This window comes from Physella acuta, unplaced genomic scaffold (assembly GCF_028476545.2).
Source record: "Physella acuta isolate Inbredline_101_S28 unplaced genomic scaffold, ASM2847654v3 ptg000294l, whole genome shotgun sequence".
Taxonomy (NCBI): Eukaryota; Metazoa; Mollusca; class Gastropoda; family Physidae; genus Physella; species Physella acuta.
Window position 1 is genome coordinate 97,911 of NW_026731813.1, and position 72,089 is coordinate 169,999.

General features: G+C 36.9%; 3 protein-coding genes and 1 long non-coding RNA gene across 12 annotated transcripts in view; 3 read left to right on the forward strand and 1 right to left on the reverse strand.

Moving 5' to 3' along the window:
* Window positions 1–657: 657 nt before the first annotated feature.
* On the forward strand, window positions 658–2,131 carry LOC131939798 (uncharacterized). The gene is made up of 3 exons (XR_009386479.1): window positions 658–925; window positions 1,669–1,783; window positions 1,923–2,131. It is a non-coding gene; the product is annotated as an uncharacterized LOC131939798 (long non-coding RNA).
* Window positions 2,132–6,249: 4,118 nt separating this feature from the next.
* LOC131939793 (uncharacterized) lies at window positions 6,250–22,347 on the forward strand. 4 transcript variants are annotated; one of them, XM_059298294.1, is made up of 10 exons: window positions 6,250–6,493; window positions 11,599–11,691; window positions 12,602–12,822; window positions 12,946–13,051; window positions 13,158–13,282; window positions 13,494–13,557; window positions 13,728–13,847; window positions 16,645–16,759; window positions 16,890–17,041; window positions 19,416–22,346. In XM_059298294.1, the coding sequence occupies exons 2-10, from the start codon at window positions 11,625–11,627 to the stop codon at window positions 19,685–19,687; spliced, it is 1,242 nt and encodes a 413-aa protein (XP_059154277.1). In that variant the 5' UTR covers window positions 6,250–6,493; window positions 11,599–11,624; the 3' UTR covers window positions 19,688–22,346. The 4 variants fall into 4 exon arrangements, with proteins under 4 accessions (XP_059154277.1, XP_059154276.1, XP_059154275.1 ...); XM_059298293.1 differs by having other exon boundaries at window positions 6,250–6,488; XM_059298292.1 differs by lacking the exon at window positions 6,250–6,493 and adding an exon at window positions 6,520–6,575 and having other exon boundaries at window positions 19,416–22,347.
* A 1,221-nt stretch (window positions 22,348–23,568) lies between these two features.
* On the reverse strand, window positions 23,569–28,226 carry LOC131939801 (uncharacterized). Of its 6 annotated transcripts, XR_009386480.1 has the most exons (6): window positions 27,880–27,898; window positions 27,380–27,544; window positions 26,258–26,284; window positions 25,002–25,099; window positions 24,079–24,655; window positions 23,569–24,028 (listed from the first exon to the last, which is right to left on the reverse strand). XR_009386480.1 is itself a non-coding variant. In XM_059298311.1 (5 exons), the coding sequence occupies exons 2-5, from the start codon at window positions 27,411–27,413 to the stop codon at window positions 24,479–24,481; spliced, it is 336 nt and encodes a 111-aa protein (XP_059154294.1). In that variant the 5' UTR covers window positions 27,414–27,544; window positions 28,194–28,226; the 3' UTR covers window positions 23,569–24,478. The 6 variants fall into 6 exon arrangements, 5 of the variants coding, with proteins under 5 accessions (XP_059154294.1, XP_059154292.1, XP_059154291.1 ...); XM_059298311.1 differs by lacking the exon at window positions 27,880–27,898 and adding an exon at window positions 28,194–28,226 and having other exon boundaries at window positions 23,569–24,655; XM_059298309.1 differs by lacking the exon at window positions 27,880–27,898 and adding an exon at window positions 28,167–28,224 and having other exon boundaries at window positions 23,569–24,655.
* Window positions 28,227–53,011: 24,785 nt separating this feature from the next.
* The window catches only part of LOC131939794 (23 kDa integral membrane protein-like), a 54,952-nt gene continuing 35,874 nt past the window's right edge, over window positions 53,012–72,089 (forward strand). Inside the window, exon 1 of the mRNA XM_059298297.1 lies at window positions 53,012–53,117. The gene's annotated coding sequence lies outside the window, so the exon portion shown is untranslated. The remainder of the gene's footprint in view (window positions 53,118–72,089) is intronic.

Below are 72,089 nucleotides of genomic sequence, written 5' to 3' on the forward strand. Positions count from 1 at the left end.
ATCAGTGGTTTCTAATTGCGTATGTATTATGGGGTCGGACCGCCGCGCGATGCCGCAACGCGACCAAAAATTTTTAAAACCGGCTTAAATTTTTCGGCTCATTTAGAATACCTAATGTAATTTTTAAAATCTTGACAGGGCCTTGGCAAAATTAGAGTATTATTTATTTTTTATAATACAATTTACAAAATTTAGCTTCTACATGTAATTGTACCGGCACCCTTTCTGAACCCTACCTCTTGTCACTAAATTTCCTCTGCCCCCCACCCCCTAGGAGTGTGACATCAACAGACTGGTCTTTTGTTTCTCTGTCGAAGTAAATTATAAGCCACAGGCAATTTCTTGAATCTTATGTCTGTCCTGTTCATAACATATTTTCCAGTTTTCTTCTGTACCATTGTCTCGTTGAGTTAAATTGAGTAGGCCTGTTTACTTTAAATAGGTATTCTAAATGAGCCGAAAAATTTAAGCCGGTTTTAAAATTTTTTGGTCGCGTTGCGGCATCGCGCGGCGGTCCGACCCCATAACACATACGCAATTAGAAACCACTGATTTAGAAAGAAGAATGGTAGCTCTGTAAGATGGTATAACTTTACCAGCTGTATAATATAACTAAATGCTAAAAATGATCAATTTAAAATTTTAAAATGTTTTTTTTCCATGAAAAAATAATTTTACAGCCGCCAAAGTTGTATATTCCGAAAGGGCATCCAATTTGCCATAAAACTGTTACGATTTAATGAACACTCCATGTATGGGGTCGGACCGCAGTAAATGAAACCAATGTATACAAATCGCGACGACCCGCATCTAAATTTCGCCGGCTTGAGTCAAGATTTTGTTGAATTCCGGAACACCCGACCTCGGTTCGGAACCAGATTTTGTGTTTATTCGTTGATTACAGTGGATTTAAAAGCACGTGCAGGTAAGTTGAATGCACATTATATTACTAGCTATATTCTATTTTTTTTATAATTAACTGCTGCTTTAATACATTTGAATATTAGTGTCCGCTTATCGGTAATTGCTCCACGATTAAAAAATTTTTTTCCAAAAAATTATCTAGCCTTTTTTAAAAGTCCGTTGTATTTAATTTATGGTCACTGAAATAAAAAAGGAATGCACAATTAAATCAAAAAGATGTTTAAAAGGATGATACAATTTAATTTGGTTTAGTAAATTATGTTAGTTAATAACATCGGCCGATTAAACTATCCATATTTTGTCGATATTTCAAGCCGACTGTCCGCCATGTTTTTTTTTACTTTCTGGTAGTGTTGGGTTCAACTATTATATTACCGCAGCGGTTAACAGCATACTTTCAATTTATTGTAGCATTGCTTTTTTTTTGTTTTTCCTAGTTTATTAGTTAACTATTCTATATATGTGCAGTAGTTACATTAAATTTTAGAATATTACGATCTTTTACATTTTTAATCTCTAGATTTATTGTACAGACGACTTAAAATAGAATGTAGCCCCCCTTCCATAATAGTTTAGTCCAAAGTTGTTTCTAGATTTAGTCTAGATTCTAGATCTACTTAGATTAGTTAGATTCACCATTGCTTTCATGTTAATATTTAGTTGTAGAACTATCTATAGTGCTTACATTTAATATCTAAAAAGCATTGAGCAGCCTTACTTTTATTATTATTATTCTATTTACAGAGCAAGATATTAGCATAAAAGAAAGTGGAAACTGAAAGGCCTGCCAAAAAATATGTATTGTTTGTGTAAGCACCAACAGGACTCCTGAATACTTTTGAAGGAAACCATGTCAAATGTTAGTATTGTATGCACTTTGCTTATTATTTATAATGATGTAATGTTACATGATTGATATCTAAGTTGGTATAAAGATATACAGGCCAGCTATATAAGTCAGTATATTTGAAATGCTAATTAATTGTTTTTATTCACAGACATTTTCTCTACTCTGGACCAATGGAAGGATCCCTTACTAGATTCCATAACTTGATGTGTGCTGCCAGTTCACAATCATTTATTACAATGCTACTTCAAACCTTGAAGAAGACAAACTCAACCAGGATATTGACTATTAATTACAATGCTACCCAACCTCATAGAGAACTTTCCCAATCAGGATATTGACCTGTCTTTTTTAACCTGCTCTAAGATATTGATAATTGTATAAGTTAAGACCTAGACATTTCCAGAAGTTGACTTTGATCAATAACTAACTAGAAGAAATAAATATACTAGTAACAAGTAAATTTATGCTAAACAAGTCATGATTAAGAACCAGAGTAACAAAACTAGATGAACATCACAACTCTATTAATCTTACTTCATCAGTTTTTAAAATGCATGGAATTTCTTATTATTATAGTATATAAGTAAAGTAATAGTATAGTTATTTAGTTTTTTTTATAACAAATTAATGCTAACATGTATCCTACACAATTTATATTACTTTCTTAAAAGTAAGAACACTTTTTGCAAGATGTTAGGTTACAAGGTAATGAAAATTCTTGATTTTGGGCGTTAAGGAAGGATGCCTTGTATTGTTTTGCAGAATGATTATTTTATGTTTCTGTGTTTATTATATATTAAGAACATCATATGCTTTAAGTTGGTGTAAAATTTATTAAGATACCTTACCTAAATATTTTTAAATCATTTTTTGAAAAAGGATGAAATTTCAAATTTTTATAAACTGACCTTGCTGAATCTGCTCTCGCTAATTACTTTCTTTACTAATTCTTTACCTGCTTGTTTCATATTAACATGCTTTGAAATTCCTTTCTTAGAACATTTATATTATTAATGTGGCTTAATTAGTTGATTTTCTATGATTTTTTTAAAAATGACTGTAAATTAGCTTTTTGTCTCCCTTTTCGTACTTCGGTAAAATTGTGCTTTGGCTCATTTTTATGTGAATAAATTTTCTATTTATATCGGTCTGACTACCTTGAAAAAAATTGGGTTTGCTATTTGTATTACTGGCTGTGTGTGCAAGAAATTTGAGAGTTCTAACTTAGTTATTGTAGAAGTTAGTAGGGGTCTCAAATAGACCCTTTACTGCTCAAAAAGTGAACGCATTTTTTGAGTTTTAAAAAATTCGTAACTTTTTTAAAAATGGACATACACCAATAAATTTGGTGTTTCTGTTCTGATGAAAACAGTCTCTATCAGCTGGAAGTGTTAAATTTTATTTAATTTCATTATAAAAATTTCATTTTGAATACCTACTTTAAAATTTTTAATAATACTCGATCAGTAGCTTGAGATCTCTTAAAGAGAATTGCAGTAATCTGCCCCTTTCTTCTAAGTTCGGGGAGATGCCTGGAAGAAAGTACCGGCCCCCCTCCGAACGATATGAAATTTATGTAGAAAATGTATACTTTCAGTTTTAACAGTGTCTCTTTCCTCCTTTCTGGAAGTGGAAGAAACCAGTGTTTCTTCCAGACTTTTTTCTCCGGGGGGGCACTTGAAATCTTCGGGGGGGCGGTAAACTTTCTTCGGGGGGGCGGACACTGTTAAAAGTATATATTTTCTATATAAATTATATAAATTTCATTTCGTTCGGGGGGGCGGTAAAAATTTTTCGGGGGGGCGAAGCCCCCCCGAAAAGATGCCTGGAAGAAACTCTGGAAGAAACACTGATAGTGATCAGTAGTATTAGTATTTAATAGTTATAGTATTCTTATCGCTCCTTGTATGATTGAGTTCGTGTGATTGAAATTTTTATATGATCATGATTTTGATGTCTAAGAGAAGACGAATGAATCTGGAAAGCTGCATTAGATGTGGGTTAAAAGTGAGTTAAGCATAAACAAACATGAACAAAATAAAACTTTTATAAAAGTGGGAAATAAAACAAGCAGAACACTCATGTTAAAATAACCTTTTTAATTATGAAAGTAGATACTCATTTGCTCTCTTTAAAAACTAGGTAGATCTAGACTATAATAAATCATAAATATTTACTGGTGCACTAAATGAACCGTGCATCAACAAAACTACGTTCAGAGAACAAAACAAAATATGTTCACACAAAAACAAAATAATGAATTTTTATTATATTGCAAACCAGCGTGTTGTGGACAAAAGTTATGGAAGCAAATCTGGAAGTAAAAAGTGAAAAGGAGAATAGTTAATAGTGCTTCCCCCCAGGACAAAATAGGAGGAAAAAATACTTATAGAAAATACATACTTAAAGTTTAACCAGCTGCCTCCCCATGAAAATTTAAGTGCTTCCCCGGAAGTTTTAAGTTCGTCTCCGGAGAATGAAACCCTGGATTAAAACCGGCTGCAGTGTTTCTTCCAGGCATCTGTCGCCCTCCCCGAACGAAGTTTATATAGAAAAAAAATATTTTTAACAGTGTCCACCAGCCCCCGAAAATTTTAGCCCCCCCCCCCCGAAGATTTCAAGTGCCCACTGACCGGCTGGCACTCTCATGGACTCCTTCAGTAATCTATCTATCTATCTATCTATATCTATATATATAATTCTCTTCTTCGAGCCGTTAGAAAACAAGCTGCAAACGCTCTCCCTACCTCCCTACCCCTACATGGTTTTAGTGAGCTGTGTTCACTCTAAATGTTTACAAGCAGAGCCAACGATTTTAAACGTAGGGGGGGGGGGGGGGAAGGAAGGGGGGGGGGGGGGGGTTATGGTCCTTAACGAGCTACTTATAGTGTTTTAAAGAAATATTTTCAGTGTCAGCGTTGGTACTGTCGAATTCACAAATTATGAATTATTGAAAATTAGAAACAACTAAATAGCGGCGTATGTTATGCCGCGGGCCGGCTCGTATATATATAATTCTCTTCTGGGAGCCGTTAGAAAACAAGCTGCAAACGCGCCTTACAGTCCCCTCTCTTCCTCTCTATCGCTACCACCACCACCCCCCCCCCCCTCACATGGTCTGGTGAGCTGTGGTTCACGCTGTTTACATTTTACAATCATAGAGACGGGTTTGGTGACGGCTATTAGGGGCAGATAATTTAGTTTGAAACGATTTTAAACTTAGAGGAGGTAACTAAGAGGAGGCTGCTTTCACGTGGGGGGGGGGGGGGTTTAGTGTTTTTAAGCAAATATTTTCAGTGGCAGCATTGGTACTGTCGAATTCACAAATTATAAATTACTGAAAAGTAGAAAAAAAAACAACTAAATAGCGGCGTATGATACGCAGCGGGTCGGCTTGTAATAATTAATACACAAAAAAAATGTCATGTTTGACCCACACCTAAGGCATATAACTGTATAAATTTAGTATAAAATTATGTTTTCATAGACCGCCACGCCAACCCTCGTATGGAAAAAATTATGAGTCATTTGTGTCAACACACTCTATTTCCTTTTTATATTATAAACTAATGATTAGGAATGTTTCATCCTATTGTGTAGCAATCTATCAAGAAAGTGAAGTCAACTGAGGCAGTCACACAGCTGGGGCAAATTTTTGGCTCAAGCTCATAGGAAGCTAAAAATTATAATCATATTGCCTATTTATAGATAGGACATTTTTAAAAAATCCAACTTGCCCACATTTAGACATGTGCACCAGTGTTTCTTTCTGACATTTTTCTCTGTTGGAGAGGGAGGGACTTGAAACTTTCGGTGGTGGGGGCGCAATCAAATTTCCGGGGGCAGTAGACTTTTTTCGAAAGTGATGCTTGAAAAAAAATTAGACAAAGTAATTTCTTTAATGCGACCCCCTGCTGTCCTCAATTTTATTAGAAGTTGTAAGTTCAGTCAACATCTCTACGGGCCGAAAATCGAAAAGAACGACTTGGACCAAAAGGGCCGCAATCATTGATATAAGGACATGTGTAAATATGGCTCATTTCTGCATATAAAGCCCCTTCTATACCAACCAGGTGAGACAACTATAAAAAGCATCTGCTTATGTCAAACTGCATGTCATATCGGTATTGTGTGTTGCATTATCATCGGTTCTAAAACAACGACTATGAGTTTAGTTAAAATCAAATCCGTTAGCTGGGGATTGGGTACACGTTGTCAAGTCTCAACAAATGACAAACGAGGCGTCATGTACGAGGAATCAATAAAATAAAACATTAAAAAATTGTAAAAGAGCAGTAGTTCTTATCTAGGGCTACATAATATTATTTCCAATATTTATTATTTGTTGGGTAATGGTTTCTCTTCTAATGCACAATAATAGCCTTTGTAATTTAGATATAGATTCTAGAATCTATATTCTAAATATTTTTTTGAATGATTTCGTATTATAGCAAAAAATCTGGCAAAATAAAAAAAATTGTGTTACGATGATCTCATTCGGAAAAAACCACTATGCCCATGGTCTAAATTTAAACGAAAGAGGGCAGTGAATCTTGATGATTAATAAGTAGCTTTCGTTTTGAAATCATAATGGCCTAAAAAACTTAAGTAGTTGAGGCATGGGTTACTGCTATTTCATTTAATTCTGTAACTTTGTGGCGAGGCCTATGCAGTATGCAGTAGAAAAAAAAAGCGGAATAAATTCTTCAAATAGGTGAAGTATGTTGTAGTACAGTCTATGGGTTGTTTTGAGTCTACTAGATTTCTAGGATGATGTTTGAATTTCCGGGTGCTGAATGTTGTCAGTGTTGTGTTTACTATTAATAATATTTTAATTATACTGATACGAACTAGACCTAGACAATAGGAGACTATAGGACTATATACTATATGCCATATTATGCCTAATAGTGTGAGTATAAGATTAAGAACAACAATAAAACTTTATTTTAAAACGGTGACAAGAAATGAATGAAACTAAATCTAGAATTTACCCAAATTTCAAATTAAACATGACTACTGAATAGTTTTTCTCACTAAATCTAGAATTTACGCAATTATCAATTTAAACATGACCACTGAATAATAGACATCCATATTTAATCCATTAGGCACTAACTTTGGAGTTTTTAGTTCTTTTGAAACTAAATTACTTAATTTAATATTTATTGTCAATCACTGCCATGTCCAACACATCTCTCCATGACAACTCTTCTAACCCTTGAAGGTAAAGAAAACCACAAATCAGGTTAGACTTTTTAAGTGGCCATGCACAAGAGTTCCTCGCTAGTGATCTCCAAATAGTGGTCACGTGGTTTATTTTTCAAAAAAAATTTGGTTGTCATTTTTGGAGCTGGTGTTATAAAAAAAGTGTTGACGATATTTGATTTATTTTTTCATAGACTGATAAAAGTAATAATGCTTTACTATGGAAATCAATTTTGTAATATGGAAATCGATATTTAAAAAGTTCTAGTATTTTTGATGAAACCAACTTTTAAATTTAGCCTTCATTCTCCAACGCAAATTTTAAAATGCTTTTCTGGCATATATAGCCCTGCCACCTATAGCTTGTTGTTATAACGTGAAAGTCCCGCCATTTTGCGCGTGGTAAACATTTTAAAAACTAATTAGTAGAAGGTCTCTGGAATTTGGCCGAAAAATCGTCGGAAGTCAAGCGTCCGGTCCGGGCGCCATATTGTTGTTAGCAACCGGCCACGCCTCCGGGTTAGCGAGAAATACTACTACTGAATGATAGACATCCATATTTAATCCATTAGAGACTAATTTTGAAGTTTTTAGTTCGTTTTAAACTAAATTACTTAATTTAATATTTATTGACACTCACTGCCATGGACAACACATCTCTCCATGACAACTCTTCTTACCCCTGAAGGCACTTGAAGCTAAAGAGAACCACAAATGCGGTTAGACTTTTTAAGTGGCCATGTACCCAGAGTTCCCCACTAGTGATCATCAAATAGCAATCACGTGGTCAAAAAAATTAAAAAAATTTGGTTGTCATTTTTTGGCCACTCTTATAAAAAAAAGGGTTGACTATATTTGATTTATTTTTTCATAGACTGATAAAACTAATAATGCTTTAGTAGGGAAATCAATTTTGTAATAGGGAAATCTATATTTAAAAAGTTCTAGTATTTTTGATGAAACCAACTTTTAAATTTAGCCTTCATTCTCCAACGCAAATTTTAAAATGCTTTTCTGGCATATATAGCCCTGCCACCTATAGCTTGTTGTTATAACCTGAAAGTCCCGCCATTTTGCGCGTGGTAAACATTTTAAAAACTAATTAGTAGAAGGTCTCTTGAATTTGGCCGAAAAATCGTCGGAAGTCAAGCGTCCGGTCCGGGCGCCATATTGTTGTTAGCAACCGGCCACGCCTCCGGGTTAGCGAGAAATACTATCATTTATCATTTAACATTATCAATATCATACTCTCATAAGTTATGACATAACTCTGGGATAAATTAAAATTATGGTAATCTATCGTTTTGGGTACGTAAAATCGCCATCGACTAGTAATGTGAATAACAGGTGACACCTTAAATTTTAATAATTATTTCACATTTTGAGGAGGATTTATACTTAGAAAAATACAAAAATGTTTCCTTGTTTCATTTATGCACCTGTTTTTAAACGATTGAATTAAAATTTTTCAGTAATAAATGAAGACTAGCGATGTTTCCAACAGATGCAACCATGCTCATGTACTATAGCAGCCATCATGTCTAAGTTTTTTTCTAAACTTATAGCGCGAGAATCAGGGGGAAGCCACTCAATATTACAAATGGCTGCTGTTTATATAGCAAATCTTACTCCCAAACACAGCTGTTTAAAGTCAATTTCTGACCCATATTGATATTTAACCATTGATTTAGGTTTATTATTCATTTATCTACAATATTTGACACAAATATATCACAATATACTTCTATTAAAGGTAACTTTTTCGTACATTACATTATGAAATATGAATGAATACTGAATAGAAAATAGATAGGCCTATTTAGATTATTTTAGTTTACATAGATGATTCAATTTTTTTATTTTAATTTAGAAGAAGATCTAGATTCTAGATGTAGATCTAGATTCTAGCTGATGACTGATGCTAATCTCTAGTCTAGACTCTAGACTATTATTACTATTATAGATCTAGAATCTAGATCAAGAAAATAAATTAAAAATCTAGTTCTAGACTAGATCTAGAATCTAGATCTAGCTACTCACTAACTACTAGTAGCCTAACTAGATCTAGAATCTGCTTAGTACTTACTACTCAACTTAGCTACTTGCTAGATTGGCTTGACTGCTAGACTCACCATATTGCTGTATTCTATTAGATCTAGATCTAGCTAGATTTTAAGGTAAAACTGGTAATCTATCATTTTAGCGTAATCAGTTCAGCAGCAGTAGTAATGTGCGGGAGAGGTAACTCAGAATATATTTGTTTAAATAAGTATATTTAAGTCAAATTTTACACAATATAACAGCTAATTGATTTAAAATAACAAGCAATGACCAACACAATTTTAAATATCATGAAACTAACTTTAAACAAGGTGTTTGAGATAAATATTAGTAAATAAAAGCAGCGAACATCTTTCCAAAACAAATTTAGAGTAGTTTCCCTTGATAAAAATATCTATTCGTATGTATATTGTGTTGACTTTGTTGTTTAATATACATAGCTATCTTTTTTAATATATATTCTTGTCTTTAATTTCAATTGAAATGAAGGCTATGTATGTATGTACATCCAAGATTTCAAAAACTTTTGAGAGGTCCAACATTTAAACTCTTTTGAAGGCCTACTGATTAACTTGTCAATTATTAGGTCGTCCATATTCCTCATAAATGACGTTATACTCAAAATATGAGATGGGGTCAGGGTAAAAATAAAAAAAATTAATTTTTATAGAACAAAACTATGAACATTAGTTTTAGTTAGAAATTGTGATTACGGGTTAAGATATAGTAGAACTGCGATATGATATTAAATCATCATCTTGCTTTTAGTAATGATTGGGGGAGAGAGAAATCGTCGGGACAAGTATGACGTCATTTATGGGCGATCAATTTAAGCCTTGTTGTTTATTTTGTCTGTAGACATTAGTTTTAGGCCTAGACTTTTTCTGAATTAAGATTATTGTATTTATGAAAATAGGTTTAATTAGTTATTTGAATACTACATGGTTTTTTTTTAAATTTTTTTTTGCTTTGTTTGCTTTCTGCTTTCATCAGTTTCCGATTTGTTCAGTGGTAGATGTTTACCCCTCCCCACCATCCATTATTACAACAACAAAAAACATACACTATATAATGAGATCTCCCTCTAAAAATATCTAGATCTACCTATAATTCTTAGGAGAATTAGAATCTATCTCTAATTCGTCTGTTAAAAAAAGAAATGCATCATTTTTCTCAACCCGGCCGTTTCATCCCCCACTAAGCACAACATCACCAAGTTCGCGACGTGCGTGACATCATCAAGTTCGCGATGTGCGTGACATCATTTGTCAATAGGCTAATGTTAAAGAAAGAGGTAGTTTAAAATTTCAAAGCACTAGACCCATTGGCCTCCACGTTGTATGTTAGTTGTTAAGATCTGTCATTCTTTCTGCTTCACTGGTAATTATATTTAGAAAAGATCTAGTGATGAAGTAGATTTCATATGTGACTTCCTGATATAATATTGTGTACTTAGGTTTATTTTCTCTTTTTTATCCTGAAATTGACTCATCTTCTGTTTTATCTCTTCCTTAGCTTCTATTTCCATGTTTCTGGTGTAATTCATTCGTTTTGTTCTCTTTGTATTTCCCAACGTGTTTGTACATGTCTTCCAAAGTTCTTGGCCATTTATGTTCTACAGTTTCTTCTACCAAAATGGAGAATGTCTTATTATCTATTCTTTACCAAACAATTGGAGTTCTTTTTTATTGGTGGACTATTTAGATATGCATTGATTTAATGTTACAAAAAAAACATATTTAATTATGATCATTGTAGCGTGATTATATAAATATTTTCTTAGTAAAAAGGAAGGTGGAGGGAGGGAAACAAAGATTATTAAACCTGTCACATATGGCAAAAGAAAGGAGAAAGATCTAAAAGGGCTATTTAAAGATTGTAAATTAATGATGAGATATTTTTCCCATTTAATTATTAATTAGAGTTGTGTTAACCTAATATGGTCTCTTGGTTGGAGCTTAAGTTTGTCAAAAAAATAATTAGTTCATCTTGTGTTGTTCTTAATTATAATTAAGCCTAATAAAAAGAAAAGCTTTCCTAATCTAACTTTTGAAATAAAACTTCAAGTAAATTAGGAACAAATTTCATCCAATCAAGAAACTTGTTCTTAATTTACTTGAGTTCAACTGCCAAATTTTTTCTAGTTGAACTCCCATTTGTTTTTAGTGTTTTTCAAACATTTTTTTTTTTTCAAAATAAAGATTTAATATCTTAATTAATTACAAACTTTTTTTATAAGCTCTATTATAGTTTTTATAATTTATTTTATAAATTACTAATCTTTTGAGCATTGTAAAACAATACTGCTAAGCCAAGATGACAGCTAGTGGTAAATGAGTGATTTTCATATGATAAAACATAACAGGATAGTGGCCTAAAATATATTTGCCCAAGAGTGCATAAATGGCAAAATACATATAGCTTTACATTTAAAATTTTTAGCCAAAATCTACATCATACTAATTGAAATAATAGTCTCAACTAATACATATTGGATTACTGTTCCTACTATATTAGTCTATGTATTTATAAGTGTTTATCTATTGAAATTTTAGGCATTGGTAAAAAGCTAAGCATCAACATGTTGAGGTGTATTTTAAAAACAATCGCAGTAACATTGCTTCACTGTCTATTGTGCAGCTTTAGTGGTAAGTACTTACAACCTCATCTTTTATTTTAAAGTTTGCAATAAAAATACATTTTTATTCTCAATTTTTATTGCAATACATTTTTTCAACTCAAATCTTGCTTTCTTTTTAACAATTTTGTTTTTCCAAAACAATGTCAGCTCTCTTCACTAGTTCCATTTTATCTCTTGACACATGAGTCTTCACTGATATTCATTCATTTATTTACATCTTCATACCTATCTCTGCCTAGTTTGCCTAGGTTGTTTAGTTTTCTTTAGTAAAACCATAAAACCAAGTTTGACTAGGTGCCTTTGACCATGTTATTGTTGAAACAGGAACAAAACGTTTTTGTAAATTTTGCATTAATTGTGGCCACTAAAAAACAAAACAAAAACAACCCCAATATTTTCTAAGTATCAGCATTATAAAAATTGTAGAAGGAGAGAACCTAAACATTTTTTTCATTTATTTACTTTAACCTAGAATTTAACCACCAGAAAAGTTTTGGTTTGCTGTATTACAGGCCATGCATTTAGGGCCATTTTTACTCAAACTTTTCCTGTAAATATTTTTTAATAAACTTGTACTTTCAAAAACATGACTCTAGCTAAGCTAGGTTTGTTTACATTTTCAATAAAAATAAAACAAAAAAAAAACCTTCACAAATTTCATTTTGTTAAAAAAAAAATTATATTTATTTCCATAAATACTTAAACATAAAATGTGTAATCTTTAGTAAGGTCTTAAAAAAACCATACAATCTAGTTTTTACAACCCTATTGATTTTAAACCTAGTTAAAGGAATTTCGAGACTATTCCTGTTGGTGGCATTGCTGATTGATACAAATATAACCAATCTTTTTACTTGTTTAATTTATTTTTGTTGTCTTGGATGTAACTAAACTTATCTTTACTCTTTTACTACCAGTACCTGGAGCAACTGCTATGTCCAACAAAACTCATTGTTTGTCATTTGGTGGGACCCTTGTCATAGAAAACCCTTATTCAGAATATATTAGGAGTCCTGACTTAGTCATCATAAGCTTGTACAGCAACAAAAGTCAAACTTCATTATTTGATATAACAGAGGGATCAAATACAACCTCAATGCCATCAAAATATGCTCTCACAAGTTCAGGCCATTTTCTGGTGAGTTTACATTTTCTGTTTAAATAAGTTTGTTGACATTTTTTATTGTCCAATCCAAATAAAAACTGCCAACACTTTGTAAATGATTATTTATGTTTAATAAATGCTTTAAATGCTTTTTAGATAAAAAATGTGGATTTGACAGATAGTGCAATATATGAGACCAGACTGTTTGCAACAAGTTTACCTGAAAACACACGAAAGACACCTTTCAATGTTGTTGTTGCTAGTAAGTACCCTGTTTGTTATTGTTTAAGCCTGTAGAAGTAAATAACAAATTATTCATAGGGAATAGGGATTAATGGATGCTTATTTCACTCACTCTTTTATTTCAGAAGCGCCAACATTAAAGTCTGAGAAACTGTCTGTAACTACCCAGAAAAATGACATAGATTCTGTAACTTTTTCTTGTGGTGAGTTCAGTGACTTGGGTTCTCCTGCAGTCAGTGTTAACTGGAAGGTATGAACTGTTTCATTTTATCATGTCAAACTGACATTTTTGTTTACTGCATGTAAAAAACACAGCTGATCTGGAACTTGACATATTTTAGCTTAAGATTTTACAGATTAAAATGAAATAATCAAGCACCCCAAGCCGACATAATGTATGAACTGGACATGACATTTTTTGACATGGCTTCAGTGTATTAAAAAAGTATTATTTACCTTAGATTTCAGACGGCAGTAAGCCCACCTCTGTATATACAAATGGATTTTTCAAGTTTCAATCAAAAGGTATCCTGTTAAAAAACACCATTTTTTTTCTTTTGTCTCAGAATGTTTTCAATAATTATCGCCCTTGTTAAAATGTGTGATACACATGCATTGAAATAACTTGTTAAAAACACCAATATAGGAATAAAGATGTTGAAGCTATATTAACCTGGCTATTGTTGTAAATATAGAAGAAATACAAGCAACATGTTCCCTAAACATGGAGTCTCTTGCTGCTCAATGTATTGCCTCAGCTGATCTGCCAAAGTGGCAAGGAACTGCTACAGGGAAAGCTGTTGAAGCTTCAATAGGTAAACTTTAGCTTTAGAAAATCTCTGCTATTTTATATTTTCAGTTTAAAGACACTATTTGGTTCTTGCCCATTCCTCGTTTTTTTCACCATTTGCTTACAGAATAGAAGCACTAAACTTACAAAAATAGCTACTGTAATGTAATTTACCAGTTGAGTTGTTTTTTAACCCACACTACAGTAAATGTATACATTTTGTAGACATTGAAAATTAAGTATGTTTTTAAAACCTGTATGAAGTTTAAATTAAAAGTATAAATGTTCAAACCTGTCAAATGCTTTCACAAAGGTTGACTTTTAATTAAAATTATCTGTCTGTATACACCCCACTTCTTGATCTAAGTGGATACCTTTCAAGAGTGATCCCTTACCTGAAAATGTTTAAACTATGAAAAGATTATAGCTATGTGTATTTATGACATTTAGTGAGCTTCCAGTGTCACATATTGTTAGGAGTTTAAGGGGACAGCATGGTCAGGCTGGAGAGCTCACGTTAACTCCAAAAGTAGAGCTTTGACACCAGCAGGGTTCCCACGCAGCCGAGAAACCGGGAAAAACCCGGGAATTTCAAAATTTATTTTCCCGGTCGTGAAAACCGGGAATTATGATGAAAAACCGGGAAAAATTAAAAAAAAAACCGGGAAAATCTTGCATCCCGGTTTAAAAAAAAAAAGACATTCCGGGTATCGCGAGATTTCGACCGGGCATGGGCATATCCAAGCGCTAGTCTCGCCACGTCTCGTGATCAAGGCAAGCCTAGGCCTAGGGCCTAGTTTTGGCGCACAAAACTTGATCTCGCCGGTTCTCGTTGTGCGATACGGCATATTGACTATAAAAAGGCCCATCAACGGATATTCTCATAGATCTATTTTTGGCGATGCTCGATCGATCATAGATAGATTCTACGGCTTCAGATTTTTTGGACTTTAAATTTTTTTTACTTGTTTCAAGCTTGTGTTCAGAGAATTGACTAGGTAAGTTTTTTAAAATACATCAATTAAAGCTGTTTAATTTTGATTCTAAATTAAATTCTTATTCTAGGCTTTTATAAATCCATATCTAATATGATCTAGCTAAGATCTAGAGAGTCTAGTAAGATCTAACTCACTAGATCTGTATCTAAGGATTGTTATACATACAGTTGTAGACTGGATCTAGATCTAGATCTAGATTTCTAGATCTAGAAACTAAAAATTCTAATTCTAGGATGGAATAGATCTAGACTCTAGATAATGCCTAATAAATAGTAATTAAATCTAGATCTAGATATAATCTAGACCCTGGGCCGTTTTAGTTTGGTTTGAAGGACGTAGATCTAGATCTAGATCTAATGATCTGAGTTTAGACTTTTGTTTTTTTGAAGATTAAATTACTACTGAAGTAATTATTAATTTATGATATTAGAAATTAATTTCTGAATTGTTTTAGAATATTTAATGTAAGAAAGTGCTAGAGTTTTGATCTAGGTAGATTTATTTTATAATAATAGTGTTAGTCCTGTATGGTATTCTAGTCTTGCTTGTAAATTGTTAAAAAGTGCATTATTGTACATTGAGTCTTGATTCTAGATCTTTTCACTTTTCATTTAATTCTTTTTAGAACCATGGGTTATTCCTCATTCCAAAGTTGCTGGTTGGACAATCCAGAGTTCAAATTGTGGATAGCCCGTGACAAGACAGTTTATTCAGCATTTTGCAGGTTGTGCAGCAAATCAGTTAACATCAAATCAATGGGAAGGCAAGCTCTCACCTCACACATGAAGAGCAAAAAGCACTTGGAGAAGGTAAACCTTCACCGGTCAATACCTACATTGCCTTTTTTAATTCAAACAAACCCACCATTCAGGCTACATCTGTAGCACCTTCCACTTCATCATTGGCACCTTCCACTTCGTCATTGGCACCTTCCACTTCGTCATTGGCACCTTCCACTTCGTCATCTTCAATGCGGTCCTTTGTCTCAGGTAATGAGGCTCTAAATGCTGAGATCATATGGGCCTTAAAATGTGTGGATTCACATTACTCGTTTTCCACTCAAGCAGATGTTGTGGCCACATTTCAAAGAATGTTTCCCTCATGTGATATTGCAAAGCATATGAGCCTTGGAGAGACCAAAGCCATGTACCTAACATGCTTTGGGATTGCTCCATATTTTGCCTCGCTTTTGGAGAAAAAACCCATGACCAGCCATTTGTTTTGCTGTTCGATGAGTCGTTAAACAAAGAAATTCAAAGGAAACAGCTCGACATTCATATTAGATTGTGGGATTTAAACAAGGTTACTACTAGATATTTTTACTTCGTGTTTAGGAATGTAATGTCCGGTATTAGTATTTCAGGGAATAAAAGCTGTACATGGTATGTTATTTTTCATTTTCACATTTCAAGTTTTTTGTCTGAGTGGTTTTGCGCGTGAAAAATGTATGAAAAGTGGCAGGGAATTTTGTCAAAAATAGCAGGGAATTTTGTAAAATAGCAGGGAATTTTTTGGTCAAAAAAATGTGGGAACCCTGCCCCAGGAAAATGATGCTCATTAGCTGGGGACAGTAATCCATCTAGGAAAGAAAACTCTAAATATTAAATGACTGCTGCCTTGCTGAATGTTCTAGGGTGACAAAGCCTATGGAAGAAAATAAAAAAAAAAATAAGCTGACAAAGTATGAGTCAAGAGGTTATATGGTGCATAACATAATTGTGTTGGAGAAAATCCCCTCCATATTATTTACATAGTAAATAAATGTGAGTTTAAAAACTATTTTCTTGAGTAAAATATTTTTCCTGTATTTATTAATCTCCCTAGATTTGACTATTGTGGTGGCAGCAGCAGTAGCTGGTGCTGTTGTCATTGCCATCATCATCCTGGTAGTCACATGCATTTGTATGAAGAGAAAAAAGAAAGGGGAGAGTTACAATGCGTAAGTTACTTACTAATCCCATTTGTTTATTGTAGAAATCTTTTTTCCTTCAGGATACTAATGATTAACACAATAAAATAACCTCTGCAAACATGCAGTAATGCAAGTTTACTTGTTGTACTCCCCTCAGAAAAAAAGAAGCTGCCAAACTTAATCCAGCAGATGAAGCAGATTCATCAATGGTGGAAGACAATGACTATGAAGTCCCTATCCAGAAGGCAAAAAGTCCTATATACAAAGGTCCAGAAAACAATTCACTGTACATGGTTTCTCAGATCACAGGTAACTCACTCGTGACTGGTAGATCATACATTTATAGTTTCAGAACATTTTTTTTTTGGTTCTAGCTCTTGAGAGTACATTTTTATCATACACAGATTAGTCTTTTTACCTAGTTTATACAGGGTTTGTGCAGCTTCCTAGAATTAAAAAAATTGTAAAAACCACCTGGCATTCTCAGGAAATTTAAGATATTGTAGGGTCATTGTGAGTTCATATTAGTTTATATATCAGCAGCCCTATAGCATATGCTATTGCATGAACAATTGCCATTTTAGATGTCCCTTTATTCCCCCCCCCCCCCCCCCCCCCCCCCCTGGTAATTTGAAAAACGTATTTAGGGTCTTGGTGAGTGTGCATGTTTATATGCCTAGTACCACACATTTTTCAGGGATGTGATTTTCAGTTCATATTTTCTGCTGATCTTTTCAGTTAAAAAAAAAAAAAAAGGGTAAAGTTGCATTCTTTGAAAGAGAAATACATCACCTAAGCCTGGGTTAATTTTGCATGCATGATAGTCCAGTTATAATTTATTGACAGCTTTCGTGAACACACCATGATCCAGAGTTCGTGTTTGATACTGCTTATTTTTGGAAAAATAAAAGAGATTTCATAGCCAATCTCAAATAGCAATGCTGTTCCTGCTATGACATGCTCTAGGTCTTCTGATTTATATTATTAAGTGATCTGGCCATGACCTTTCTACCATGTCTTGTTGGGGGGGTGCAACACCAGCAATTAGTAATAGGGGTCTATTAAGCTAAAAGCATAAATTACTATGTGGCTTAGCTACGATCAAGATGGTTATTTTTGACTAAATGTTTTTTCAAACATTAATTTCCAAAACACTAATTAAAATATATTGTAGCTAATCTGGTCTAGACCCATTATATTTACCATCACATGAATTAAAACTTTCAGGCTTACTGTTTAAAATTATTTATACCATGTCCATCTTTAAGAATATAAGACATTATCATTACATTGATAAACAAGTAATTAAAAAAAGTCTAGTGACAATTTTAGCGCAATTTCCTTGTGTTATCTAAAAATAGCTCTGTCGTAGCGTAAATCAAGAGCAGGGTTAGTAAAACTATTGGTTAGTTATTAAAACGTTTTTTATTAATTTTTTTTTCAGTATTTTACATGTTTTATTTACAATAGAGTAACATGACTAAAAACCATTGCGCGCCCAGCTACCGAACGTGACGTCGCAGCCATTGAACGTGATGGTGCAGCTATTGAACGTGATGACGCGTGTGGTGTGGTTGCATAAAATGCCTACTAATTCGGTCCAAATTTTAATTAATTAAAAAAATGTTTTGTGACCAAACGAAAGGATATTTTTGAAAACTTTCTTCTGCAATATTGTTCTAAATTATGGCAGGAATCGATTGGTACATGTTTCAAGTCGCTAAGTGGTCTGGTTGCCGAGTTATGGGCCAAAAACTACATTTTTTGAGGTTTTTTGGCTTTTCCGGGAAATCCATGAAAGAAACCCGGAATTTTTATGGCCTATGTTCATCCTCGTAACTTGCTTAACATAATTGCTTTTGGAACTAGTCCTCGATATTGCTTCGTTGAGGAGGAGATACGACTTAAAGCTGCGGACACACATCCATCCATTCATCCATTCATTCCCAGAAAAGACGAGTTAATAAACGCAATTCTCCAGAATGGAAATTGCGCTAAAAAGAGTGCAACTTAAATCATTAAGGGACAGAGCAGTCAAATGGTAGAGCATATGACTGCTAATCCAAAAGTCTTGACTTTGAATTCGGGTTCAAGTATGTTAAACATTCCTGAGCCCACCCAACTCTGATGGGTACCTAACTCACTTTAGGGAAAGTAAAGGCAGCTGGGCATAGTGCTGACCACACTATCCCTTCTGACGCCAAGGTCACAGAAATAGGTGAACTCTACTTCACTTGTCATATGGACCGTCAGGTTCAAAAAGGAACTTTACTTAGATCATTACGTTTAAATTGGTTTAATGTTGAAGAAATTCATTTCCACTTGTGTAAAATTGAAAAAAACAACCATGTTTATAATTAGAGTGAACCTAGTGAACAGTTTAACTATGAGCGTCTGTGATTAACGTAAATGCTGCCATACAATACAGATTTCTTATTTTTAAAAATGTCCTGAAATTTATATAAAACTCCTGGAATTTAATTTTGTTGCATGAACTCCGTTTATAATATAATAGTCAACTATAATCAGGAGCATCTTTATCTTCTTCGAAATTATCTTAATTTTTTTTCTATAATTTGATTAAACTTTTAGAAAAATCCCCATTGATATCTATAAAAACATTACTACTTTTTGTAGTCAATTCACTACTTACATTAAATTTTACTTTGTTCTGATTTTACAGAAACTAAAAACAACAATAGAAAAGACAGGATGCCTCCAGCCTCACATAAACATGAATCAAGGTACACTAATGAAAATCCACCCCCCACAGTGCCAAAGAAAAGAATAAAAGAGCATGAGGATGAATGCATAGACATACATGCTAATGACAGAAAGGTGCCTAAAGCTAAACCACGCAGCATTTTCCTGACTCCGAGTATGGAAGAGCTAGACAAGATTGAGCAAGCTGTTAAAGGTGGTAAGGGCAGTGAGGCACATGGGACATTAGTATAAATGCTGAGCTATAATGTAGGAACAATTTTTCAATGATGTTTCTGATAAGCTGCCTAGGAAGATAGACCAGGCATAAATTAGGTGTCATATCAAGTATTTTCTCATAGTTTTATCAATCTGTACACATGCTGCATTGAAGTCTAGATTTTAAAAAAGGGGTAAAAAATCTGAAGTATGCTTTGGCTTGTACACACTTGAGAAGATTTTAATATAGCAAGTTTCTTGTAGCAGAGTGTTTACTCCCTCAACTTGGAGAATTCCCATAGCAACAATACTTATGATGTTTTCAGCCCTGTATATTTGATACTTATTAGCAGCATTGTTTGCATTTATTTTATATTTTTCTTTGATGTTAATAGCCTTCAACTGTATTACAGAAAAAAATTAAAATAAAAAAAGATTAAGCCATTATTAAAGTCTACTTAACATATTAAAGAAATGCTCAATATCATTTGTTTAATGCAGATGTTTTAATATCTTGCATCAAATCTGTGCAAAATTCAATTTCTCATGGCAGATAGTTACAAAATTAAAATTTGCTGCAGACATTTACTGTGAATTCAGAAGCATGTTTAAATGGAGTGGTACAAAATTAAACATTGCTGCAGACATTTACTGTGAATTCAGTAGCATGTTTAAAACATCTTTCATTGCAATATTCTATACAATATTACCTGAGATCTGCCAGCATTACATATCTAGTAATTTCTCCTTAAAAACTATTTAATCCCTGTAACATTTATATATTAAAATTGTCTTACTTGACTCAACAAATACACCTACATTTGTAGCAGAATTTCTAGCATAAATAAATGATATCAGGTTGAAATGAAAGTGTGAATATATGCAGTAAAAGGTTGAAACAGGATGATGTATATAATGACTGTATAATATTCTATATTAACTTTTTACTACAGCTTTATAGTTGTGTAAATATTGATGAAAAAAATTCATTTAGTAATTGTTTTATACCATTCTATGTGAGTCGAGAAATGTATTTTATTGTTCAAATTTCAAACTTTAAAATTAAGTAGTGACAACGGTGAACTATCAATTATTTTAGCATCAGACATGGCCCTTGGTTATTCTTTTTTACTGTTTCTGTATGTGTTTATGATCTTTTTAATATGTACATAAAAAGTTTTAACTGATTGAAGGTTGAACACGTACATCAAAGGCTTATTGAATTGTTCTATCCAACATGTTTTTTTCTATTTTACCATTCCAAAACAATGTGTGCCAATAACATGTTTTTTTAAAATAATTTTGTTAGTTGTCTTCAGGTTAATTTAGTATCTAAGTTTAATGTAATTTACAAAAATAATTTACACGCCATGAAGAAAAGGAAATTTGTTTTTACTCTCTGAGATGTTTGTAAAATGTAATTTAAAGCAGGCCTAATCACAGTGTTGTTTCTACATTCCATTATATTCTATTTCTCTTGTGTCCATACACTTTTTATACATCTTACATTCAAATCTTTTACAGCAATGTTTCAGTCAGCCTTATATCTATACTATCTGTATTTGCTCTTTATTCCTGTTCTACATATTGTAAAAAATATGTTTCATTGTGTCACACTTCTAAGCATATTATTGGTGAATGTAAAATATAGTTTATGAAAATTTACCTATGTTCTTTGTACTGGCCTTTTACCTACTGAACTTCAGGATTGCTTTTATATATTGTTGTTAAGTAAAATTGTTTCACATTAAATTTTTGTGTATAATTTTAAGTAAATTTGCTGAATGCAAAGTAGAAGTTAATTAGGAAAAAATGAAACTTTCGTATTTCAAAAGTACCATCATCATTAAAATGGATATATCAATAAAATGCTTTAATACAGGCAATAAGTAGATACTAGTTAAATAATTTATAGTGTCCTAATTTCTAAAATGACTATTAAAAAAGTCTCATAGTTTTTAAATGTGAAAATATTTTTTTACCTTAAGTTTTTGACCATTAAAAAAAATGTAAGCTTTTATTCTAGCTTTTTGCTACACTTGGTGGGCTGTTGACCATTACTCGAGAGAATGAATTAATACCTTTAAATTACATTATATCCTGTTGTACATTTTTTTACAATGTAAACTACTTGTAACATGGACAAGAGACTGTGCTTTATTATGTTTTGCTGTTTATCCCAGTCCATTTTGCCATGGAAATGCTATTGCTCCACTTGTTCATGTTTTTAACTGAACAAAACAATTTTATACTCATCTTGGCCACCAAAATTAAGGCTTCATAGATTAGAATTTTTAAAGTTTCAGATTGTAAATTTTTTGTTGCATTCATTCATAAACATTAGACTGATGCAGTTAATCAGAAGAATGTATTCATTTTTTTAAGATACAGTTTTGCATATTTGCTCATGATCATTTTTATTTCATAAGTTACATATGTACACTAGGAGATTAATTTTCTGTTTGAGGGTCAATTGTTAGCTTTGTTATAAAACTAAATGAAAAAAGAGGGATTAAGTAAAAAAATTTACTACCATAAAAAGTAATACCTTTTTATAAATCAATAATTGTAGTATTTAGATGTAAAATTAATGTTATACGTCTTTTAAAAAATTAAAATTGTTATCAGTTCACCAGTTTTTACAATATAATCTACAATAGTCTGTTTATTTTTGTCATTTTTTTTTGTTTGTTTCATTCTGTTTCTAAAATAAAGTTTATATATTCCAAATATAAATCAGCTTGTTTTACCGTTCTCTAAAATAAAATATTGTTTATTCAAGACATGCCTTACACTAACTATACAAAAAATCGTAATAACTGCTTGCCAAGTTATTGAGATATCCAAACCAGTCAAATTTATCTACAATTAATGACGTAGCATTTGTTCTCTCACCCTAATAAAATTCCATAGTTAAATAAGGGGAGTTCAGCATGTTCAAGTAAGTAAATATGGTTGCTAGACCGAAAAATCTCAAGTTCGAACCCCTGGGCAAATGGAGCTCAATAGATGGGGATAGCACCTCTTTAAAGCAAGACAAATCCAAAATTAAACAACTGCTGCCTTGTAGTTTGTTCTTGGTTTCTTGGTTGGACAAAGGCTATGGAAGCAAATCCTAAAAGAAAAGGCTGAAATCGTAGTCAACATGGTGCATAACAACTTGACATCTAATACTTAATTCTGTTAATTTCAATCTTAACATGACAAATAAATGAAAAAGAAAATAGTTTAATAAGTGTGGACTAACCTAAGTAAATGATAAAATAATCTTGAAGTATTTCACAACATCTGGAGGTAAATCAAGCTTTGTTATCAATCTTAGATTAGGGTGTAATGGTTGAAAATGTGATTGTGAAAAATTCATAACATCACTAATGGATTAGTAGATGATATAGAGTTCTGACAAGCTTAGATGGGAATCTACTGTGCATGCTAACAGGGAACAATCTATTACCATATTTCTAAATCTAACTTATCTGATCCAGCAAACAGCATAGGATTTTACTTTCCACTTACTTTCCTACAAGTACAAGCCCATTCTGAAATTGTAGTTGTGCTGTAAAATTTCATGTTGCAACATGGTAATATTAAAATAAAGATCCCTTTTCAAACCTGATGGTCAATCGGGCAAGTAGAGTTCACCTGTTGTGACCTTGGCATATGAAGGGAAAATATGGTCAGCACTTTGCCCAGCCACCTTTACTTTCCCTTACATGCGTTAGGTAACCATGGATGGAATAAAGGAAATTTTACTTTGAACCCGGAATCAACTAGAGACAATCAGGTTAGCAGTTTAGAGCTCAACTGCTAGACCATGCCATCCCAATTGTTTAGTTAGGCTGCTTTGAATTTTAACATGGTTTTTCATTTCAAAGATGGGTCTGACAAATATCTAGAAAAAAAAAAAATTCTGCAAGAACCTTTTTTATAACAATTTATTTGTACATAGGTGAGTATAACATTTACAACTGGGACATTTATTAAAACCTGTCACATGTTAGGCTTTATTTTATAATCCTAGGAATGGATTACATAATACATGTAGTCAAAGCAGATTGTCATTGTAAAGGTGAAAGTTGTTTGCAAACACTCAAATAAGATGACAGCAAAGAATGTAAATAAATAATATCAAGTAAAATAAAATGGAACCAAAGTTACACAAAAAGTAAATTCAAAATTTTTAAAGATAAATTAATCTACATAAAATCTGACAATACATACTAAAGGAGACTTAGTTAGGCTTTAAATGACATAATCTCAGCTAAGTTATGCAGCGGGTTCATCACTCACTGTTTTTAGAACAAAATGTTTTTTTACGAGGTAAGAAATAAATGGAGATGTAACAACTTGTGACATGAACTAAAACAGTGCTACAACCTAGTCTCCCAATTAAATAATTAATTAATGAACTAAAACAGTGCTACAACCTAGTCTCCCAATTAAATAATTAATTAAGTTCAAATCTATTTTCAGCATCAGAGAAATATATGACTGCTATTTGCAGGGGAATGTATATAATGATGATAATATAACAGCAGAAGTTCAGACCATTTAAACTGTAATGTATATGGCATTCACAATGAACAATTTTATAGTTCTATAATAGTTTTGATTTTATTAGTGTAAAAAGTAAAAAATATTTCCGGAACACATCATATAAATAAAATTTTTTTGAGAAACAATTCATTGGTATCTTGTGTCAGATGTAAGTTAGTGCCTTGATATTCCTAACAAGAGCCAAAGGCTCAAAGGAAAACAAAACTTCCAGTTTTCTAAAGTGCAAGAAAACGCAATAATTTAATAAACTAGTTCTAAATTTATTATCATTTAATTTTGGTACTTTTCTCTGCCATCTCTTACACGCAATATGTCACCATCTTTTAAGCCCAGTTTACTTAAAGTGCCAACATTTGGTAACTTTGCCTTGCCATTGTGTCGGTAAATTAAAAGGTTTTCAGCAGGGATATCAAGCATCTTTTGAAGATCATTTTTGAAATTTTTCACCTGGATAAAAAATTAACTAAAGAATGATTTGGTGGCTATATTTTGTATGTAATACAAGTATTGACAAGGCTTTGTTAATCTACATTTCTAGACCAACATATTACCAACATTGTAATTATATTGAAATAATTAAAATAAATGTTTTACTATTTTATCATTTTGAAATTTTTTTTCTAACTCACTGAATCTATGCTAATTTTTATTTAGATTATTATTAATTTTTAAGTGTTCATAAATGTAGCTATCATATGAACTGTTCTGATTAATTAAAACTAATAAAAAATCCTTTTGCCTAAACTAATGCAGACACTAGAAATGAAACTACATCAAGTGTGACATTCAATACCTGTATATTTGAGCCAGTTCTGATTTCTTTATCTACCTCTTGGGTTCCAGAAGGATATTCACGAACAATTTTCAACATTATAAAGGGAGAAGCCTCTTCTATATACAAAAACAATAATATGACATCAAAGCCTGGATACATATTTTTACTGCTGTACATATTTTGGAATAAGTCTCAAAGAATGGCCAACTCTATACCACTTGAAACTAGATAAGGTTTTACAATGTACATTAAAAACATTTTTTTTAAACAGGTCTGGACCCATAGTTTTCTACTTGATTAAAGCTGAAAGTGATCGCATGTAACACACATTCTGATGGATTTTATCCTTAGGTAAGCAGCAAAAGGCTTCAAATTTTCTGTTTCCTCAAAAACTAAACAACAGAGCCTAAAAAAATCAACAAAATCATCAGCAGATCCGGCTCTTTGCTAGCTATTAGGTAGATATATTAGGGGACAGTGTGGTCTAGAGGGATTGCAAATGATTGTACACCCTAAAGTCCTGAGTTGGACTTATGACTCATTAGCTCGTAGAGAAAACTAAATCTAGCAGCTGCTGCCTCACATACTGTTCTTAGATGGACAAAAACTTTCAAGGCACATTCAGAAAGAAGACTGAAGTCTCAGTCAATGTGCACTTCATTTCTCACACATAAACCTTTAATAATTATATTTGAGAAAATCCCTTCCGAGTCGGTAAAGCTCATGGTTGGTAAACCGAAAAGTCTCGAGTTCGAACCCTCGGGCAGATGAGGCTCGTTAGCTGGGGACAGCCACTCTTCTAGGAGAGACAACTCCAAAATTAAAACAACTGCTGCCTTGTAGTTTGTTCTTGGTTGGACAAAGGCTATGGAAGCAAATCCAAAAAGGAAAGCAGGCTGAAATCGGAGTCAATGGCCTCAATGGCGCATAACCAGTTGACACGTAACGCTTAATTGTGTTGGAGGCGTGGTCGAGTCTGCAAAAAGCTCATGGTTGATACATTCGAACAGTCTCGAGTTCAAACCCACTGGCAGATAAATCTCGATCCCCTTCAACACTAATAATTAAGAACGAAGAAGAAGAAGAAAAAGATCAAGGCACATTCAGAAAGAAGACTGAAGTCTCAGTCAATGTGCAGTTCATTTCTCACACATAAATCTTTAATAATTATATTTGAGAAAATCCCTTCCGATATTACAATTAATAAAAAAAAAGGTAGATTACATCATGACAGTAAAATAATGCTAGGTTAGCTGTGAAATTAAACCACAAACCTTTATCATGGTTATCTTGACCATCAACTGAAAAAAAAAATTAAAAATTCTGTTACTACTTTTAAACAAACTTGTTGGCAATCTATACATATACACTTTTAAACTTCACATTGTCTTCTTATAAATTCATAGCTTGAATAATCTAATCACAAAAAAATCAAAATATTTATTGAATCTAGACCAGTCACCCTGAACCAAAAATTTGCTATTATGACTATATAGATCAAATCCTAATTTATTACAGAGATATAACTTTTCCGCATTTCAATAGAAATCAGGTTTTTCCCGCAGACTGTATTGTTTTTTCCGAAAAAAGTTGGAAAACTTTTACGAACAATCATTTCTCCATTTTATTTTTGCCAAAAATTAAAAAGGAAAAGGCTAGTTAAATTGAAGGACTATTTTAAGTTTGAAACAGATATATTTCACTCAACATCGGGGACACTTTTGTTGCACATTATCACCAGCTTTTCCTGGTTGTGCTGACGGTTAGGCATACAATGTGATTAACTCATGTCCATGATGTCTCAATTCTACTTGCGATAATCTTTAACCTACAATTTTAACATAGTAACTTTAAGTTGATAAAAAAAACTGACGTACTCTTAGATGTGACACATTCATAGGCATAGTTAACAAAAGTTAAAGGTTCTAATTAAATGATTATTGTAGTGGAAGATTAACAAAAGAATAAGACAGCAAGTCTGCAATACAGTACTTTAGTTACTACAATTTATCGGGACCCAATTATTTTTAAATTTTAATTATTACTAAAAACATTTTCTTTAAATGTTTTAAAAACCAGGAAATCCAATTAATAGGTTAAGATAATCACCCTCCTATGTTCCCCCACCCAACTTGTAAAACACTTTCACTTTTATCTTATGCCTTTGGTTACATCTCTCTTCAGTGAAAGCATGTAGTTAACAGAGTTTCTTCCAGACATCTCTTCGGGAATGGATTTATATAATTTATATAGAAAATATATACTTTTAACAGTCTCCGTCTACACCCCCCCACCCCCCGGAGAAAAAAGTCTGGAAGAAACACTGGTAGTTAACAAGTGTAATAAATTCCTAAAATATTTAATAATTTTATTGATTAGCTATAAAAAATACCTACCCTTTCGTTGCATTTTGTTTTGCTTATTGCCCATTATCACAGCTTCTTACAAGCTTTTATTTACACATTTAATTCCTCTGCCTTTGATGGTGGAGTCGCTGTCAATTTTTATTTAACTTCAGACTGTTCCATTTCCTTAACAGCATATGATGAAATATGTTGTATCTTCAAGAACAATGCAAAACAATTATCCATATATTCAAAACTATTAAAATAATAAATTCATTCATGTTGACAATAAAACAATGATGGGGGGGGGGGGGGGGAAACTTATCATTTATCAAACTCTACAGATGTAATAATTAAGGAACCATAACTCATATAAACCCTGATTACTAATTTAAGTAGTCTAGTAGTTAGGCCTACCACTACCAACAAACTAGCAGAGCTAGTACCTAAGCTAATAAATAATAATTAATATTTAATATATCAATTATATATTATATAGTACTGCCTAATATGAGATGTTACTAGTCTGATTTTTTGTATGCCTACAATACTAGACTAGGCTACTACTAGATTAGATGCTTAATGTAAGCGGTCCTACGTAAACAACCTAAGGGTTAAAATGGGGGGGGGGGGGGGCAATTTGTAACGTGAAGTAGAGATCTAGTAGTCACACAGGTGCAACTGAAACTAAAAAACATAGAAGTGTGAACGAGGGGGTAAAAATTTAAGAAATCGTTTAAACAAAGCTAGGGATAATATTTAGAATCGACTCTTGAATCCCTGTTAACTAGAATTAGAAAATAAATAACATAATTGTTACAGAATACAAACTAAATACAAGCTATATTTTGTAATGTGCCAATACTTGCAATCTTGAATTACTTGGAAAACTATTTAAAAAGTCAGATCTAAAATGTAGCAGATAAAAATATTTTTCACAAATAAAAAACATTGAATCATTTCTTAAATTAGGCCCCTAAATAAATCTTGAAATAATTAAATTTATGATGCTTATCAATAATATAAAACTCCATTTACAGTGTGTATTTTGTATATATTTTATTTAAAGATAGTAAAACCTTGCTTTATGTTATTTAAAGTTTTGAAAGGGGGGGGGGGGTGGGGGTGGGGTAACTTGACCACATAACGTCAAATTACTTGTCCTATGCTATTTAGTATTTAGCCTATATGCGACACTCTTTATAATCTCTATTTTCAAAGCAAAACACGGACTAATGTGTGCCCGTGTATGGCCGGTATGGAATACCATAGACCTTTCTTTATAGTACAGAGTATGATAGCTCTGTTATTCACAACAGAGAAACTTTACTGCGGGCGGACACTGTCAAAAGTATATGTTTTCTATATAAATTCCATTTCGTTTGGGGGGGGGGGGGGGGGGGCAGACACCCCCCCCCCCCCCCCCCCCGAAGAGATGCCTGGAAGAAAGTCTTAAAGTAGTCTATGAATGTTATAATTACACGCTAGGAGAATGTTTCGTAGTTGCAACCCTTCTGGTAAGGGTAACGTGTGTATATAACATGTTAGTGTTACTTTTATTGTGTAGTCTACGTGTGTAGTGTGTAACTTTAGTGACCCTTCTGTTTTATAGAATGGGCCTAGTCTACGTGTGTAAGAGTTCGGTAACAACAGTTTTAGACATACATTATGTAAATATTAGGTTCACGGTCGTATCTTGTTTACATTTGAAATTCTATACGTAGGCCTACATTTCGATGAAACTTTCTGTGATTCTATATTGCGATTGGTCAAAAAACCAAGTGAGCATTCGTCAACTGAAAAAAGTGACCGACGTTAAGCAGTCACCCAATGACCACATTTGCCGCCATCACCTCGTAATGTGAGGACCTAAAGAAATTGACAGATCTAACCTGACTGCTAAACTGAAAAGATGTGTCAATACTTTTTGACAAGATAAGTTGTATTAAATTATTTTAATTTCCTTCTTTATAATATGCATTATATTTCTATCCAAATTACAGGCTTAGGTATTATTATGTAATTATTTATAATAATTTTATAGATTTAATTAAATATGATTGTAGTGGTTAACCTTGCTTTATTTTAGTAAACCACTATTTTTATAATCTCCCTTTAATTTTATTTCCAAAAACATTTTTATTTATTCATATAACGTTTATCAAATTTAGACACGAATTATGTGTAGGGAGTATGTCATACTCAGTTAGGCACAGAAATATATTTTAGGGTTTGATTTGTTTTATTGAGCATATCTCATAGATCAAAATTTACTCAATCTTTTGCATTTTTAAATTTATTGAGTTGCTTCCCCTGTTCTTTCATTTAGTTTATAAAGTATATTAAATTGATATATTAGTACCATTTTCTTTTATTTGTACTCACTAACATTTTGAATCATTTTATAAACTCTATACTATAGAAAGAAACTATAGCCTAAATAGTACATATTATGAAACTCTTATCTAAATATTGAAATTATATTTTTTGTTTGATACAAGTTAATTTTTTAGTTAAATCTCTTAAATTCTCTACCATTGCATGTTTTTTTTATCTACTAACCATACAAAATACAAACATTTTCCACAGGGTTATTATTTGAGCAGTATTAAGTTATTAAGAACTGGTTTTAAAAGTTTAGGCATACAAACTTACTCATTTTTAATGTTTCCATTTGCATAGATAACTTCTACACAGGTTACCATTTTCTCTTAATGTATTATTCATTTTCATATTAAATTTCTTTCTGCTTTTAAGCCTTTTCCTTTTTATTCTAGACCTAATATATTTAATTTCCAGCATTTTATACATTCTCTACTTTAATGAGAACATTATGTTATGCAGTTATGATTAATCACAAAAGAATAAATTATGTCTTGTATATAAATTTAATGTTTGTCTTGTAACTTTCTTAATTAACAAAAACATTTGAATTCCTGCCTTGTGTTTATTCTTATTCACTAGAAATCCCTTCATTTTCCCAATTCTTTTAACACTTTTAACAATGTCTTTTTTAATTGATATTTATGGTTATAAAAATATTTTACTTTAATTTTATTTGTAAAAATAATTCATAGACAAGATTCTTGCAAATGCAAGAGTAATATTCTATTAAAATTTCTTTTGAACATTCTTTTACAGCAATTTAAAACATGTATTTATATCTATATTTAGCTAAGTATGAAAAATGTCTTTCTTTTGTCATTTTATATTTCTTTTTGCATTTTGTTGTTCAGTGGCTTTCTCTTTATTTTGTTGAAATTTAAAATTTTTATTAGTGTAAAACAAGTTTCTGTTAAGCTTAATTGTTCAATTAGCTCAATAAATTTTAACAATGTATTTTCAAACAACCTGCTTACTTTTCTTTCAATTTTAGTAGAAATTACTATTCCCTCTAGTTAGTAACCAGATTAAGGTTAACCGTTACATTACATTTGCATTTTCATAAGCTTGTGTTGGGTATATGTATATTGCTCCATTTCTTTCATCAGTTTACTTAAACTTTTGTTTGAATTCTTGTCTGAGCTTGCTCTATGCTAGTACATTTTAAATTTTGATGGCATTTAATTTCTATGAATTTCTTGACTAAATTATATACATTTATTTCAGCTTTTTTTATTCCTTTATGTGAATTTCAAAGTTATACTTTTTAATGTGTAGATAAAACAATAAGCATTTCTCTAGTTCTCTCTTGTGCATATTCTTTTGACAAATTTGAGCTATACATAATTACTGTTTTTGATTACTATTTACACTTACTGAAACTTTGCTTTTGCTGTATGACATTTTTAGTCACATTTATTATGATTTATCTCACAATTATTTCCACATTGAAATATGTTTATCTTTCTTTATTTGTGCTTTTGATGGTAATTCTAAAATGCTTAATATACTCATTCAAATGATTGTGGATATTTTAATTATCAAGTAATTTATCATATTCCATAAATATACTTGAGTATAATCCTTGTATACTGCAGCTGCTATTAATTTTTTGTATTTCTACAATTTCAAAATCTTTTCCTTACTAACATATCAACTGATTGTGTTTTGTTTATGCAAATTATTTAGGTTTCTCTATGTACTTTCATTTCACAAATTCTATTTTTTAAATGCTTCATTCTAGTCTTTCACAATGTCTTTGAATACTTATAAAGTATGGTAAATCTGTACTTGAGTCAATATTAACTAACACTTATTTGTATGTAGCACTGATAATCATTGCAATCAGATTTTTAATTATCGATATTTGAACTTTTATTAACTTTAATCAGTTTGCTTTTTGAGTTGTCTATCTTCTTTGTTTGACTGTTGACTACAAGAAAACATGTTATAAATTACCTTTTATATTGAACACCCCTGTTATATTAATACAAGTTAAATAATTTTTTTGCTTTTCAGTCTTGTTTAAGTTAAATATTGATATGCCTTAAACTTTCAGTTTGACTTTGTATGATACTTTTCATGAAAAAACTGCTCTGGTTCATTGCAAGGTATATTTTAGCTGTCTAGTATATATTGTGTTAAAACTACTGAACTGAGGTATTAACAAAACATTATACATCTTTATACCTTATTCTACTGTTACAGTATTATAAGTTATAGGTTTATAATTAGCTTTAGGTTTAGTATTCTATTTAGGCATAGTATTTGTGTTTTTTAGTGCCAATTTTAACTTTAGTGTGAGGTATGGTTTTGAGGTTAGTGTTAAGTTAGTGTTAGGTTAAGATTGAATTTTAGTTATTGCTTAGAATTTTAAAATATTTTTTAGTGAGGATTGAAGCTAGATTTTGTTAATTCCTTTTAGAATTCGATGTTTTAGGTACTAACATAAGTTAAGTTTAATGTGTACAATAATGATGGCAACTTTTAAACAAAAAATGTCATTTATCCTAAGTTTCAAGATATATCAACATGTAGACTTTCTTATTCTATGTTTACAGGGAAAGTTTATACGAATATTTTACATAAAATTAATTTGTGTTTTATCCCTAAAATCTTTTGCCCGATTTTCATTTTTATTTCTTCTTGATATTCTGTATAACTCTGCAGATCAACTATGGCCATAGTGTTTAATTTTCTGTCAAATTTCCTGGCAATTCTATAATTTGTCATTTGCTGTAATAGACAACAAATGAAGTTTAAAAGTTTGTAGATTTCAGGTCGCCAACCAAGCTCTAATGTGGGTTGTGACAAGTAAAGCCTGAAATATCTTGTTGATCCTACAGCCAGCTGACCCATGTCTAGCACATGTAGAAATCTGTCATGTTTTTTCTTACCTGAGTTTTCATACAACTCTTTTTGCACTTGTAAAAGTTTGGCTGTTGTTGCCTCCAAGTTTTTATAACCAGCCTTGTGTATATTTTTTTCTTCAACCTATTTCAGATTATGTATAAAAAGTAGTTAGTTACAGAAAATAATTAGTTTTACAGTTTAAATTTTAATTTTAATGTGTATGACAGGATTGAAGGGAGATAATCAGCTAAAACTAACCTGGACATGTGCAAGATCTTAAATGGAGACAGGTAAAATAAGTGCCCTTGTCAAGTAAGTGATGCTAGTAATATGGGAGCATATTTTGTATCTTTTCACATTTTTAAACAAGAACTGAAAAGTTTTGTCTTTACCAGATTCCTTCGGACAGGGGAAAGACAACCCAGAGGGAGAGTGATCAGCTAGAGACAAAACAAAACTCAGCTGGGAATACACGAAGGAAGAACATCAAGGGGAAAATTTTGTTGAGGGAAGTTAGAGTAGCTTGAGCAGCACTCAAATTCTAAGCATCAAGCCAACCATCTCAGCATCAAGTGAACCATCTCAGCATCAAGCGAACCATCTCAGCATCAAGCCAACCATCTCGGCATCAAGCCAACCATCTCGGCATCAAGCCAACCATCTCGGCATCAAGCCAACCATCTCAGCATCGAGCCAACCATCTCAGCATCGAGCCAACCATCTCAGCATCGAGCCAACCATCTCAGCATCGAGCCAACCATCTCGGCATCGAGCCAACCATCTCGGCATCGAGCCAACCATCTCTGCATCAAGCCAACTATCTCGCCATCGAGCCAACTATCTCGCCATCGAGCCAACCATCTCCATCAAGGCAACCATCTCCATCAAGCCAATCATCTCTGCATCAAGCCAACCATCTCGGCATCAAGCCAACCATCTCGGCATCAAGCCAACCATCTCGGCATCGAGCCAACCATCTCGGCATCGAGCCAACCATCTCGGCATCGAGCCAACCATCTCGGCATAGAGCCAACCATCTCGGCATCGAGCCAACCATCTCGGCATCGAGCCAACCATCTCGGCATCGAGCCAACCATCTCAGCATCGAGCCAACCATCTCGGCATCGAGCCAAGCATCTCGGCATCAAGCCAACCATCTCTGCCTAAAGCCAACCGTCTGCAACCGTCTCGGCATCAAGCCAACCAGCTCAGCATCTTACAGCATCAAGCCAACCAGCTCAGCATCTTACAGCATCAAGCCAACCATCTCGCCATCTTACAGCATCAAGCTAATCAACTGTGCACATGATCTCATTTGTGTTTAACCTTATCTTCCAACACAAATCAGCCCTGGAGACCAAGGCTGATCTGTTGTGTGCTGATGTTACTCGCAATGTAGTTCAAGAAATAATTTGATGCTTTCATAGCTCAAGATCTTTACACTGCTACATATTGCCTACATTCACATCTAAATGTTGACCAACGTGACCAAATGTAGGCTGACACTGATCCAAATACAAAATTTACCTATTCCCAGTCTGTGATAGTTATGTCCCTTGCACAAGAAAGATGCTCAGCTGAATCACAACATATCCCAGTAAAAATGCTAATTTATTCATGAGCTAATTTTGTGATTATAAAACTGAAATATTTTAACAATTTATTCCTTTTTAATTTTGTTGTATAACTTAAGTTGTATATGTTGGCCATAGGTATGTTTCATATATTGGCCATTTTATAGCTGACATATGTTCACAATTTTTAGCTTTAAAATTAGCATTTGTTTCCTTTTATTGTTTTGGCCATTGGTAGTTGCAACTGTTATTGACTTTAACTTGTGTATATTGGCCAGTGTTACATTTCCAGTTGTAAAATGGGTCTAGTAATTTTGTCTACTCTGTCTTGTTTAATGTCCTTCAGCTCAATCATTCCTCTGAGTCAGTGGTTTTTAGTCATCCAATAATCATTGTGTAAGTTTGCTTGAAAGGAGTTAATCTCATGTTAATTTTTGTGAGATCTTTTAAGACTTAAAGGGTGAAGTAGAGTTTGTTTTAATGATCTTTGCACAAGCAGGTGTAATTAATTTGGTGATTTTTGGTGAAATCAGGCTTTAGTGATGTTTTGATGTTAGGTTTTGGTGATACTGGGTTTTGGTGATACTGGGTTTTGGTGATACTGGGTTTTGGTGATACTGGGTTTTGGTGATACTGGGTTTGGTGATACTAGGTTTTGGTGGAACAAGGTTTTGGTGATATTAGGTTTCTATCAATTTGTTGTTGAAATCCAGTTAGAAATGACAGAAAGATGCAAGTTCTTGTGTCAAAACTTCTCTCTTCACATCTTGCCAAACTTCTTTCTTTAACTGGAAGCTTTTACCTGTTAAGTTTTAATATGTAATCCACAAATGTGGCCTTCAACTTGGATACATCGTTGCACCAACTTCACACATATTGTTCATTTTTGTTTATGTAATTGCCTGTTTAACTTTCACTTTATGTACCTGTCTAAACTGTGCATGTAACTGGAATGTTTCTACTCTAGCAAGTTTGTTTGTGTATTGACCTAGTCTTTATAATTTCTATCTCTTCCCACTGTACTTTACCTGAGGTTACACCTGATGATTTGAAGATATTCTTACCTTTATGCTTGTGTTGCAAGAACCAAATATAGATGCTGATTTATTGCTAATTTATTTCTGGCATAACACCTGTATGCTTCTATATTGTTGACATTACACTGTATGCTTCTATATTGCTGACATTACACTGTATGCTTCTATATTTCTGGCATCGCACCTGTATGCTTCTATATTGCTGACATTACACTGTATGCTTCTATATTGCTGACATTACACTGTATGCTTCTATATTGCTGACATTACACTGTATGCTTCTATATTGCTGACATTACACTGTATGCTTCTATATTGCTGACATTACACTGTATGCTACTATATTGCTGACATCACACTGTATGCTTCTATATTGCTGACATCACACTGTATGCTTCTATATTGCCGACATCACACTGTATGCTTCTATATTGCTGGCATCACACCTGTATGCTTCTATATTGCTGACTTCACACTGTATGCTTCTATATTGCTGACTTCACACTGTATGCTTCTATATTGCTGACATCACACCTGTATGCTTCTATATTGCTGGCATCACACTGTATGCTTCTATATTGCTGGCATCACACTGTATGCTTTTATATTGCCGACATTACATGTATGCTTTTATATTGCCGACATCACACTGTATGCTTTTATATTGCCGACATCACACTGTATGCTTCTATATTGCTGACATCACACTGTATGCTTCTATATTGCTGGCATCACACCTGTATGCTTCTATATTGTTGACAATACACTGTATGCTTCTATATTGCTGCCTACTTTGGCATGAAATATGTAAAAACAATTCCATTATGGAGACCCAAATTTGATCCAAGTTATTCTGGTCCATAATAAATGCCCCAGCCCCATTCTGACCAGCTCACTGTAACATTACTGACGAGTGGTTCAGATCGTCACCTCAAATGTCCTCTGTGCAATGACTGCATGGTTACAAAATGAAGAATTTCAAGAGCGTACCATTGAGCTCTAGTCACATGACATTTTAAAGTACTTGATGTAATTGTTGCAGTGATATTAGAAAAACGCAAGTTAAAATAAATTCAAAGAATTATTTATTAACCAATGAAGTTAGTTTCAATTAGTATATCCTTCACTGATCACCTTTATCATTAAGAATATCTTTCTTCATAATTTCTCATATTGTCATTTTCGTAGCAATGAGAAATTTTCCTAACCTTACTCCTAATCTCTAAGCTTGTGACGCAATTTTGTCATTCAGACTACAGACCACACCTGTGTGCTATTTTATTTCTATATGCTAATTTATTGCTGGAACCACACATGTATTATTGCTGGCACAACACCTGTATTCTTGCTGGCACCACACCTGTATTTATTGTTGGCACCACACCTGTATTTATTGCTGGCACCACACCTGTATTTTAATTTATTGCTCGCAGTATTAATTGCTGGCATCACACCTGTATTCTAATTTATTGCTGGAACCACACCTGTATGCTTATTTATTGCTGGCACTATACCTGTATTTATTGCTGGCACCACACCTGTATGCTAATTTATTGCTGGCACTATACCTGTATTTATTGCTGGCATTACACCTGTATGCTAATTTATTGCTGGCATCACACCTGTATTCTCCTTTATTGCTTGCACCACACCTGTATGCTAATTTATTGCTGGCACTATACCTGTATTTATTGCTGGCATTACACCTGTATGCTAATTTATTGCTGGCACCACACCTGTATGCTAATTTATTGCTTGCACCACACCTGTATTCTAATTTATTGCTGGCACCACACCTGTATTCTAATTTATTGCTGGCACCACACCTGTATTCTCATTTATTGCTGGCACCACACCTGTATTATTGCTCGCACCACACCTGTATTTTAATTTATTGCTGGCACCACACCTGTATTCTCATTTATTGCTGGCACCACACCTGTATTCTAATTTATTGCTGGCACTACACCTGTATTCTAATTTATTGCTGGCACCACACCTGTATTGCTGGCATCACACCTGTAATTATTGATGGCACTACACCTGTATTCTCATTTATTGCTGGCACCACACCTGTAATCTAATTTATTGCTGGCACCACACCTGTATTTATTGCTTGCACCACACCTGTATTCTAATTTATTGCTGGCACCACACCTGTATGCTAATGTATTGCTGGCACCACACCTGTATGCTAATTTATTGCTGGCACAACACCTGTATTCTAATTTATTGCTGGCACCACACCTGTATTCTAATTTATTGCTGGCACCACACCTGTATTCTAATTTATTGCCGGCACCACACCTGTATTATTGCAGGCACCACACCTGTTTTCAAATTTATTGCTGGCATCACACTGTATGCTTCTTTATTGCTGGCATCACACCTGTATGCTTCTATATTGCTGGCATCACACTGTATGCTTCTATATTGCTGACATCACACCTGTATGCTTCTATATTGCTGGCATCACACCTGTATGCTTCTATATTGCTGACATCACACTGTATGCTTCTATATTGCTGGCATCACACCTGTATGCTTCTATATTGCTGGCATCACACCTGTATGCTTCTATATTGCTGACATCACACTGTATGCGTCTATATTGCCGACATCACACTGTATGCTTCTATATTGCCAACATCACACCTGTATGCTTCTATATTGCCAACATCACACCTGTATGCTTCTATATTGCCGGCATCGCACCTGTATGCTTCTATATTGCTGGCATCGCACCTGTATGCTTCTATATTGCTGGCATCGCACCTGTATGCTTCTATATTGCTGGCATCGCACCTGTATGCTTCTATATTGCTGACATCACACTGTATGCTTCTATATTGCCGACATCACACTGTATGCTTCTATATTGCCGACATCACACTGTATGCTTCTATATTGCCGAAATAACACTATGCTTCTATATTGCTGACAATACACTGTATGCTTCTATATTGCTAATCTGTATGCTTCTATATTGCTGGCATCACACCTGTATGCTTCTATATTGCTGGCATCACACTTGTATGCTCCTATATTGCTGCCTACTTTGGTATGAAATATTTAAAAACAATTCCATTATAGAGTCCCAAATTAGACCCAAGTTATTCTGGTCCATAATAAATGCCCCATTCTGCCCAGCTCACTGTAACATTACTGACGAGTGGTTCAGATCGTCACCTCAAATGTCCTCTGTGCAATGACTAACATGGTTACAAAATGAAGAATTTCAAGAGCGTACCATTGAGCTCTAGTCACATGACATTTTAAAGTACTTGATGTAATTGTTGCAGTGATATTAGAAAAACACCAGTTAAAATAAATTCAAAGAATTATTTATTAACCAATGAAGTTAGTTTCAATTAGTATATCCTTCACTGATTACCTTTATCATTAAGAATATCTTTCTTCATAATTTCTCATATTTTCATTTTAGTTGCAATGAGAAATTTTCCTAACCTTACTCCTAATCTCTAAGCTTGTGATGCAATTTTGTCATTCAGACTACAGAACACGCCTGTGTGCTATTTTATTTCTATATGCTAATTTATTGCTGGAACCACACCTGTATTATTGCTGGCATCACACATGTATTCTAATTTATTGCTCGCAGTATTATTTATTGCTGGCACCACACCTGTATTATTGTTGGCACTACACCTGTATTTATTGCTGGCACTACACCTGTATGCTAATATATTGCTGGCACCACACCTGTATGCTAATTTATTGCTGGCACCACATGTATGCTAATTTATTTCTGGCACCACACCTGTATGCTAATTTATTGCTGGCACCACACCTGTATGCTAATTTATTGCTGGCACCACACCCGTATGCTAATTTATTTCTGGCACCACACCCGTATGCTAATTTATTTCTGGCACCACACCCGTATGCTAATGTATTTCTGGCACCACACCCGTATGCTAATGTATTTCTGGCACCACACCTGTATGCTAATTTATTGCTGGCACCACACCTGTATTCTAATTTATTGCTGGCACCACACCTGTATTCTAATTTATTGCTGGCACCACACCTGTATGCTAATTTATTTCTGGCACCACACCTGTATGCTAATTTATTTCTGGCACCACACCTGTATGCTAATTTATTTCTGGCACCACACCTGTATGCTAATTTATTGCTGGCACCACACCTGTATGCTAATTTATTGCTGGCACCACACCTGTATGCTAATTTATTGCTGGCACCACACCTGTATGCTAATTTATTGCTGGCACTACACCTCTATTCTTGCTGGCACCACACCTGTATTCTTGCTGGCACCACACCTGTATTCTTGCTGGCACCACACCTGTATTCTTGCTGGCACCACACCTGTATTCTTGCTGGCACCACACCTGTATTCTTGCTGGCACCACACCTGTATTCTTGCTGGCACCACACCTGTATTCTTGCTGGCACCACACCTGTATTCTTGCTGGCACCACACCTGTATTCTTGCTGGCACCACACCTGTATTTATTGCTGGCACCACACCTGTATTTATTGCTGGCACCACACCTGTATTTATTGCTGGCACCACACCTGTATTTATTGCTGGCACCACACCTGTATTTATTGCTGGCACCACACCTGTATTCTTGCTGGCACCACACCTGTATGCTAATTTCCTCCTGTCTGTGAATACTATAGCACACCTTCAGTACCTAGGTATGTTATCCCTCTATTCTAGCCTGTGTTGCTTTCCCATTGAAAGTTACTTTTACCTGCATTTTGTTTACATCTTAACTGGTCTATAACTGGTCTAAATCAGTCAATGACTTCATCTGTTTAGTTTAAAACAAAATTATTTTGGCACATTTTTGTATAGGATCATAAGTATTTGAACATTCCAAATAATTTTTAATGTACTATAAATTAGACCCAAGTTATTCTGGTCCATAATAAATGCCTTAGCCCCATTCTGACCAGCTCACTGTAACATTACTGACGAGTGGTTCAGATCGTCACCTCAAATGTCCTCTGTGCAATGACTGCATGGTTACAAAATGAAGAATTTCAAGAGCGTACCATTGAGCTCTAGTCACATGACTTTTAAAGTACTTGATGTAATTGTTGCAGTGATCATTGAAACATTTAATTAAAATATAACTTTGATAATTATGACATATTTTTTAAAACTATTTTCCCACCTTTTTAGCAACTAATCATCAAATCTCTTACAAATTTGTTGTTCTAAGGTCAACTACCCAACTTCATAAAATTAGCAAGTTGTGGCCCTTTAAGTATTGCTACATGTTGGGCTGTGTATAACCAGGTGCCTCATCTCTACATCTCTTGGCTTGTAATGCCCTCTAGTTACCCAACCTGAACTCTGGCCTAATAATACAGTTTATTTCATCTCACTATTTATTGCTACCTGATTGTCTCTGTGCACATACTGTCATGCTTATCCATTTTTTATTTAAATAAAATATTTTACAGTAATTTCAATTCATTTAAGGCACCTTATTTCTTTGACTATTTTTCTCTTAATCCTCATTATGCAGAAGTATTTTCATATTTTGTACCTTAATACAGTTATCACAAGAGTGAGAACTCTTATTCCAAAATATTGCATTGTCTCCGTGTTCGCTTTTGTTTTTACATTTCTTAGTCTCCAATATTTAGGATTCATAACTAAACACATCAGAGGCAGCACATGTTCTTGAGTTCAGTGGAAGTTTCATGTCTAGTGTATGTAACTAAACACATGTTGCATTTGAGACATTCAGTTTGGTATGTTTGTATTTTTGGTCGTCTAGAGATTTTTTTTTTATCCTTGATTAGTATATTTGTCTTTTGAGATGTTTGTATTTTGGTCTTTATTGACATGTTTGTATTTTGGTCTTTATTGACATGTTTGTATTTTGGTCTTTTAAATGACATGTTTGTATTTTGGTCTTTTGAATGACATGTTTGTATTTTTGGTCTTTTATTGACTTTTGTATTTTGGTCTTTTATTGACATGTTTGTATTTTGATATTTTATTGAGATGTTTTTATTTTGATCTTTTATTGACATGTTTTTATTTTGATCTTTTATTGACATGTTTGTATTTTGGTCTTTTATTGACATGTTTGTATTTTGGTCTTTTGTTGACATGTTTGCCAGTTTGTATTTTGTCATACAATCACCTGGCAGTGTATTAGAACTGGAAATGTTATTTAAAAAAAAGAAACCCCAGCTTTAATCTTTAAGTGTTACGGTATGTAATGTAGGATTAAAATATTGTTGAAAATCAGTTTTTGTTTACGTGCATATTATACAATTTGTATTTTTCTTTAAGCAATGCTTAATGTAGACCTACATGTTAAATGTGTCATTGAATATATGAAAAATAAATACTCGTAAATTATCTGTCACTATCTGAGATTAAGTGAGGTTGTGGCAATGTAATATGATATATATTATATATTGTTTAGTCCTCTGGCAAAAAGCACCTCTTCCCTGTGCAATGTTTTCGTCTTATTGTTTGTGTATACACATCAATATAATTTTAAATATTAAATACAATCTTTTATGGCAACTTTGAACTTGACTTGTTTATTTCCTGATTGGTTTTAGTTACTTTTGTCTGTGGGCACTAAACTAAAATTATACAACTCAACACAATTTATTTTATTTCAGTTATTGCCCTTGATTTGGTTAATTAAGTTGAAATGACCCGTTTTTGTTTTCTAAAATAGTTTTAAGAATCTAGCAATTTTAGAATGATAGAGGTAGCTACAACTCGTACCAGACCATGTTGCTAATGTCACAACTTTTCCAATGATGTGTACATAGTTGGCACGTAATTATTTCTAGTAACACCACAATACAACTTGACAGTGAAACACTTTTTTCTCGAATGTCCATAGTTGAAAAGTTATTTACCTTCATCAAAGTAAAGAGGGAGGGGGGCGGGGTTTCATATCATATGGCCCATACATGACGTACAATGCCCACCGTTTGAATGCATGGCCCTTCTATTGAGTGCATAGACCTTAATTTATTCTATGGATTGTTCAAGGGAAATAACTAAGAACGTACGAAGTAACTTCACACAAAGGGACATAAACAATTCATGACAGCGGCTCATATTTCAGCCGTAGGATCCCTGTGTTCAACAATAGAATCTTATCGACATGTATCGCTTCACCTTCGACTAGATCAGTGGTTCCCAACCTTTTTCGAGTGGCGACCCCCTTTTATAAAAAGTAAGTGACCCGCGACCCCCATAGAATTAAAAAGCCGAAATTTGTATCGAAATTAACACGCACTAAAATAAGATTTACTAGTAGACTTTCAATATGAACTACCCTTGATGTATGTTTTAATACCATGAGTAAAATAGCATGCTATTTACTAAACATTCGTGGTTAAGTTTTTGTTAACGCCAACCTATGTCATCATCAACCAACATTCAATTAATTTCTTAATTTTGTTTTTAATTGGAGAACAGTGTTGAAAATATATTCTCGAAAAGTCAATCAATTTTACGTTTGGGTATGAATGGTGAATACTACACCAAAATTGTGTTTGCAGTTTTTCATGTTACGCGAAATCATTCTGCAAATCAAAGAATTCATCTTGTAATTCATTGGGAACGCTGGCAACATCAAAGGAAGCAGATGTGTCAATGCAGATTCTTCTTTTTTTCAGCTCAGAGAAATAGCGCTGCAGTTCGTTTACAAGAGATTCAAGATGCCTAGAAATTGCTTCTTTCAAAAATGTAATTATCTCACAATCAGATTCATGTACCACACTGCAGAGTTTCTCAAATTTAAAATATTTCCTAGATTTATTTTCTTCGCCAATTTTGCAGCTTTGATAAAAATGCCCCGACATTATCATGGAAAGCGATAATATTCTTTCATTTTTTCTGAAACTTCAGGTTAAGCTTATGTTGATGTTCGAATATATCTGCTAGGTATAATACGCTCTCCAACTATTCTATGTCGTTTTAAGTATACCAAAAGGTTTTGATTCGTTTGCACTTTCAAGAACAGTTTGATTTCAGATTTCAATTCAAAAACACGATTTACATTTTGTTTGACAGCCAGCGTACTGTAGTGTAGAAAAGCAGAACATCGTGATCTTTATTCATGTCTTTGCTCAGTTCTTTGAAGGCTCCATATTTAATTTATGACATTTTCTAGCAATAGAGTCTTGATGGCGAGGGCAGTGGTTACGGAGCTAAATCTTTTCGGTTTTCTGAAAGCCCGATTTTGACCTAATCATAGAAGGCACACCATCTTACAAGCCCCCACAGCCGTTTTAACCTATTTTAATCATCCAGCTTCATAAAACGTATTTATTTTCTCCATGCTATCTTCACAAAATAGCAACTCTTCTTTGCTAACATATGAATGAATAAATGACTAGCAACAGCGAACACGAACTCACGTCTGTTGATTTATCGATTTGAAAAGCAAACAATGGTGAAAGCTTGATTTCATTAAAACATTTTTATTTAAAATCTACGGACATGTCTGCTAAAAGCCTCTGAATAGTATTATGAGGCAGATATATTTGTAGCATCTTTACTGCACTGGAATCCCCCAAGAATTAACTTCACCATCCTCAACATGCAACGTTTGAGATTTTCTCCTATTGTGCTTTTTTTTTGCTTGGCAATTTCTATCGCAACTCCGTTTGATGATTGCACAAATGCTGTGTTTCCTTGGTGAAAACTTCCTGTTCGATCAAGTCTCAGACGTTTGCAACTAGCTTCATGCAGACTAAAGACCTACATATCTTTTTTTGTGTGTTCCGAATGACTCGTCTGAAATGACGTTTAAGTTTTGGAGATTTCATACTCATGACTGAGAACAACTTTGTACAGTACGCATGGCCTCTTCCCTATTCCATTTCCAGTGATGTTAGTAAAGCCGAATTTCAGATATCCTTCTAAATATTTATGTTTTGTTTCTTATTACTAAGGTTTAGTATACCAGTTGGCGACCCCCCAGAAAGGCCTTCGCGACCCCCAGGGGGGTCGCGACCCCCAGGTTGGGAACCCGTGGACTAGATATTGGAAATGCAACGTTTTTTTTCAGTATGTGTGGATATGGGAGTTTGTTTGTGTGTGTGTGTGTGTGGGGGGGGGGGGTGGGACTGAAGCAGAGGCGTAGCGACCAGAGTTTCTTCCAGGCATCTCTTCGAACATTTTTTATCGCCCCCCCCCCGAACGAAATGAAATTTATATAATTTATATACAAAATATATACTTTAAACAGTGTCCGCCCCCCCCCCCCCGAAGAAAGTCTACCGCCCACCCCCGAAAATTTCAAGTGCCCCCCCCCCCCCCGGAGAAAAAAGTCTGGAAGAAACACTGAGTAGCGACCCTTCCCGACGCCCGGGGAGAAACTTTCGATTTGCACCCCCCCCCCTCAAACTTTTGATTTGCACACCCCCCCCTCAAACTTTCAATTTGTTTTTCCAACCCATTTTGGCGCCCCCCTGAGGTCGGCGCCCGGGGACCTATGTCCCCCTCCCCCCGCCGTCCCCCTTCGCTACGCCTCTGGGCTGAAGTAGATTTTCCTTATAACAAATGTTAGGATTGTTTTGCAGGATTTTATTTTTAAAGTAACAGTATACAGCGAGGTGGGAAGGGGTGGTTGCTGACGGCATACTGCAAGTGAAAGTATCTTGAAAAACAAATCACTATTCTGCTGTCAAGTTTATTTGTCAAGTGTATCCATCTTCAAACACAGAGCATTACCATCTGGGATGGGGGCGACACCAGTCTACTTTTAGTTAATATGTCTGGTTGTCTGGTTGGTGAGGGGGTGACGCTACATCGTGCTACCACACTACATCGTGCTACCACACTACATCCCCCTACATCGTGCTACCCCACTACATCGTGCTACCACGCTACATCCCCCTACATCGTGCTACCCCACTACATCGTGCTACCACGCTACATCCCCCTACATCGTGCTACCACACTACATCGTGCTACCACACTACATCCCCCTACATCGTGCTACCATACTACATCCCCCTACATCGTGCTACCACACTACATCGTGCTACCACACTACATCCCCCTACATCGTGCTACCACACTACATCGTGCTACCACACTACATCCCCCTACATCGTGCTACCACACTACATCCCCCTACATCGTGCTACCACACTACATCCCCCTACATCGTGCTACCACACTACATCGTGCTACCACACTACATCGTGCTACCACACTACATCGTGCTACCACACTACATCCCCCCACATCGTGCTACCACGCTACATCGTGCTACCACACTACATCGTGCTACCACACTACATCCCCCTACATCGTGCTACCACGCTACATCGTGCTACCACACTACATCGTGCTACCACACTACATAATGCTACCACACTACATCCCCCCACATCGTGCTACCACGCTACATCGTGCTACCACACTACATCGTGCTACCACACTACATCCCCCTACATCGTGCTACCACACTACATCGTGCTACCACACTACATCCCCCTACATCGTGCTACCACACTACATCATGCTACCACACTACATCCCCCTACATCTTGCTACCACGCTACATCCCCCTACATCGTGCTACCACACTACATCGTGCTACCACACTACATCCCCCTACATCGTGCTACCACGCTACATCCCCCTACATCGTGCTACCACGCTACATCCCCTACATCGTGCTACCACACTACATCCCCCTACATCGTGCTACCACACTACATCGTGCTACCACACTACATCCCCCTACATCGTGCTACCACACTACATCCCCCTACATCGTGCTACCACACTACATCGTGCTACCACACTACATCCCCCTACATCGTGCTACCACACTACATCGTGCTACCACACTACATCGTGCTACCACACTACATCGTGCTACCACACTACATCCCCCCACATCGTGCTACCACGCTACATCGTGCTACCACACTACATCGTGCTACCACACTACATCCCCCCACATCGTGCTACCACGCTACATCGTGCTACCACACTACATCGTGCTACCACACTACATAATGCTACCACACTACATCCCCCCACATCGTGCTACCACGCTACATCGTGCTACCACACTACATCGTGCTACCACACTACATCCCCCTACATCGTGCTACCACACTACATCGTGCTACCACACTACATCCCCCTACATCGTGCTACCACACTACATCATGCTACCACACTACATCCCCCTACATCTTGCTACCACGCTACATCCCCCTACATCGTGCTACCACACTACATCGTGCTACCACACTACATCCCCCTACATCGTGCTACCACGCTACATCCCCCTACATCGTGCTACCACGCTACATCCCCTACATCGTGCTACCACGCTATATCCCCTACATCGTGCTACCACACTACATCCCCCTACCACACTACATCCCCCTACATCGTGCTACCACGCTACATCCCCCTACATCGTGCTACCACGCTATATCCCCTACATCGTGCTACCACGCTACATCCCCCTACATCATGCTACCACACTACATCCCCCTACATCGTGCTACCACACTACATCCCCCTACATCGTGCTACCACACTACATCCCCCTACATCGTGCTACCACACTACATCCCCCTACATCGTGCTACCACGCTACATCCCCTACATCGTGCTACCACGCTACATCCCCCTACATCGTGCTACCACGCTACATCCCCCTACATCGTGCTACCACGCTACATGCCCCTACATCGTGCTACCACGCTACATCCTCTACATCGTGCTACCACGCTACATCCCCCTACATCGTGCTACCACGCTACATCCCCCTACATCGTGCTACCACGCTACATGCCCCTACATCGTGCTACCACGCTACATCCCCTACATCGTGCTACCACGCTACATCCCCCTACATCGTGCTACCACACTACATCCCCTACATCGTGCTACCACGCTACATCCTCTACATCGTGCTACCACGCTATATCGTGCTACCACACTACATCGTGCTACCACACTACATCCCTACATCGTGCTACCACGCTACATCGTACTACCACGCTACATCCCCTACATCGTGCTACCACGCTACATCCCCTACATCGTGCTACCACGCTACATCCTCTACATCGTGCTACCACGCTATATCGTGCTACCACACTACATCCCCCTACATCGTGCTACCACACTACATCCCTACATCGTGCTACCACGCTACATCCTCTACATCGTGCTACCACGCTACATCCCCCTACATCGTGCTACCACACTACATCCCTACATCGTGCTACCACGCTACATCCTCTACATCGTGCTACCACGCTACATCCCCCTACATCGTGCTACCACACTACATCGTGCTACCACACTACATCCCCTACATCGTGCTACCACACTACATCCCCTACATCGTGCTACCACACTACATCCCCTACATCGTGCTACCACGCTACATCCCCTACATCGTGCTACCACGCTACATCCCCTACATCGTGCTACCACGCTACATCCTCTACATCGTGCTACCACACTACATCGTACTACCACGCTACATCCCCTACATCGTGCTACCACGCTACATCCCCCTACATCGTGCTACCACGCTACATGCCCCTACATCGTGCTACCACGCTACATCCTCTACATCGTGCTACCACGCTACATCCCCCTACATCGTGCTACCACGCTACATCCCCCTACATCGTGCTACCACGCTACATGCCCCTACATCGTGCTACCACGCTACATCCCCTACATCGTGCTACCACGCTACATCCCCCTACATCGTGCTACCACACTACATCCCCTACATCGTGCTACCACGCTACATCCTCTACATCGTGCTACCACGCTATATCGTGCTACCACACTACATCGTGCTACCACACTACATCCCTACATCGTGCTACCACGCTACATCGTACTACCACGCTACATCCCCTACATCGTGCTACCACGCTACATCCCCTACATCGTGCTACCACGCTACATCCTCTACATCGTGCTACCACGCTATATCGTGCTACCACACTACATCCCCCTACATCGTGCTACCACACTACATCCCTACATCGTGCTACCACGCTACATCCTCTACATCGTGCTACCACGCTACATCCCCCTACATCGTGCTACCACACTACATCCCTACATCGTGCTACCACGCTACATCCTCTACATCGTGCTACCACGCTACATCCCCCTACATCGTGCTACCACACTACATCGTGCTACCACACTACATCCCCTACATCGTGCTACCACACTACATCCCCTACATCGTGCTACCACACTACATCCCCTACATCGTGCTACCACGCTACATCCCCTACATCGTGCTACCACGCTACATCCCCTACATCGTGCTACCACGCTACATCCTCTACATCGTGCTACCACACTACATCGTACTACCACGCTACATCCCCTACATCGTGCTACCACGCTACATCCCCTACATCGTGCTACCACGCTACATCCTCTACATCGTGCTACCACGCTACATCGTACTACCACGCTACATCCCCTACATCGTGCTACCACGCTACATCCCCCTACATCGTGCTACCACACTACATCCCCCTACATCGTGCTACCACACTACATCGTGCTACCACACTACATTGTGCTACTACATTACATCCTCCTACATCGTGCTACCACACTAAACCCCCCTACATCATCCTAATTTAAAATATTAAACTTAAAAAAAATACAAGTGGTCGTTTCTATCAGTTTCTTCAAGGCATACCCCCCCCCCCCCCCCCAAGAAAGTCTACCGCCCCCGAACAAAATGAAATGTATATAGAGAATATATACTTTTACCAGTGTCCGCCCCCCCACCGGAAAATGTTGACCACCCCACAAATATCAAGTGCCCCCCCTCCCCCCCGGAAAAAAAGTCTGAAAGAAACTCTGGTTTCTATGCTGAAGGAAAGGTATGTGCCTGCTTGCTTTCAAAAGACATTTTTACAACTCTTCCATTAAAATGCAACTCTCGAGTTCTAGTACAGTAGGATCAGATAGTCTCCCCTTGTCAACTGTAGAAGGTTCAATTGGGTATTTTGTTATGTCTGCCAATACTGCTGTATAACATTTTTGTGGGTCTGATACAGAGAGAGAAATAATTGAAACAGACACAACACACTGACTGACTGACTCCAGTTGTCTCAACATGCACCGAGTCAGTGACTCCAGGTGCTCTGTAGCACTCTATATTGAGCGGATTACATTATGCTTTATATTTAAACAATCCGTTACTAGAAAATTAATGCGGGTGGAAGTGGGGGCGCTAAGCTCCCCATTGTAACAAACAAGGGCGAATAAAGCTTCAACTTGCTGTGAGAAAATTAATTAAACACAGCTGACAAGGAAACTAACTAGTTAATTTTTTATGTACACAAGTCTCTCTAACTGGTACACACGTCTCTCTACCTGGTACACACGTCTCTCTACCTGGTACACACGTCTCTCTACCTGGTACACACGTCTCTCTACCTGGTACACACGTCTCTCTACCTGGTACACACGTCTCTCTACCTGGTACACACGTCTCTCTACCTGGTACACACGTCTCTCTACCTGGTACACACGTCTCTCTACCTGGTACACACGTCTCTCTACCTGGTACACACGTCTCTCTACCTGGTACACACGTCTCTCTACCTGGTACACACGTCTCTCTCTACCTGGTACACAAGTCTCTCTCTACCTGGTACACAAGTCTCTCTCTACCTGGTACACAAGTCTCTCTACCTGGTACACAAGTCTCTCTACCTGGTACACAAGTCTCTCTACCTGGTACACAAGTCTCTCTACCTGGTACACAAGTCTCTCTACCTGGTACACAAGTCTACCTGGTACACAAGTCTCTCTACCTGGTACACAAGTCTCTCTACCTGGTACACAAGTCTCTCTACCTGGTACACAATATGTCAGGTTCCGATACAGCGACCTTGGACAGGTTTAAAGCCCTTGTTGTCCTACGAGTATTGACAATGCCAATCAATGACATGTTTACGGTGACGTATCTGGCTGTATTACACGAAAAAGTAGAGCAGATAATGGAACAGCGGTTGTAGACTGACTAGAACAGCCTGTACACTGACTAGAACAGTGGCTGTACACTGACTAGAACACTAGAACAGCTGCTTTACACTGACTAGAACAGTGGCTGTAGACTGACTAGAACAGCCTGTACACTGTCTAGAACAGCTGCTTTACACTGACTAGAACAGTGGCTGTAGACTGACTAGAACAGCCTGTACACTGTCTAGAACAGCTGCTTTACACTGACTAGAATAGCGGCTGTTCACTGACTAGAACAGCGGCTGTACACTGACTAGAACAGCTCATGTACACTGACTAGAACAGCGCCTTTACATTCAGTAGAACAGCGTATAAAAACATTAAAACCCCTGTTGACCAATAAAACTTCAGCTTTTTTCTGAACCTGCCGTTTGATGGTAAAGCTGAGTGTGGCATTCATTCGAGAAATATGTTTAAATAAAAAGTACATTTTTACATCCACTTTTTTAGTTACAGAAAAAACAACATTGAGCTATTTATGGCTTTGAAGATTTATTTTGAACAGGTCTCAAATATAACTAGCTAGATCTAGAGGCTCGTTAAGTTTAAAATAGAATCTTATTATCCAGCTGTAGTAACGGGTAGGCCTATATCCACAGATATGTGACTTGAAAACTTTTTACTTGCCAGCAATGATGACAGGAACTTGTAATTAAATAAAACCAGATTTCAGTGTTTCTTTCAGTCATTTTTCTCCGGAGTGGAGGGGTGTGTCGGGGCTATTACAATTTTCGGGGAGGTGTGCGCAATTAGAATTTCAGGGCAGTGGTTAGAGTACATTTTTAAGATATCAGTTATACATTTCCTTATTTCGTCAGAAGAGAGAGAGAGAGAGAGAGAGAGAGAGAGAGAGAGAGAGAGAGAGAGAGAGAGAGAGAGAGAGGGAGAGGGGGTGGAAGGTAGACTGTGCCGGCCTCACAAGAGATACCTGAAAGAAACTCCGATAAATGTGGTGTAGTTAAGAGATAATAAAGACAAAAACCTTTTAATTTTTTAAAAATAGTGAAACCTGCCTTTTAGCATCCTGCTGTAACCAATAGCAACCATTTTTTTCTTTGTCTGAAATGAGCCTAGAGGAATTACAACCATCCCTCAGTAACTAGAGACCAGAACCACGAAAGAGTGCAACTCTCTCAACATTAGCATACACACATTTTTTGTATATGCTCAATAATTATGAAACCGTATAAGCGCATGTCATCATCTTTATAATCATGTTTTCACTAGAGAGTTTAGATGGTGGAGGATGCTTAGGAGAAATTTTAAAGGATGTCAAAAGCACCATTTTACACACAAATACACAAGAGAACTGAAAACAAAAAATCCCGATGTTCAGAGGCCTAAATAAATGAACCGCGGAGTAGCAAGTGATTTCTGTATTGTGATCGTGCAAAATAATTAAATGAGATTTTGACAGTTTTCACAGTTTTACATTTCCTTGCTTTATCGCATACGGAATACTAAGGATTTAATTTTAGTCGTGCAAAAAAATAAATGAAATAGAGGGTTTTATCGATTTTCGATAACCGGAAGTTGTACGTAGTCAGCTTCCGGTTTCCCAAAAGTTACAGCTTGAGTTTCGTTTAAGTTATGTAGACGAAATTGAATTTATACGTATAAGATTGTGAGCGCAGGTTTCTAACAAGTTTTAAACAAGTTCTGATATCCGGAAACAGTATTCTATTTCTATGTGAGCAAATAATTCGAGTACTTTTTTAAGGGGATGTATAAAATCTTATACTTTGTTTATTTTTGAGTGATCTCCGATAAACTAAATTTGTACCTTGATATATTTCTGGTTTCTAAAATACTGATAAGTTGAGTACTGTTTCAGTTAGGCGGACGTAATTTCATACATAGGCTCATAGATAAAAATATTCTCTTAATACTTTCAAATTTTGAGTAATTATCGTGACCATAAGTGGTACCTACCGCTATTTAAGACTTCTAAAGAACCATGAGAATTTGATATTATTTATGTTTGGAGCACAATTCTTTATTGTACGCGATTCTATTTCACTTAAAATGTGTATAATATACCGGTAATGCAGTGCTTTATAATTGGGTATATCGCTCTACTTCCGATTTTTAAAATACCTTTTGGGTTTGATAATAGACGCAACCGTGAATAGTCTCGAATAGTTTATTACATATTTTAAAAATCAGGTGCGATTTTATTAAAATTAATGAGGTTATAAAACTTTATTGTGAGGTTTTTGTCGGGCTTTATTAAAGATTTGATGGATTGGATGTTTTTAGTACTTTTGGCAACAAAACACAATTTTAAAAATGGCAAAAACGATTTGGTTATTTTAATATTATTATGAAAAAATCATGGCAGATAGATGTGGTTTAAATAACAATTATAAAATATTATATTTTTTGGGCGTTACCCGCATGTTTCGTGTAGAGTTGTACCCACATGTAAGTTTCGTGTTGATGCACCCATTATATTGTAGAGTGGTACCCACATATAAGTTTCGTGTCACCCGGTGGGTACCCTGCCCCCCCCCCCCCCCTAGAGACGCCATCAGGGTCCCCAGTTCAACCAACCGAGAAAGTCGTTCACCTAATCCTGCCACACACACACACCGTCCCACACACACACTTACACCACACACAACATCCCACACCTTGCGGAAACGGTTGCCTAACAACACGTGTGTTGGTGACACAATTTTTCTCGCAACAGCCAATTAAAGAAATCGACCAGCCGTAACTAGGTCACAGCCCCGGATTTACCCCCGTCTGCGCCTGACAGGTAAGTTTGCCGCGAATTTCACACGAGCACCCGCGTGACTTGCCGCAGACGATCTCTTTTGTCGGCTGTTTCCACACGACCCGAGCATCTGGCCAACACAACACGCACCAGCCGTCAGCTGACTAAGGTAGTTGTTTTGTTTTTATATCAAACCTCATGTCTATATGGGTTGTATATGGTGTCTGCGTCTCTCACTAGAAATGATCGTATAGCTTATCTTAATGAATAAATAACCACAACGGTGTGCCATAGAAATGAACAAAGCAATTACACATCGCTACACTGTGTTGGGTCTGGTTTGATACAGCTACGGTTGTTTGCATATATCAAATTACTTTATATTTTTAACAGTTAAAAGAAGTTAAGTTACATTGGGATGTCTTGCAAGTTGTGAAATAGCAAGCAAGCGGTCTATTTAAAAGCCGTGGGAAGGGGGGGGGGGTATTTATGTGACCATTCGGGGAGGGGTAGTACTGGGTACGTGATTGACGTGATTTATGGAAGGCCCTTTAATACCAATATGATAAATCTTATCTTGTTTGCAGAGAAACCGTTAGGACAGTTTTTATCGGACGTGACGCCAGTATTGACGTTAGGTTCCTGGTATTATTAACACAGCCGTTTCTTGTCGTTGTCAGCGTTATTCTTGTCGTTATCAACCGTCGTTTCTTGCCGTTATTACAACAACAACAATTTCTCTACACTACGATCGTTATTCTAGTCGTTATCAACTCGAGTTTTAGAAAAAAAAATTATCATCTCAGATTTCTCAAGTCGAAAATTTGCATTTTGAGATTGTTTTAATTTTTGAGGTTATTGTTTAAGATATAAAGGATCTTTTTGTATTGTATGTGATCTAGCACGTATTGTATGGGATCTAGCACGTATTGTATGGGATCTAGCACGTATTAAATGGGATCTAGCACATATTGTATGGGATCTAGCACGTATTGTATGGGATCTAGCACGTATTGTATGGGATCTAGCACGTATTGTATGGGATCTAGCACGTATTGTATGTGATCTAGCACGTATTGTACGGGATCTAGCACGTATTGTATGGGATCTAGCACGTATTGTATGGGATCTAGAACATATTGTACGGGATCTAGAACATATTGTACGGGATCTAGCACGTATTGTATGGGATCTAGCACGTATTGTATGTGATCTAGCACGTATTGTACGGGATCTAGCACGTATTGTATGGGATCTAGCACGTATTGTATGTGATCTAGCACGTATTGTATGGGATCTAGCACGTATTGTATGTGATCTAGCACGTATTGTATGGGATCTAGCACGTATTGTATGGGATCTAGCACGTATTGTATGGGATCTAGCACGTACTGTATGGGATCTATCACGTATTGTATGGGATCTAGCACATATTGTATGGGATCTAGCACGTATTGTATGGGATCTAGCACGTATTGCATGGGATCTAGCACGTGATGTATGGGATCTAGCACGTATTGTATGGGATCTAGCACGTATTGTACGGGATCTAGAACATATTGTACGGGATCTAGCACGTATTGTATGGGATCTAGCACGTATTGTATGTGATCTAGCACGTATTGTATGGGATCTAGCACGTATTGTATGGGATCTAGCACGTATTGTATGGGATCTAGCACGTATTGTATGGGATCTAGCACGTATTGTATGGGATCTAGCACGTATTGTATGGGATCTAGCACGTATTGTATGGGATCTAGCAAGTATTGTATGGGATCTAGCACGTATTGTATGGGATCTAGCACGTATTGTATGGGATCTAGCACGTATTGTATGTGATCTAGCACGTATTGTACGGGATCTAGAACATATTGTACGGGATCTAGCACGTATTGTATGGGATCTAGCATGTATTGTATGTGATCTAGCACGTATTGTATGGGATCTAGCACGTATTGTACGGGATCTAGCACGTATTAAATGGGATCTAGCACGTATAGTATTAAATGTGATCTAGCACGTATAGTATTAAATGTGATCTAGCACGTATAGTATTAAATGTGATCTAGCACGTATAGTATTAAATGGGATCTAGCACGTATTGTATGGGATCTAGCACGTATTGTATGGGATCTAGCACGTATTGTATGTGATCTAGCACGTATTGTACGGGATCTAGAACATATTGTACGGGATCTAGCACGTATTGTATGGGATCTAGCACGTATTGTATGTGATCTAGCACGTATTGTATGGGATCTAGCACGTATTGTACGGGATCTAGCACGTATTAAATGGGATCTAGCACGTATAGTATTAAATGTGATCTAGCACGTATAGTATTAAATGTGATCTAGCACGTATAGTATTAAATGTGATCTAGCACGTATAGTATTAAATGGGATCTAGCACGTATTGTATGGGATCTAGCACGTATTGTATGGGATCTAGCACGTATTGTATGTGATCTAGCACGTATTAAATGGGATCTAGCACGTATTGTACGGGATCTAGAACATATTGTACGGGATCTAGCACGTATTGTATGGGATCTAGCACGTATTGTATGGGATCTAGCACGTATTGTACGGGATCTAGCACGTATTAAATGGGATCTAGCACGTATTGTATTGTATGTGATCTAGCACGTATTGTACGGGATCTAGAACATATTGTACGGGATCTAGCACGTATTAAATGGGATCTAGCATGTATTGTATGGGATCTAGCACGTATTGTACGGGATCTAGAACATATTGTACGGGATCTAGCACGTATTAAATGGGATCTAGCATGTATTGTATGGGATCTAGCACGTATTGTACGGGATCTAGAACATATTGTACGGGATCTAGCACGTATTAAATGGGATCTAGCATGTATTGTATGGGATCTAGCACGTATTGTACGGGATCTAGAACATATTGTACGGGATCTAGCACGTATTAAATGGGATCTAGCATGTATTGTATGGGATCTAGCACGTATTGTACGGGATCTAGAACATATTGTACGGGATCTAGCACGTATTGTATGGGATCTAGCACGTATTGTACGGGATCTAGAACATATTGTACGGGATCTAGCACGTATTAAATGGGATCTAGCACGTATTGTATGGGATCTAGCACGTATTGTATGGGATCTAGCACGTATTGTATGGGATCTAGCACGTATTGTATGGGATCTAGCACGTATTGTATGGGATCTAGCACGTATTGTATGGGATCTAGCACGTATTGTATGGGATCTAGCACGTATTGTATGGGATCTAGCACGTATTGTATGGGATCTAGCACGTATTGTATGGGATCTAGCACGTATTGTATGGGATCTAGCACGTATTGTATGGGATCTAGCACGTATTGTATGGGATCTAGCACGTATTGTATGGGATCTAGCACATATTGTATGTGATCTAGCACGTATTGTATGTGATCTAGCACGTATTGTATGGGATCTAGCACGTATTGTATGGGATCTAGCACGTATTGTATGGGATCTAGCACGTATTGTATTGAATATATCACCTATTGTATGGGATCTAGCACGTATTGCATGGGATATAGCACGTATTGCATGGGATCTAGCACGTGATGTATGGGATCTAGCACGTATTGTATGGGATCTAGCACGTATTGTATGGGATCTAGCACGTATTGTATGGGATCTAGCACGTATTGCATGGGATCTAGCACGTGATGTATGGGATCTAGCACGTATTGTATTGAATATATCACCTATTGTATGGGATCTAGCACGTATTGCATGGGATATAGCACGTATTGTATGGGATCTAGCACGTATTGTATGGGATCTAGCACGTATTGTATGGGATCTAGCACGTATTGTATGGGATCTAGCACGTATTGTATAAGATCTAGCACGTATTGTATTGAATATATCACCTATTGTATGGGATCTAGCACGTATTGCATGGGATATAGCACGTATTGTATGGGATCTAGCACGTATTGTATGGGATCTAGCACGTATTGTATGGGATCTAGCACGTATTGTATGGGATCTAGCACGTATTGTATGGGATCTAGCACGTATTGTATGGGATCTAGCACGTATTGTATGGGATCTAGCACGTATTGTATGGGATCTAGCACGTATTGTATGGGATCTAGCACGTATTGTATGGGATCTAGCACGTATTGTATGGGATCTAGCACGTATTGTATGGGATCTAGCACATATTGTATGGTATCTAGCACATAGTTTATGGGATCTAGCACATATTGTATGGGATCTAGCACGTATTGTATGGGATCTAGCACGTATTGTATGGGATCTAGCACGTATTGTATGGGATATAGCACGTATTGTATGGGATCTAGCACGTATTGTATGGGATCTAGCACGTATTGTATGGGATCTAGCACGTATTGTATGGGATCTAGCACGTATTGTATGGGATCTAGCACGTATTGTATGGGATCTAGCACGTATTGTATGGGATCTAGCACGTATTGTATGGGATCTAGCACGTATTGTATGGGATCTAGCACGTATTGTATGGGATCTAGCACGTATTGTATTGAATATATCACCTATTGTATGGGATCTAGCACGTATTGCATGGGATATAGCACGTATTGTATGGGATCTAGCACGTATTGTATGGGATCTAGCACGTATTGTATGGGATCTAGCAAGTATTGTATGGGATCTAGCACGTATTGTATGGGATCTAGCACGTATTGTATGGGATCTAGCACGTATTGTATGGGATCTAGCACGTATTGTATGGGATCTAGCACATATTGTATGGGATCTAGCACGTATTGTATGGGATCTAGCACGTATTGTATGGGATCTAGCACGTATTGTATGGGATCTAGCACGTATTGTATGGGATCTAGCACGTATCGTATGGGATCTAGCACGTATTGTATGGGATCTAGCACGTATTGTATGGGATCTAGCACGTATTACATGGGATCTAGCACGTACTGAATATGATCTAGCACGTATTGTATGGGATCTAGCACGTATTATATGGGATCTAGCACGTATTGTATGGGATCTAGCACGTATCGTATGGGATCTAGCACGTATAGTATGGGATCTAGCACCTATTGTATGGGATCTAGCACGTATTGTATGGGATCTAGCACGTATAGTATGGGATTTAGCACCTATTGTACGGGATCTAGCACCTATTGTATGGGATCTAGCACCTATTGTATGGGATCTAGCACGTATTGTATGGGATATATCTCCTATTCTATGGGATCTAGCACATATTGTATGGGATCTAGCACGTATTGCATGGGATATAGCACGTATTAAATGGGATCTAGCACATATTGTATGGGATCTAGCACATATTGTATGGGATCTAGCACATATTGTATGGGATCTAGCACGTATTAAATGGGATCTAGCACATATTGTATGGGATCTAGCACATATTGTATGTGATATAGCACGTATTGTATGTGATCTAGCACGTATTAAATGTGATCTAGCAAGTATTGTATTGAATATATCACCTATTGTATGGGATCTAGCACGTATTGCATGGGATATAGCACGTATTGTATGGGATCTAGCACGTATTGTATGGGATCTAGCACGTATTGTATGGGATCTAGCACGTATTGTATGGGATCTAGCACGTATTGTATGGGATCTAGCACGTATTGTATGGGATCTAGCACGTATTGTATGGGATCTAGCACATATTGTATGGGATCTAGCACGTATTGTATGGGATCTAGCACGTATTGTATGGGATCTAGCACGTATTGTATGGGATCTAGCACTTATTGTTTGGGATCTAGCACGTATTGTATGGGATCTAGCACGTATTGTATGGGATCTAGCACGTATTGTATGGGATCTAGCACGTATTGTATGGGATCTAGCACGTATCGTATGGGATCTAGCACGTATTGTATGGGATCTAGCACGTATTGTATGGGATCTAGCACGTATTACATGGGATCTAGCACGTACTGAATATGATCTAGCACGTATTGTATGGGATCTAGCACGTATTATATGGGATCTAGCACGTATTGTATGGGATCTAGCACGTATCGTATGGGATCTAGCACGTATTGTATGGGATCTAGCACGTATTGTATGGGATCTAGCACGTATTGTATGGGATCTAGCACGTATTGTATGGGATCTAGCACGTATTGTATGGGATCTAGCACGTATTGTATGGGATCTAGCACGTATTGTATGGGATCTAGCACATATTGTATGTGATCTAGCACGTATTGTATGTGATCTAGCACGTATTGTATGGGATCTAGCACGTATTGTATGGGATCTAGCACGTATTGTATGGGATCTAGCACGTATTGTATTGAATATATCACCTATTGTATGGGATCTAGCACGTATTGCATGGGATATAGCACGTATTGCATGGGATCTAGCACGTGATGTATGGGATCTAGCACGTATTGTATGGGATCTAGCACGTATTGTATGGGATCTAGCACGTATTGTATGGGATCTAGCACGTATTGCATGGGATCTAGCACGTGATGTATGGGATCTAGCACGTATTGTATTGAATATATCACCTATTGTATGGGATCTAGCACGTATTGCATGGGATATAGCACGTATTGTATGGGATCTAGCACGTATTGTATGGGATCTAGCACGTATTGTATGGGATCTAGCACGTATTGTATGGGATCTAGCACGTATTGTATGGGATCTAGCACGTATTGTATTGAATATATCACCTATTGTATGGGATCTAGCACGTATTGCATGGGATATAGCACGTATTGTATGGGATCTAGCACGTATTGTATGGGATCTAGCACGTATTGTATGGGATCTAGCACGTATTGTATGGGATCTAGCACGTATTGTATGGGATCTAGCACGTATTGTATGGGATCTAGCACGTATTGTATGGGATCTAGCACGTATTGTATGGGATCTAGCACGTATTGTATGGGATCTAGCACGTATTGTATGGGATCTAGCACGTATTGTATGGGATCTAGCACGTATTGTATGGGATCTAGCACATATTGTATGGTATCTAGCACATAGTTTATGGGATCTAGCACATATTGTATGGGATCTAGCACGTATTGTATGGGATCTAGCACGTATTGTATGGGATCTAGCACGTATTGTATGGGATATAGCACGTATTGTATGGGATCTAGCACGTATTGTATGGGATCTAGCACGTATTGTATGGGATCTAGCACGTATTGTATGGGATCTAGCACGTATTGTATGGGATCTAGCACGTATTGTATGGGATCTAGCACGTATTGTATGGGATCTAGCACGTATTGTATGGGATCTAGCACGTATTGTATGGGATCTAGCACGTATTGTATGGGATCTAGCACGTATTGTATTGAATATATCACCTATTGTATGGGATCTAGCACGTATTGCATGGGATATAGCACGTATTGTATGGGATCTAGCACGTATTGTATGGGATCTAGCACGTATTGTATGGGATCTAGCAAGTATTGTATGGGATCTAGCACGTATTGTATGGGATCTAGCACGTATTGTATGGGATCTAGCACGTATTGTATGGGATCTAGCACGTATTGTATGGGATCTAGCACATATTGTATGGGATCTAGCACGTATTGTATGGGATCTAGCACGTATTGTATGGGATCTAGCACGTATTGTATGGGATCTAGCACGTATTGTATGGGATCTAGCACGTATCGTATGGGATCTAGCACGTATTGTATGGGATCTAGCACGTATTGTATGGGATCTAGCACGTATTACATGGGATCTAGCACGTACTGAATATGATCTAGCACGTATTGTATGGGATCTAGCACGTATTATATGGGATCTAGCACGTATTGTATGGGATCTAGCACGTATCGTATGGGATCTAGCACGTATAGTATGGGATCTAGCACCTATTGTATGGGATCTAGCACGTATTGTATGGGATCTAGCACGTATAGTATGGGATTTAGCACCTATTGTACGGGATCTAGCACCTATTGTATGGGATCTAGCACCTATTGTATGGGATCTAGCACGTATAGTATGGGATTTAGCACCTATTGTACGGGATCTAGCACCTATTGTATGGGATCTAGCACCTATTGTATGGGATCTAGCACGTATTGTATGGGATATATCTCCTATTCTATGGGATCTAGCACATATTGTATGGGATCTAGCACGTATTGCATGGGATATAGCACGTATTAAATGGGATCTAGCACATATTGTATGGGATCTAGCACATATTGTATGGGATCTAGCACATATTGTATGGGATCTAGCACGTATTAAATGGGATCTAGCACATATTGTATGGGATCTAGCACATATTGTATGTGATCTAGCACGTATTGTATGTGATCTAGCACGTATTAAATGTGATCTAGCAAGTATTGTATTGAATATATCACCTATTGTATGGGATCTAGCACGTATTGCATGGGATATAGCACGTATTGTATGGGATCTAGCACGTATTGTATGGGATCTAGCACGTATTGTATGGGATCTAGCACGTATTGTATGGGATCTAGCACGTATTGTATGGGATCTAGCACGTATTGTATGGGATCTAGCACGTATTGTATGGGATCTAGCACATATTGTATGGGATCTAGCACGTATTGTATGGGATCTAGCACGTATTGTATGGGATCTAGCACGTATTGTATGGGATCTAGCACATATTGTTTGGGATCTAGCACGTATTGTATGGGATCTAGCACGTATTGTATGGGATCTAGCACGTATTGTATGGGATCTAGCACATATTGTATGGGATCTAGCACGTATTGTATGGGATCTAGCACGTATTGTATGGGATCTAGCACGTATTGTATGGGATCTAGCACATATTGTATGGGATCTAGCACGTATTGTATGGGATCTAGCACGTATTGTATGGGATCTAGCACGTATTGTATGGGATCTAGCACGTATTGTATGGGATCTAGCACGTATTGTATGGGATCTAGCACGTATTGTATGGGATCTAGCACGTATTGTATGGGATCTAGCACGTATTGTATGGGATCTAGCAAGTATTGTATGGGATCTAGCACGTATTGTATGGGATCTAGCACGTATTGTATGGGATCTAGCACATATTGTATGGGATCTAGCACGTATTGTATGGGATCTAGCACGTATTGTATGGGATCTAGCACGTATTGTATGGGATCTAGCACGTATTGTATGGGATCTAGCACGTATCGTATGGGATCTAGCACGTATTGTATGGGATCTAGCACGTATTGTATGGGATCTAGCACGTATTACATGGGATCTAGCACGTACTGAATATGATCTAGCACGTATTGTATGGGATCTAGCACGTATTATATGGGATCTAGCACGTATTGTATGGGATCTAGCACGTATCGTATGGGATCTAGCACGTATAGTATGGGATCTAGCACCTATTGTATGGGATCTAGCACGTATTGTATGGGATATATCTCCTATTCTATGGGATCTAGCACATATTGTATGGGATCTAGCACGTATTGCATGGGATATAGCACGTATTAAATGGGATCTAGCACATATTGTATGGGATCTAGCACATATTGTATGGGATCTAGCACATATTGTATGGGATCTAGCACGTATTAAATGGGATCTAGCACATATTGTATGGGATCTAGCACATATTGTATGTGATCTAGCACGTATTGTATGTGATCTAGCACGTATTAAATGTGATCTAGCAAGTATTGTATTGAATATATCACCTATTGTATGGGATCTAGCACGTATTGCATGGGATATAGCACGTATTGTATGGGATCTAGCACGTATTGTATGGGATCTAGCACGTATTGTATGGGATCTAGCACGTATTGTATGGGATCTAGCACGTATTGTATGGGATCTAGCACGTATTGTATGGGATCTAGCACGTATTGTATGGGATCTAGCAAGTATTGTATGGGATCTAGCACGTATTGTATGGGATCTAGCACGTATTGTATGGGATCTAGCACATATTGTATGGGATCTAGCACGTATTGTATGGGATCTAGCACGTATTGTATGGGATCTAGCACGTATTGTATGGGATCTAGCACATATTGTATGGGATCTAGCACATATTGTATGGGATCTAGCACCTATTGTATGGGATCTAGCACGTATTGTATGGGATATATCTCCTATTCTATGGGATCTAGCACATATTGTATGGGATCTAGCACGTATTGCATGGGATATAGCACGTATTAAATGGGATCTAGCACATATTGTATGGGATCTAGCACATATTGTATGGGATCTAGCACATATTGTATGGGATCTAGCACGTATTAAATGGGATCTAGCACATATTGTATGGGATCTAGCACATATTGTATGTGATCTAGCACGTATTGTATGTGATCTAGCACGTATTAAATGTGATCTAGCAAGTATTGTATTGAATATATCACCTATTGTATGGGATCTAGCACGTATTGCATGGGATATAGCACGTATTGTATGGGATCTAGCACGTATTGTATGGGATCTAGCACGTATTGTATGGGATCTAGCACGTATTGTATGGGATCTAGCACGTATTAAATGGGATCTAGCACATATTGTATGGGATCTAGCACGTATAGTATGGGATCTAGCACGTATTGTATGGGATCTAGCACGTATTGTATGGGATCTAGCACGTATTGTATGGGATCTAGCACGTATTGTATGGGATCTAGCAAGTATTGTATGGGATCTAGCACATATTGTATGGGATCTAGCACGTATAGTATGGGATCTAGCACGTATAGTATTAAATGGGATCTAGCACGTATTAAATGGGATCTAGCACGTATCGTATGGGATCTAGCACGTATTGTATGGGATCTAGCACGTATTGTATGGGATCTAGCACATATTGTATGGGATCTAGCACATATTGTATGGGATCTAGCACGTATTAAATGGGATCTAGCACATATTGTATGGGATCTAGCACATATTGTATGTGATCTAGCACGTATTGTATGTGATCTAGCACGTATTAAATGTGATCTAGCAAGTATTGTATTGAATATATCACCTATTGTATGGGATCTAGCACGTATTGTATGGGATCTAGCACGTATTGTATGGGATCTAGCACGTATTGTATGGGATCTAGCACGTATTGTATGGGATCTAGCACGTATTGTATGGGATCTAGCACGTATTGTATGGGATCTAGCACGTATTAAATGGGATCTAGCACATATTGTATGGGATCTAGCACGTATAGTATGGGATCTAGCACGTATTGTATGGGATCTAGCACGTATAGTATGGGATCTAGCACGTATTGTATGGGATCTAGCACGTATTGTATGGGATCTAGCACGTATTGTATGGGATCTATCACGTATTGTATGTGATCTAGCACGTATTGTATGAGATCTAGGACGTATTGTATGGGATCTAGCACATATTGTATGGGATCTAGCACGTATAGTATTAAATGGGATCTAGCACGTATTGTATGGGATCTAACACGTATTGTATGTGATCTAGCACGTATAGTATTAAATGGGATCTAGCACGTATTGTATGGGATCTAGCACGTATTGTATGGGATCTAGCACGTATATAAATGGGATCTAGCACGTTTTGTATGGGATCTAGCACATATTGTATGGGATCTAGCACGTATATAAATGGGATCTAGCACGTTTTGTATGGGATCTAGCACATATTGTATGTAATCTAGCATGTATTGTATGTGATCTAGCACGTATTGAATATGATCTAGCACGTATTAAATGTGATCTAGCACGTATAGTATTAAATGGGATCTAGCACGTATTGTATGGGACTGTAGGCAGATGTATCGAACCGTCATGGTTCTGGAAGGAAATCTCCAGTAGCAGTCGTCTGGTTGAGCCGTGGTCAAAAGATGTGCCTAGTAAACTGTTTATTGTGGGCTTCAACAACAGGGCTTTTTTTCTAACCCTTTGGCACGCCGCTTTTGGTTTAGCTCCCCCGACTGACGCCCCACCCGCACCCCTGTAGCTACGCTTCTGGTTGTACATGTAACAGATTTACACACCTTTTAACTCATTTACGGCTTTACAATTGTTTCTTATTGTCGACCTGCCGAAATTATTTTCTATACTATGAAACGATATTTTCGATCTATTTAAAAAATCAACATTTTGAACCGTGTTTTCGTATATGAGAGGGGGGTAAGGGAGGTCCTTCCAACGTTGTCTAATACGCCATTTCGATGTTATAATACAGAGACACTGCTAGAGCTGTTATACGACCAACTACACTCGCACACACAGTTGAATCAGGCTGCAATACACTCGTTACCATGGCAACGGTCATTAATTATGTATGAGTTCACAAGAGGCATTCATGTAAAGCCATATTGTGTGGCGGCTGTTACGGTCTGATGACCTTGGGAACTATTATCTCACAGTCTCATGACCTTGGGAACGGTTGTGTCACAGTCACTTGACCTTGGGGACTATTATGTCACCATCTGATGACCTTGAGGACTATGGTAAAACATCATTTGAAGCATTTAATGCGCGTTGATATGTTTAGGTTCAGGCGTTTGGGTTGAGGTGTTTAGGTTAAGGTGTTTGTCCTAGTGTGTTCATATTGAAATGTTAAGTTCGTAGTGGCTTGACGGCGTGGTCTAGCGGTAGAGCGCGTGCTTGGGAGAGGAATTGAACCCCTAGCTGTAGCCCATGTGTCTGGCGGCCGCTGATGAGAGAAATGTTCGATGGTTAAAGTCTCAGCCTGTTCCTTGAGCCTAATTTTGAGCCGTTAATGACGTACACGAGACGGGGCGACAGAGTTTGAGGGGGGGGGGGAGGGTCCGTAAATTTCTTGACGCGATTCACTTTTTCACCCCAGTTGTGGGGTGTCTGAACTCCCCACGTCCCAGTTGTGGGGTGTCTGAACTCCCCACACCCCAGTTGTGGGGTGTCTGAGCCATACCACGCCCCAGTTGTGGGGTGTCTGAACTCCCCACACCCCAGTTGTGGGGTATCTGAACTCCCCACACCCCAGTTGTGGGGTGTCTGAGCCATACCACGCCCCAGTTATCGGGTGTCTGAACTCCCCACACCCCAGTTGTGGGGTGTCTGAACTCCCCACACCCCAGTTGTGGGGTGTCTGAACCATACCCACACCCCAGTTGTCGGAAGTCTGAACTCCCCACACCCCAGTTGTGGGGTGTCTGAACTGCCCACACCCCAGTTGTGGGGTGTCTGAACTCCCCACACCCCAGTTGTGGGGTGTCTGAACCATACCCACACCCCAGTTGTCGGATGTCTGAACTCCCCACACCCCAGTTGTGGGGTGTCTGAACCATACCCACACCCCAGTTGTCGGGTGTCTGAACTCCCCACACCCCAGTTGTGGGGTGTCTGAACCATACCCACACCCCAGTTGTCGGATGTCTGAACTCCCCACACCCCAGTTGTGGGGTGTCTGAACCATACCCACACCCCAGTTGTCGGGTGTCTGAACTCCCCACACCCCAGTTGTCGGATGTCTGAACTCCCCACACCCCAGTTGTGGGGTGTCTGAACCATACCCACACCCCAGTTGTCGGGTGTCTAAACCATACATAAATCATACTATTTGTTATGTGTGCAGGAGTTCGCACCCTTCAGTTTACAGTTCTCAGTGCAAACTTTTGGTTGCTTGGTGTATAGAGGTGGAGGGGGGTGGAGAGGCAGGGGGTGGAGAGGCAGGGGGTGGAGTAACTTAATGTACCGTCAGCCTATAATATAAACATGTCCAAACGAAACAGCCGCTACCCGGAAATGGGAAAGTGAAATAGGAAAGTCCGGTAAGTTCAGTCGTTCTGGTTTCAATAGGTGATACAAAAGTAAAGGGAAAGAAGGGGAGGGAGGTTGGGTGGGGGGTGGGGGGAGGTGCGGGGTTAAACCCACTTGAGTGTATGAATTTCTACAGGATACAAGGTGTACATTATGTAAATCGACCAAGCGCATAACACGCAAAACAAAAAAAAAACCTGTTGCATTTCACATAGCCATAAAACTTTCGGCATTCATCGTCATACAGTATCCTTCACTCTACCGGTGAATGTTTCAATAAATTCAGCTAATGGTTTTGTTTCAGACCTAAATAAATTTGGGTGGGGTGTGTGGGTGTCATTCTTTAATGCATGGGGGGGGGGTAGGTTAAACTTGTAAGGGCAAGTTGAGAACAATTCAGATAAAACCTAAATCAGAACTTAACCACAGCGAAAGTACAACTTAACTCTTTATTATATATATATATATATATATATATATATATATATATATATATATATATATATATATATATATATATATATGATATCGTGCTGATGAACTGAACTTCCATTTTGTCTTCAAAATATTTTTTTCAACAACTTCTGATTAACACGGTTTCCTAAAAAAACGCGCAACCTAAACATGCGCTAAACGAACTCATTATACTAGTTTAAATAATATAGTACCATTTTGTAATATTAATTGGAAATGTTTTATTATGCAACAGTGTAGCCTACATGCTGTCATTCTTTGCGAATGTCGTTAATTATAGATTTTAAAAAAGAAATTCCTTTGCTCTCCTTTTTTTGTGCGCAGTTTTGCGTTTCGCATTTTTCCGTTTCTCATTTTTCTGTTTCGCATTTTTCTTGTCACCGATTTAACCAAGGGTACTCTAAAGATTTAAATTTAACAGTCAGTATTAATGTTGGATGTGGGCCTTTAGGTTTATTTATACCGGGTTCCCGGAAGGCCTTTCTAAAATATGTAAATAAATTGCCACACTCCTGTGTAATGTCTGTCCTTTCTTTCAATATTCAGCAACGTGCACAATAAAACAGACATGTTTGGGGTATTCACAACAGCAGACAATAGCTACAACACAGATATCTATTCAGTGAATAATAAATCAATAGTGTACACTTTTGTATAGACAACATTAGGTGTCTTTCTTGTTGGATTGTCTCCCCTTATCATGGTACACGACTTGTCTCTCCTGTTGAATTATCTCCCCTTATCATATGATTTCAGTTCTATTCCGTCTAGTTGGAATATCTGACATTATCATATTATTTTAGTTGTCTTTCTTGTTGGATTATCTCCCCTTATTACAACGTATTTTCGACATTAATTACCCAGCTTTGTCGACATGATTGTCTATGTAGATTGGTCACGAATTTGGTACACAGCCGACTGAGTAAAAATAAATAAATAAATATTTGGCCTGTCGTTGGCGTTTGACTCTGGTAACAGATAAAATGGGCTGAATTCAATGCTAATTAGTGCTATTTCTCGCTTAGTGTTTCGTTACCTAGCAACACAATTTAACAGCGGGTCGTTTGGATTAATCGAATCTAATGATCGATTTCTGAGATAACGAGAATTGAAGCAGGTACACATTAAAATCACATGAAACAGGTACACACTAAAACCACACGAAACATGTACACACTAAAATCACATGAAACAGGTACACATTAAAATCACGTAAAACAGGTACACATTAAAATCACATGAAACAGTTACACACTAAAATCACACGAAACAGGTACACATTAAAATCACATGAAACAGTTACACACTAAATTCACATGTATCAACTACACATTAAAATCACGTAAAACAGGTACACATTAAAATCACATGAAACACTTACACACTAAAATCACACGAAACAGGTACACACTAAAATCACATGAAACAGGTACACACTATAATCACATGAAACAGGTAGACATTAAAATCACGTAAAACAGGTACACATTAAAATCACATGAAACACTTACACACTAAAATCACACGAAACAGGTACACACTAAAATCACACGAAACAAGTACACACAAAAATCACACGAAACAGGTACACACAAAAATCACACGAAACAGGTACACACTAAAATCACATGAAACAGGTAGACATTAAAATCGCAGCCAATCGAAGTGATTGTAGCAATGAATTTATAACAGTAAAATCACTAGTTTAATCTCTGTCGAACAAAAGTAAAGATAATTCTGCTGTTAAAAAAAGATAGCCTTCAACAAAATTATTGCCTTCTGTCGTTAGCCTTCAACCAAATTATTGCCTTCTGTCGTTAGCCTTCAACCAAATTATTGCCTTCTGTCGATAGCCTTCAACCAAATTATTGCCTTCTGTCGTTAGCCTTCAACCAAATTATTGCCTTCTGTCGTTAGCCTTCAACCAAATTATTGCCTTATGTCGTTAGCCTTCAACCAAATTATTGCCTTCTGTCGTTAGCCTTCAACCAAATTATTGCCTTCTTTCGACAGCCTTCAACCAAATTATTGCCTTCTGTCGTTAGCCTTCAACCAAATTATTGCCTTCTGTCGACAGCCTTCAACCAAATTATTGCCTTCTGTCGTTAGCCTTCAACCAAATTATTGCCTTCTGTCGACAGCCTTCAACCAAATTATTGCCTTCTGTCGTTAGCCTTCAACCAAATTATTGCCTTCTGTCGTTAGCCTTCAACCAAATTATTGCCTTCTGTCGTTAGCCTTCAACCAAATTATTGCCTTCTGTCGATAGCCTTCAACCAAATTATTGCCTTCTGTCGATCGATTCCAGGATGTTTGATACTTGATAGTTGCCCTTGTGTTTGCCAGCGCCATTTTTTCGTTAATCCTTATAATCCTCAAAGATTAACGGAAGATTTAACACGCTTGGCTGACACAAAAACCTTCCCACGCGTTGTTCAGAGATTGTGACTCCACTTTTGTTTACATTGGGATGGTAGATTAGATTGTGACTCCACTTTTTTATATTGGGATGGTAGATTAGATTGTGACTCCAATTTTGTTAAAATTGCGAGGGTAAATTAGATTGTGACTCCACTTTTGTTAATATTGTGAGAGTAGATTAGATTGTGACTCCACTTTTGTTTACATTGTAAAGATGAAACTGCCTCGACAACAACTCCTGTAATAAACCTATATATATATATATATATATATATATATATATATATATATATATATATATATACATTTCGACACTGTCGATCCCATGGCATGTACGCATAGATAATTTACGACATAAAATTAACGTCTGTGTATATCTACCGATCACTTGACATTTACTGCCCGTAGCACGGTTCATGACACAATCACAGATGACATGTCAGAGATTTTTAGTTTGTTTTTAAAACTTATCTCTTAAAAAAGTATTGTGATTAAAAAAATATGTCTGTTTTAAAAAAAATAACGCTTATAAAATATATATATATATATATATTTTCTTTTGAAAGTAGTTAAGAAATAAGCTGAAAATAATTTAGAATTAATCATTAATTTCAATTTAATCGTTCAGCAACACAGCTGTCTTCTCGTGTAGAACTATTGATATTTATCACACAACTACAGGTGCAAAATATTTAATTTCATTCCTATTAATTAAAAAATTATTTTATTTTAAATCTAAAATTTAAACTCCATTATTTTTGTCTACTTTCCTTATATTTTATCTTTCGTCTTTAGCTTTAAATTTCAATCCACGGCATTTGAACGTTGTTTAGTTTCGGACTTTCACCTAAAATTTACCTCATAAACTTTTGTTTACCTCATTGATTTTACTTCCTTGATTCTAACCTTGGGATCTTATCACATTAGAGAACTACGTCATCAGAATGTGCTGAGCACGTGATACGGCAGGAATACAATCGTCTTCTTGAAAAATTTAGTCAGATGAAACCAGCCGTGATCGATTCGGTGATATCGATTTGTTTAGATCGATTATTGTTAAATTTTAAAACACAATTTGAAAGAGGCAGATCCTTAGAATACAGATAGATATCAAAACTGTGTAGGTCGTCCCAAGCTCTAAACGTTTGTTGTATGAGTATATGAGTTCTGTGGATAATTAATGGTTTATGGGTTCTGTGGCTAGTTAATGGTTTATGGGTTGTATAGCAAGTTATGGTTTATGGGTTTGCCATCAATAGGAATGTTTCAATATTTCTACCGAGAAAATCGAAGCGAGTGAATTCGCGGAAATAGCATTATAGAATACAGAGTTATTCAAAGCTTTAAATAAAAGAGGTACAGATATATAGGTGTACGGACATGATAGTATAGTCAGACAAGACACTGGATTGGTAGGATAGTATAGCTGGACATGGAAGTAGAGATGGGCATGAAAGTAGAGCTGGGCATGAAAGTAGAGCTGGGCATGAAAGTAGAGCTGGGCATGAAAGTAGAGCTGGACATGAAAGTAGAGCTGGGCATGAAAGTATAGCTGGGCATGAAAGTAGAGCTGGGCATGCAAGTATAGCTGGGCATGAAAGTAGAAAAGTAGAGCTGGGCATGAAAGTAGAAAAGTAGAGCTGGGCATGAAAGTAGAGCTGGGCATGAAAGTAGAAAAGTAGAGCTGGGCATGAAAGTAGAGCTGAGCATGAAAGTAGAAAAGTAGAGCTGGGCATGAAAGTAGAGCTGGGCATGGAAGTAGAGCTGGGCATGAAAGTATAGCTGGGCATGAAAGTAGAGCTGGGCATGAAAGTATAGCTGGGCATGAAAGTAGAAAAGTATAGCTGGGCATGAAGTAGAGCCTGTCCATTAAATTACTGAGCTGGGTGTGTTCTAAACCCGACCAGTCCACTTCTATAGCCGTGTTTGACCTATCTGGGAGGCCGAGCTTTAAACAACAATCGTTTGACTGCATTGTTTATTATTAATTACAAAACATTGAAAATTTATGCGTTGTGTGTTCAAGTATGTTATCCCCTACCACATCTGTGTGGTTTGTGTTGTTACATGCCCCCCCCCCCCAGCTGTCGCAACTTGGTTGACTTGACAAGATAAATATTTCTCTTACCCTACGGGCTAGGTACACATGGGGGGGGGGGGGCTCCACTTTACTCAGCCCTGGGGTTGTTTCAACCTCGTATCTGCTGGAGAGAAAAGCCCACAGACCGAACCCAACTCTAGGAACCCCCAGACCGAACCCCACCATAGGAACGCCCAGACCGAACCCTACCCAAGGTATATCCTAATGAATCTCACCCTAGCTAAGCCTATGCCAAACCCACCTTAGGTTCGCCTAACCCGAACCCCACCCTAGCTACCCCAAGCCGAATCCCAAACTACTTTTATCCATATATTACTGACAACTAAAAGCGACGGATATTGAAATAGCTCTGCATCGATTT

What these genes read in the sequence shown, in the direction of transcription:
- LOC131939793 (XM_059298292.1), top strand. Translation starts at nt 6,545, where the DNA reads ATGATGTTTGAATTTCCGGGTGCTGAATGTT. An exon ending in TTTCAATGTTGTTGTTGCTA is followed by an intron (nt 13,052 to 13,157) that starts GTAAGTACCCTG and finishes CTTTTATTTCAG; the next exon opens with AAGCGCCAACATTAAAGTCT. An exon ending in AAAGGGGAGAGTTACAATGC is followed by an intron (nt 16,760 to 16,889) that starts GTAAGTTACTTA and finishes TACTCCCCTCAG; the next exon opens with AAAAAAAGAAGCTGCCAAAC.
- LOC131939801 (XM_059298311.1), bottom strand. Translation starts at nt 27,413, where the DNA reads ATGGGCAATAAGCAAAACAAAATGCAACGAAAGG. An exon ending in AAACAAAATGCAACGAAAGG is followed by an intron (nt 26,285 to 27,379) that starts GTAGGTATTTTT and finishes TTTTTTTTTCAG; the next exon opens with TTGATGGTCAAGATAACCAT. An exon ending in TCAAGATAACCATGATAAAG is followed by an intron (nt 25,100 to 26,257) that starts GTTTGTGGTTTA and finishes TTTTGTATATAG; the next exon opens with AAGAGGCTTCTCCCTTTATA.